Source organism: Notechis scutatus, chromosome 3 (assembly GCF_049901735.1).
Source record: "Notechis scutatus isolate UNSWTSFEM ecotype Mainland chromosome 3, rNotScu1.2, whole genome shotgun sequence".
In the NCBI taxonomy this organism is placed as follows: Eukaryota; Metazoa; Chordata; class Lepidosauria; order Squamata; family Elapidae; genus Notechis; species Notechis scutatus.
Window position 1 is genome coordinate 22,234,069 of NC_142011.1, and position 60,948 is coordinate 22,295,016.

Sequence of the window (60,948 nt, forward strand, 5' to 3'; positions counted from 1 at the left end):
GCATCTAGTTTCAGAGTTCCCCTTTCTGCCAGCTTCCCTTATCTTCTGCCTTGCCTGGCATCCTCTGTGCCCTCTTTCTTTCTCTGGACTATTTGGTAGATCTCTGGAACTTATGGATCGCAACAGCAGGAAGTGCTGGCATGTGTAGCCATCAAAGCTTGAATCCCACTTGATCCAAACTTGGAGGGAGGGAGGTAATGACACCGGCCAGCAATTGCTTGCAATTCCGATCCTTTTCTGCTGCCTCTTGAAGTCTAGGCAACTCACATACTTGGTTGAGTTGAGTTGAGTCATCCTCTCATGGGCATTGACAAAATCACCATCAGTCAATTGCAAAAGGCAGCTTTACCTGGAACAGCTTACATCCTGCTACAATGCCTTTTACTGCCATCAAACAACATCTGCCAATCCCAGGTTCTTGGGAAGGACTCAGTGGGTGAATAAAAATGCCAAATCAATCTAAACCTATGCTAACTCTGCATTGATCCATAATAATTTATTACATTTCTATGCTGTCCAACTCCTATGACTCAGGAACGTCTTTCTCTTTGTAGTGTAAATGAACCTCTATGAAGTAATTGAACTATCATGGAGCTATCATACCATATCTCCTTGCAGCCTTAAGAGAGCAGCACAGGGTTTTTCAAGCAACGAGAGGCCTTTTTTGTATCTCTTTGCTGCCATCTAGTGGTCGTGTGGGTGTACTTTTTGTCTATATAAAATTACATCACAAAAGACGTTTTGAAATGTCATTAAGCATTCATACAGCATGCCAAGCCATAGTTGTAACAATGATTTATTGAATGAACCTCCCTAGGTCACATAGTAGACTAATTCATAAACCGTAGTTTGCAAATCAGAATTACTAGGTTGCCCAAGTGAGATACAGCTTGCATCCGCTGGCCTTGAACAAATCATTATTTTGAGCAGAGGGGGGGGGGATTGGAGAAACAAATTTTATGAATCCTCCTGTGAGATCTAATGAGTAAGAATAAATAGCTTCAAATTATATTACAGTTTACCATATAGTATAAATCCTGGATTTATCTGACAGTATAGTCCTATCTTTTAATGGGTCATTACATTTCTCAAGCCCGAAAATTTCTGCCAACATACCATACTGGGAAGCCTGCATTGGATGTACCCAGCAGTGGAAGGCTTCTAAAAGAAAGCCTGTTACATTAGGCCAGTGTTTCTCAACCTTGCCAACTTTAAGAAGTGTGGACATGCTGGCTGAGGAATTCTGGGAACTGAAGTCCACACATCTTAAAGTTGTTGAAGTTGAGAAACACTGCAGCAGCCACTTCCCATTGCGCTGAGGTACTTCGGGAAGGCCACATTGTTCAGCTAAGCTTTTAATACTTAGGGCTCTGAGGTCCATGCAGCCAGCTAAATTCAGTTGAACTAAACCTGTCTGTCATGGTCATACAAATGCTGTATGCAAAAAAAAAACCATTTTATGGCTCAGAGGAGGAGCACAGAATTTGCCTTGGGTCAAGGGCTATACTTCAACAATGGAACAAGCAGGGAGAAAAAAAAGTAAAATGGGTATCTTAAGCAGCTGCATCTCTTAAAAGATACCCTGTTGATCCTTAAGCTTCTCCAATGCAAAAAAAAAAAAAAATGAAATTACTGGCCTTTCGATAATGGCTCCCAGCTATACTTTTGTAACCTGGATGAAGGCAGTTTAGCACCTGCATCCTTGGGAGAGCCCCCCCCCCCCAAAAAAAGGATGGCAGGTGAGTGGGCAGATGACCAGATGCACATGGCAACATCAGACCAATGTTGTGACTTGTGTTCATGTGTCAGATGTTGGAACGAATGGTGGTCATAGCTTGAGAATTACCTGTACCTCTGTTTGAACTAGCTCAACAATTCTGCAGTCTTCCAAGCAGCTTTTTCATCCCACTCTGGAATTTCCAGGATCTAAAGTCAAGATCTCTTCCACATTAAAAAAAAAAAAAGTTTAACCTTGGAAGGTTCTTCCATATAGAACCCTGTCATTGTCCTACAATGTCAACATTCTCCATGCTCTCTTGTTGGTATCTTCACTGGGCAACTAAACCAACGTTTCGTCCCTTTCTACTCCAAATTAACAGAATAACAGAGTTGGAAGGGACCTTCTAATCCAACTCCTCGCTCAGGCAGGAAACCCTGTACCATTTCAGACAAATTGTTGTCCAATCTCTTCTTAAAAACCTCCAGTGTTGAAGCATCCACAACTTCTGGAGGAAGTCGTTCTACTGATTAATTGTTCCAACTGTTAAGACAAATCCTCTTTAGTTCTAGGTTGCTTCTCTCCTTGATTGCAGAATTGCAGAATATCTGCTTTAGAATTTGAGTGTTTCACCTTGATGATGCTCAGTGGAGAACAACTGTCTGTCTGCAAACAAGTCCCTTGAACACCACACTCCCAATTCCTTGATTTGCCTCCTTCCCTACTGCAGATAAGCAGCCAAAGGGCCACCGGGGCCTCGGGCCCCTCCCACTCAGTTTCAGGATATTTCAGCAAATGGTGGCTGTTCCTCATTTCCACCTTCCCAAACAACGATGGGGTGAGGGGAACTTGGTGCTGCAGGCAGCCTTTATTTGCACAATTGCATTGCTCAGCGGAGACAACGTTATGCAGTTTGGTTAGAGTGTCGGGAGAATAATTGCAGGCCCTTCAAGGCTGCTTCCAAGGAAAAAGGAAGAATTTGGTGGTGGAGCAGTTAGGTGTGAGGAAATGGCCCAAAACTACAGCCCGGTGTGATCCTTATCCCTGAGACTTGCAGAAATACCATGCCTTCCACTGGTCAGGTGTAGGAAGGTCCCTCAAAGATGTTTGACACTCACTAGAGGAATTAAAAAATTAGTCCTGCAAGATTCATCAGCAGGCAAATTTAATATAGCGGCCCAAATCTAGAAATGCAATGTCTATTTAGTGTTCCTGATTTATTGTGCTTGGGTTCAATTATTATTTCAACAATGTGGCAATAAACAAACAAACAAGCAAGCAAGCAAGCAAGCAAGCAAGCAATGTACCAATGCAGTGGGTGCCTGTGACAAATGTCCAGTCATTGCAAATTCATGGAATGTTTGCTTTGCTCCTAATGTTGTGCAACATCTCTTTTTCCCCCCTTTAAATCAATAACAACAAGATCAGCACTAGGCCCATGACTCTTTCTGATCCCTGATTTGCAAAAGATTTGCCCATTTATAAAATGCAGATACGTCTGCTCATAAATATGATTTACAAACAGCCGGTTTGGAATGAAGAAGAAGAAGAATCTACAGCTTATGGGATAGACAGCCCATAGTAACTGGAGGGCGCCATGTGGGGCAAAACAGATATAATAGGACCATTAAAAAAGAAAAACCGTCAGTAGATTTGTTGCTCTCTGTCTAGAATTTACTTCGGGGCATCATTTGAAGCAGGTTTTTTATTTTATTTTTATTTTATTTATTTTATTTTGTCAAGCAATTATAAGATAACAGGTATAAGTATAAACATAGTTATAAATACATGAAATGGATACATATAAGAAAAATAAAAACAATAGGACAGGGACGGTAGGCACGTTGGTGCGCTTATGCACGCCCCCCTACAGGCCTCTTAGGAAAGGGGTGAGGTCAATAGTAGACAGTGTAAGGTTAAAGTTTTGGGGGTTTGGGAAAAGTTTAGACCACAATTAACCAGTTAGTACTTAAGGAAGTAGGAGATTCAACACATGCCTTTTTGTGTTGTTCAATTTCACACGAGGGAACAGGGTTTGAAATCCAAAACCTTGAGCCACGGATGAAAGTTCCAAGGAAAAAGTATCGGCTTTCTTTGGGATGCCTTGCTAAATCCGACCCCTTTCCCTTCTGCAAATCCCTTCTTCCAAGCTATTTATACGAGATGGAGCCACTGTGAACCAAGAGGTTCGCATTCAAATTATTTGCTGTGGTTTGGAAAGGTTGTGCCTCCCTGAAACGGTGGAAATCCAGCCCAGGGAGTTCAGAGTGTCACATTTATTTATTTATTTATTTATTTGATTTGCCAATTGTTTACAAGATAATAAGTATAAGTGTATACATAGTTGTGAATACATGAAATGGGTACATATAAGAAAAATAAAAGAATAAGAGAAACAATAGGACAGGGACGGTAGGCACGTTGGTGCGCTTATGCACGCCCCCTACAGGCCTCTTAGGAAAGGGGTGAGGTCAATAGTAGACAGTCTAAGGCAGGGGTGGGCAAACTTCTTGGCTCGGGGGCCGCATTGACTTTTAAAATTTGACAAACGGGCCGGGTCAGCACAAGATACGATACATATACATCAGCAGGGCTGACCCTCCCTCTTGAACCAACATCTAATTGGGGGGAGCAGACCGGCCTTCAGTCTCTTGCGAGAAACTGCTGGCTAACCCTGCAAACCGCTTGCCGAGGTGTGTGTGCGTGGGGGCTTTCGCCTGCCTTTCCCCCCGCTCCGGCTGCCAGTTGCTCCTTGGGGCGCAGCTCTTAAAAGCCTGCTCCCAGCGCCCGAGCAACTTCCCAGCAACTTTCGGCTTCCTTTTAACTCGCGGGCGCTCGCGCCTGGCCCCGAGCCGCGCGGCGGAGGGGAAACCCGGAGTGCCGCCAGGTTGCCTCCTCCAAGCAGCCCGCCCGCCCATCGGGCAAACCCTTCCCGCTCCTCGGCGGGAAGACGCTCCTACCTGCAAACTTTGCCTGTGCAAAGTTTAAGCCTGAAGCCCGAAACCCAAGCAACTTCCCAGCAACTTTCGGCTTCCTTTTAACTCAAGGCGCTCACGCCTGGCCCCGAGCCGCGGGCGGAGGGGAAGCCCGGAGCGCCGCCGGTCGCCTCCTCCAAGCAGCCCGCCCACCCACCCGCCGGGTTTCCCTCCGCCCGCGTGGCTCGGGGCCAGGCGCAGCGCCCGCGAGTTAAAGGAAGCCGAAAGTTGCTGGGAAGTTGCTTGGGTGCTGGGAGCAGGCTTTTAAAGTGCTGCCCGAGCAGGACCGCCGAGCCGGGAAACAGGGCACCAAGGCAGGGCAAGGCTCCACCAGCAGAGGCCTAGCTTTAGGTGGCTCCAAGCAGCCCACTCCAAGCAGCCTGCCCGCCCGCCGGGCAGAACCCTTCCCACTCCTCAGCGGGAAGACGCTCCAGCCTGCAAACTTTGCCTTTGCAAAGTTTAAGCCTGGAAGCCCCGGAAAAAAAAGGGGATCGGCGGGGACTCACCTTTGGAGAGGTCGCACTCGAAGGTGATTTCAAACTCCCAGCCGAGGCCTTTGCAAAGTTCTTTTCTTTCCTACCCCGAGAGCGCTCCGCACTGTTTTGCAGCTTTGGGGGCCACGCGGCACAGGGCGATTTTTTTCAGGGGCGGGCCGGATTGGACAGACCAACGGGCCGGATGTGGCCCGCGGGCCGTAGTTTGCCCACCCCTGGTCTAAGGTTAAGGTTTTTGGGGTTTGGCACATCTGAAGACTACCAGATGGGGAGGGTCTGTTCTATGGCCACTGGCTTCGTGTTGAACTCTGAAAAGAAATGGGCTAGGATGTATAGGGCTTAGTAAAAGTAGACAGATTTAGGTTTTTGAATGCGGGGGGGCTAGTCCTCACTTTAGAGGATGACTTGGGTGATGCGTTGCTGTCCTTTAAACTTACCCTCTACGATGTTCACCTCTGACCAGGCACTCCCAGCCTTTCTCTCTCTCTCTCTCTCTCTCTCTCTCTCTCTCTCACACACACACACACACACACACACACACACGTGGGATTGCACAATTTCAACTTTATCTGGCCAGCAATGCTCTTTGCCCTGCAGAGTTCACCAGAGACATCATCTGGCAGGTGATAGGCTGCTCCTGTCTGTTGCCTCTGGGACAGAATGACCAAAATGCCTTCCTCAACTTGTTAAAAAAATTTTTTTTCCAGGGCTGCAGGAAGGGTCAAAGGAGCAGCTGAACCCAGAACTTTGGGGAGGAAATGGTAGGAAGAACCAGCCTGTTCCACCACCACCAGGATGGAATTTTCATCCGTTCTGGGACACGGCGCTTCATTTTTGAGCAATGAAGTATGAATTCATGGTATGCATATCTATAAAAAGATAAACATGCCTTGTCTGTGTTGCACATCTATGTCTTGGTGTGATCTGTTGCATGCACATGCACTCCCTAGGACTTACTCCCCCAAATAACTTTGGTATTGTGGCCTTATTTTATCACTACAGGTAGTCTTCAACTTATGGCCATTTGCTTTATGACTGTTCAAAGTTGTAATGCTGCTGAAAAAGTGATTTACAACCGGTCATCACACTTACAATCTTTGCAGCATCCATGTAGCCCCGTAATCACAGTTTGGACACTTGGTAACTGGCATGTATTTAGAATAGAATAGAATAACAGAGTTGGAAGGGACCTTGGAGGTCTTCTAGTCCAACCCTTGTTCAGGCAGGAAACTCTACACCACTTCAAACAAATGGTTATCCAATCTCTTCTTTAAAACTTCCAGTGTTGGGAGCATTGACAACTTCTGGTGGCAGGTTGTTCCACTGATTAATTGTTCTATCTGTCAGGAAATTTCTCCTTAGTTCTAGGTTGCTTCTCTCCTTGATTAGTTTTAATTTATGATGGTTGCAGTTTCCTGGAATTATGTGATCACTATTTCCACTATTTTCCCAGGGACTTCCCACAAGCAATGAGGAAAGCCAGGTTGCAGAATTGGACACCACTCACTTAAAAACTGCACTGTTTATGTAATTGTGATTGTAAGTTAAGGACTACCTCTAATTAAAGCTGGATCATGGATGCATTGTTTTTGGAGCCCTCTGGGTGATCTGCTAAGGGTTTGATCCCAAAAGTAGTCAGGACCAGGGCAAAAATGAAAGGTGAGTATGTTTATTGTTTAATAATAATTTTCTCTTGACACTTTAAAAATCATCAACTGAAGTCTACCCCAAAGCTGCTTTTTTCAAGAGGAAACCGGACTTTCTCATTTTTCTTTGAGGATGGTTCGCTTCTTACCCAAGAAGCTTCTTGAATGAGAAACGAAACATCCTCAAAGAAAAATAAGAAAGTCCAGTTGCCTCTTGAAAAAAGCACCTTTGGGACAATAGTGACCTGGATTACTGAGAATCTCCATAGACAAATGACATCTACTTTACAGCACCTCTAAAGGTCTTCTGGGAGTGGTCAGGTTGAGTTTCCCATTACATTCTGAGTTGGATTCACACATGCTCTGTATCCATATGGCATGTTTAACCAAGATAGTGAAGTATTAAGGATTGCACGTTACATGTTAAGCTTTGGATTTGTTTGCCAGGGGAGTGGGTTATGGCTTAGCTAAATCTGTGAATCTAAGCCATCTGAAGATTTATGGTTCAATATATTATGCCACCCCAGCAAATGGGTCAGATTAGGAATCAGGTTTAGCATGTTATGTGAGGACATTCATTGAAATCAAAGTGATGTGTTAATGACTAATTAAACTACCACTGATTTCAGTCACTGTTCTTTAAAACCTAGACCCAACCCAAATAACTGGCTGGGCTGACAGATTAATCCTAAACCCAGATTAATTAAACATTATTGACATGTGTACAAACAGCTGATCTCCAAACAAACCACATTATGGCCTAATGCGATGGCCTGGTTCACATGATATGCAGCTAGAATCTCTCCTTCAGTGAACCACACGTGATCTAATTCCATTTCAGCTTAGCCTAGCATAATGTGCAAACTTTGCCATAGTGTTATTCAGTGGTGAGATTCAAATTTTTTCTGTGGGTGTGGCTTGGTGGGCATGGCAGGGGAAGGATACTGCAAAATCTCCAGAGGTGGTATTTGCCGGTTCTCCGAACTACTCAAAATTTATGTTACCAGTTCTCCAGTACTGGTCAGAACCTGCTGAATACCCACCTCTGGACTGTTATTGATGTTTACCCACGTTGGGTGCATTTTCATTTACTCTTTGGTGAATTGATTGGTTATACAAACATGAGCCCCATTAGGAATTAATTTCTGTCATTCACAGGAAATAAATAACCAAATTGAAAGTGTTCCCATCTAAGGAGAACATTGATCTCTGGAGAATTGTCTTTATGGCCCATTATTGTCACTCTACAGTCGGTACTTCACTGGTTGGGAATTCTTGGAGCTGTAGTCCCAAGAACTCCAAAAAGTACAACACCCAACAGAGATGTGTTTGAACCAACTATGCACAATTTCACCATTGTTGACAATGTAGAACATTGCACGAGGCACCCTTAGTAATCAGTTCATGTCCAAAAGCAACATTTTCCACCCACCCCCATTTCACTTTAATTCTCCCCCATTTAACAACTGTAGTGCTGATAGACCAATTCCAGAATAAGAGTTTTTTGGCATTTATAGTTTACAGTATTGGCACACAAAGGCTGTCTGATTTGAGTTGAGGTTCAGTTCTTTGGAAAAAACCCAATTCACTCTCAGTGAGTCAGGGTCTAATCTAGCCCAACACATTGCCCAGATGTGAAGCGAGATTCAGGGAATAAACAAAACAAAAACTTAACCCTGTTGAGTCCAGTTTGAGAAAAAGAATGACATATATGGAACATCCTCCTCCCACAGAGTGTAAGATTTCAGTAAGGAAGCTGTGGAAATCACAGAATAACACGGTTGAAAGGGCCCTTAGAGGTCCTCTTGTGCAACCCTTAACAAGGAGACTCTATGCCATGTTTTAAATATTCAAAGATGAAGTTAACATATTCCAAACAAAACTAAAATAACACTAATTAACCATGCCCCTACCATCAAGTGCTTTATTTTAATTTTAGCTTTCCGATTATTTTGTATGCAGAAATACACACCCTATATTTTGTATATCAACAGCAAATAAAAATGAAAATCTTTCTGTATCTACTTAGGGAATACTTTCTATTTAATTCAGTAGCACTTAGTCCAGAAAATTGCATTGCAATCAAAGATTTTACAGTACCTCAATTAAATCTTAAATTGGTTATTCTTTGAAAGTAAAGTAGCCCAAACTTCCAGGTTCAGAACAAATCAGAGACTGGTTCTGATGAAGATTTCCCAATTTACAGATGCTATCAAAACTCTTCAAATTTCTCTACTTATTAAATATAAGAATGGGATTTCAGAGAGCAGCTGTGTATGTCATAGCAGGGACTGAAAACAATTTAAAATTCAGTTTAACTAAAGGTAACGTAAAAACTAGAGTGATTTTTTTTTTCTAACACTGAAATCTGTTTATGACTATTTAAAAGTAAATATCATTAATGGGTTTTGCGTAATGCACTAAACCACAGTTTCTTTACCTGGTTTTTACAGCATTCGGATACCATTCTATCAACCACCATGGCATCTCTGCATATTGTGTAAAGTTACCCATTGAGTTCAGCGTGATTTTCCCCAGATTTACAGATGATGATGATGATGATTTCCTTGCATTTTCCTGCAAGGGTAAGGTCCATTTTTTTCAGATCAACCAAGTATTGATCCATTGATTGCATCAAGAATTGACTGACGGGCTTATTGCCCAAATCTGATGTCGTGGGCTGAGAAAGAGAGAGAGTGACTAAAAAGTCACCCAGCTGGTTTTCATGCCTAAGGCAGAATTAGAACTCACAGTCTCTCAGCTTCTAGCCTGAGGCCTTAACTGCTAAACCAAACTGGCTCTCACTTACATCAGCAAAGTGTGTGATATGTGTGAACATGGATTTAGCTGATGTTTTTAAGTAGGTTTTTTACAACTGAATGGCTCCTTTCATCTACCAAGGAATTGCTTTGGAGACACTAGTGAAAAATGGGGCATAAATCTGAATTCATTCCATTAAAGTGCACCCCAAGAAAGAGATTGAACAGAATCAGATAACACATTTTGATGTCTTCTATCTAGAAAATTTGGATTACAACTCCTACAATTGCTCGTCAAAAGCTATGGGATTTGAAGTCCAAAATGTTTGGCAGATATCAATTTGCTATTGACGTCTTCATGTTGGGATTTGCATTTTGGCTATAGACACATTTGTTTTAACAATATCCCCTATGTACAGAGCCCTTATAGTAATACTGAACATTCCAAATATACATGCGTAAGAGAACACTGTATTATTTCGTTCCATTGTTTTAATTGAGAGGTAGCTATGACTGATTTTGCGGGCTTATCCCCTTAGTATAAGTCAGCCTTTTATATTCTGGTACATTCCAGTGGTTTGAACTTCAACTGCCATGGTCCCTAGCCAGCGGAGCTAGGGGACATCAAGAGAAGGAAAGCTAAGTAAATATTTACTGGAATATCAACATATGATCACAGAATAATTGACATAAACACCAAGTGGAAAGCAAGTCAGTATCCAGGCACTTCTCCCAGGAGAATGACCACTAGAATAGTTGTAGGACAGAAATGTCAGGAAGTCAGTTGTCTTTAGCAGTTTTCTCAGTTCTCTGTAGTTTCAGCCAATCCTTACTGCACAATTGAATGGAAGGGGGGGGGAACCTATGTCCATCCTGCATCTGAAGGCTTAACATTATTTGGGTGGTGGGTCAGCCAATGACTTTTCAACATATTCCCCCAATAATTGCCTGTCAAGAGTTATTTTGCCTTCTCCACATTGTGGCTAGGAGATTAAGAACTTGACTTATCCTGGGAGAGGATTGTGAACATTTGCTGCCCTCTGGTGGAGAAATAAAAAAATATAAAATCTGTAGTTGAACATTATTTTTACGTATGGCTCTTCTTAAATGGCAGCACTAAAATGCTATTATCTAGTAAGGAGCTGGCTTAAAGTATGCTAGCAATATTTACTTCTTCAATTTTTGAATGAGAAGCGAAATGTCTTCAAAGAAAAACCAGAAAGTCCAGTTGCCTCTTGAAAAAGCACCTTTGGGACAACCACGACCTGGATAGCTAAGAATCTCCATAGACATTTAGCAGATCAAAGGAAATTCATTATCAGAAATAAAATAGTCAGGGATGAAGTGTCGGAAGAGACTCAGAGGAATTGTGAAAATGGAAAAGCCAAAAACAATAATGGTCTTGGAGGTTCCAGAGGTTATTTGCACACTGGATGCCATAGCAAAAAATCTTGGTGGTTATTTGCAAAATATGCAAATTCACAGAATTTTTGTTAATCACAGAAACTGGAGACCTCTTCAGTTCATCAGAGGCTGTTCCTAGAAGGAGATGGAGAGAAATTTATACTCATCAATCTCTGGTGCCATTTCCCATGCCTTTTTTTGTTTTTTTTGTTTTTGAAGAAACGTCTAATCTTACATATCGGTAGCAAAGAGCAGAGAGATGAGAAACAGCCTGAATTTGCCTTCTCCAACCCCAGCTAATTCACCTACCCATCCTCCATGCCTTTCCGCTGATTCAGAGAATAATGCGCCTTCCCCAATCTGTTGCTCTCCAAGTGAATAAGGAGTGCAGTACACATTGGCCAGAATTTTAGGAGTTAATCTCAACATGTCTCCAGGGCACTAGAATGTAGCTGCCATATTCCACCCCCTGCTATGACGTTGCTTTGTCACTAGATGGCACCCAACTGTTATACTGAGACTGAAATCTGCTGCTTTTGTCGTTAAAAAAAGCAATGACAGGACAGTTCCGGTGAACCGATATCTCCGACGATCAGCTGTGAGTGAACCAGTTCACCCCGACGATTAGCTGTTGGGCCCACTTGCCCTCCCCAGCTCTATTCTGTGCTTTATATCATGGTTTTCAAGCTCACCTGGTTCGCCCGGCAAAGCAGATTGCTGTGTGCCAGCTGTTTAACACAGAGATCGCTCTGCGCATGCTCACCGAACCCGTTGTTACACCAGTTGAATTGCACCCGTGAGCTGCTCCTTACCTCTTCCCAATCAATTTATTTTGCATTTAGTCCTCACTTACTGATATGCTTACTTAATTATTTATTTTGAATGCATTAGATTTATAGGCCTTCTTTTTAACACGGATTTTGCTCTAAGCAGTGAAGTTGCTTGGATGAGTAACGAAAGTAAGTTTTTTTTTTTTGTCCAGTTGCCACGATTCAATCTTTAGACACTCTGGAAAGGCAACAGAGCAAATCTGCGGCTGAAATCTTTGTTTTTCTCTCAACTCAGCAGAGGAAACCATCCTCACTTCATGCTCATGGATTGCAACCTGGGACAGATAACAGCACCATGTATGGTGAGCAGACCTGGTTTGCTCGCTGTGGGTGACAGATTGTGTCCCCAATAGGTTGGCATGTGGCAAAATTCCATAGGACTGTGAATTATGGGTACCGTGGTACCAGTATACCTCAAGAGCATGTGGGGAAGATTAGTCTGTAGGCTTTTGACAGGCCACTGTTGGGCAGAGTTGGCACAAACTAGTCTCATTTGCAGACATTCTAGCCATTAGGAATAAACTTGGTTAAAGCTCATCAGTGAGACATTCCCTTCTTAACAAATATTTATTTATAGGCACATGAGTGTTTCTTGCTTGCTCGCTCACTCTTAACATGCACACACTTTCAATATGCAGGCTGGCCATGCTTTTAAGCGGGCCAAATATTCCTGGCTTTCATTTTGAAGTTGTAAAATGTCACCCCCACCCAAGTATTTATAGATATAATTCCAGTTCCAAGGACTTGGAGAATTTTTAGCAACTAACGTAAGAAATATTGTGGCTGGTTGCAAATGAACCTTCAGCAGTCTGAACTTCTAACTGTTGTCTTTGTTAAATTGTATTGCTGTTTTTAGTGATGGTGCTTATAGTATATAAGCATTCTTCTGTAAAACTGATCTTTTTAATTCATCCCTGCTTTCCCTTAGTAATGTTGTTTTTGTGCTAGTAATAGAATTAGTGAGCCAATCAAGGGTAACGGTTAAGGCAGGGGGTCCCCAAACTTGGCAACCTTAAGACTTGTGGACTTCAACTTCCAGAAATCTCCAGCCAGCATAGCCGACTAGAGAATTCTGGAAGTTGAAGTCCACAAGTCTTAAAGTTGCCAAGTTTGGAGACCTCTGGGTTAAGGTAACAGACTAGATACTGGGAGTTCTAGTCCTGCCTTGGGCACAAAGCCAACTGGGTAACCTTCGGCCAGTCACGTTCTCTTAGCCCTAGGAAGAAGGCAATTGCAAAACACTTTTGAAATACCTTGCCAAGAAAACTGCAAGGACTTGTCTAAGCAGTCTCTGAGAATCAAACACAACTGAATAGAAGGGAACAAAAATTTAGGATTTAGTTTTCTAGGACAGCGGTCCCCAATCTTTGGGGCACCAGAGACCAGTTCCATGGAAAATAATTTTTCCACCAACCAGGGAGGACGGACATGGTTTCCTGCGCTATCTAGATGCATGGCCCAGGGGGTTGGGGACCCCTAGTCTAGGACACTCACACTTTCTCAGCTGAAACTATGTTTGAAACTGTCCATGTATTGTGAAATTAAGGGGTTTTTATTGTGTTTTATGACTGCTAGTTGATGTTCATGGGTACAATCCAAAAAGTCTTTAAGAGTTGTAAATCTAATCTTATGAAGTTTCTCCTCCGGTAATACTGATTTGCAAACTAGGGCATACAAAACCTTTGCTAGACCATACTTGAATACAGCTCCACTGTCTGGAATCCACACTGTATATTAGACATTAATACAATTGAGCGAGTCCAGAAGTATTTTACAAGAAGAGAACTACACTCATCTGTTCACAACAGAATACCCTACACCAGTGGCCCCCAACCTTTTTTGTGCCATGGCCCGGTACCAGCATCACAAAATGATCCGCAGCCCGGTACCGGCATCAGCACGCATGACAAGGCAAGGCGAGCCAAGCGACCGGCCAGCCAGCTGTCCCCCGCTTCTCCCCGCCACCTTGAACTCCTCCTTTGTACCTTTGTTGATGGGCTTCGGGACGGCTTCGGGACGGTCGCTTGGCTCGCCTTGCCTTGGGTGCTGAAAGAATCCTCGTGCTTTAGTTTCGTTCGAAGCCGCCGCCCCCCCCCCCCACCTTCGATGAAACTAAGGTGCGAGGATTCCTTCAGGACCCAAACGCCGCTTTCCAACCGGAAAAGCTCACCCGGAAGCACTTTCTCATTGAAACAAGATGGCGGCGCCCAGCAAACCGGCGGCCCGGTAGAAAATGTTCCACGGACCGGTACCGGTCCGGGGCCCAGTGGTTGGGGACCCCTGCCCTACATCACCAGACTTGAGATTCCAGGCTTAGACATCCTTGAACTATTCTAAGCGTAGTTCAAGGATGACTAAGCATAGTACATAAAATTATATGATACAATGTCTTACCAGTTAATGAATATTTTAGCTTTAACTACAACAACACAAGAGCACACAACAGATATAAACTTAATGTAAACCACTCCAAACTTGATTGAAGGAAGTACAATTTCAGCAACAGAGTAGTAAATACCTGATTATGTTGTCATATGCTCAAACCTCCACTCCTTTACCCTCAAACTAACTTCTATGGACCTCACCCCATTCCTGAGAGGTCTGTAAGGGGCGTGCATAAGCGCACAATCATGCCTACCGTCCCTGTCCCCAATTATTCGTACCTATTTCATGTATTTATACTTATGTTTATTCTTATTTCTATTATATTGTAAGCATTTGACAAGTCAAATCAAATCAAATCAATCAATCAATAAATGATCTACCAGTCTTCTGCCTCTCTGTCTTACATAGTGGCTCTTATGGTCCTTACACTATAAGTTGAAGGTGATTCCTATTTTTTTTCTTCTTGGGCTACTGGGTCTTTTGATTATCTTAAGGTGTTTTGGAGGACTTCAGTTGGTGTTCATGCTATGGTGATGTTGTGCGCTTGCAATAGTTTGTTGGGTGTTTCTAAGGTGTTTTTGATGTATGGCAGTGTCTATGGAGGTTCTCTGTCATCCAGGTCATGGTAGTCACAAAGGTGCTTTTTCAAGAGGCAACTGGACTTTCTGGTTTTTCTTTGAAGATGTTTTGCTTCTCATCCAAGAAGAGCTGAAGAAGCTGCTTGGATGAGAAGAAAAACATCTTTAAAGAAAAACTAGAATGTCCAGTTGCCTCTTGAGAAAAACACCTTTGGGATATATGGCAATGTTAATTTTTTTCGCATCTTGTGTTGGTTGTACTGCAGTGGGTTGAGTAGTCAGACATGTCCTGAAAGTATTGCGTTTTGTTGAAGGATGTTGCATTGGTGGTCTGTTTGCTTTTGTTATGTTCTGGGTTGCTGCATTGTATTTGTGTTCATCCTAGGTAGAGGCTAATATTTGGAATAGACACTCCTGCTCTAGCAGGGGGTTGCACTAGATGATCTCCAAGGTCCATTCCAACTCTGTTATTCTTCGTATGGGTATATGTGTATCTGTATACTATTCTTACAGAGGGTAGAATTACAATTAATGTGCCCTTAAAAACAGCCAGAAGGTGGCAGTACTTGACTAGCCCCTGCCTGAATTCTGACAATGAACAGGGTTGGGACTAGTTAGTAATGGAATGGGTGTGTCAAGCTCTTTAAGGCAAGCAAACATACAAAAGAAAAGTCACTTGGATTTCTGAAAAGACCTTTGTTGCTCCTAGGTAAAATACAGAATTTTGAACGCCTGCTAAAGCAATCCTCCAGATCAACTAACACCTATCATAATTAGAGCCATGGTGGCACAGTTGTTAGAATGCAGTAAAGGTAAAGGTTCCCCCTGCATGTGGGGGACTATGTCCTAGTCGTTTCCGGCTCTAGGGGGCGGTGTTCATCTCCATTACAAAGCCGAAGAGCCAACGCTGTCCGAAGACATCTCAGTGGTCATGTGGCCGGCATGACTAAGTGCTGTTACTTTCCCACCAAAGTGGTCCTACTTGCATTTTTACATGCTTTCAAACTGCTAGGTTGGCAGAAGCTGGGAGAAGTAATGGGAGCTCACTCCATTATGTGGCACTAGGGATTCGAACCGCTGAACTGCTGACCTTTCTGATCAACAAGCTCAGCGTCTTAGCCCCTGAGCCACCGCGTCTCCTTAGAATGCAGTGTTGCAGGCTAATTCTGCCAACTGTCATCAATTCAATTCTTACCGGCTCAAGGTTGACATAGCCTTCCATCCTTCCGAGATCAGTAAAATGAGGAGCCAGATTGTTGGGGGCGATAGGCTGATTCTAAACTGCTTAAAGTGGGCTGTAAAGCACTGTGAAGCGATATAAGTTCGGCTTCGACTTACAACAGATGACTTCATTTGGTGACCATTCAGTTCATTTAGTGACTGTTCAAAGTTACTACGGCATTGAAAAAAGTGATTAATGACCTTTTTCAGAATTATGACCTTTGCAGCATTCCCACGATCATGTGATCAAAATTCAGACACTTGGCAACTGGTTCATATTGATAACTTTTGTAGTGTCCCGGGATCATGTGATCACTTTTTGCAACCTTCTGACAAGCAAAGTCAATGGAGTAGCCAGATTCACTTAGCAACCGGGTTAGCAACTTCTCAACTGCAACGATTCACTTAACAATTGTAGCAAGAAAGGTCATAAGATGGGGTGAAACCCACTTAACAAATGTCTAACTTCACAACATAAATTTTGGGCTCAATTGTGGTCATATGTTGAGGACTACCTGTATAAGTTTAAGTGCTATGGTGTAGTATAGTATATAATTATTTATTGGCCAAGTGTGATTGGACACACAAGGAATTTGTCTTGGTGCAAATGCTCTCAGTGTGCATAAAAGAAAAGATACATTCCTCAAGAATCATCAGGTGTAACACTTAATGATAGTCATAGGGTACAATAAGCAATCAAATCATACTGGGAAACAGTCAATAAAAATCATAAAGATACAAGTGACAAAGTTACAGTCACATAGTCACAAGTGGGAGGGGATGGGTGACAAGGAGTGGTGAGAAGATTAATCGCTATTGCTATTGGTAAAGCAGGGTTATCTTCATCTTTTTCCTCAGACTTCTGTACGTGGGGAAATCCCTTGACATCCAACCCAGAGGCTGGATCTAGTCCGGAATAGTAATAGCAATGGCCATGGCATTAGACTTATATATTGCTCCATAGTGCTTTACACTATGCTCAGCACTCTCTGGGCGGTTTACAACATCTGTTTACTACACCCCAACGATCTCAGCCCTCATTTTATTACCTCAGAAGGATGGAAAGAATGCAGCAATGGTGGTGTGAGAAATAAGACTCACCAGTCAGAAATTTGACAGAGTCATAAAGTGAAGCAGCAAACAGTTTATTATAAAATAGATTTTTGCAAGAGCAGGTGGCCAACTATGTGAGCACACCCAGGAATAGATTTCACCTGCTTTTTATTCCCTCAACCCGAAGCACAATTCCCTTCCCTGCAGCCCCCTTTGACAAAGACTACACAGTCACAGTCTTCTTGGAATGCCTCTTATCCTCTCTTCATGAACTTCCCCGTGTTTTATCTGTCTCCTCACCTTTTGCCCAGCTTCCCCCCTTTTTTTTTTCCTAGACTACCTTTTCCCATTTCAAAATTGATTTCTTAACCTATGTTTCTTGTTTCCTTACAATTCTTGCAGCATAAGCATAATAAATTGCAGTTAATTTATCCACTGTATTACTAGACTGAGCAGTTAAAACTGTTAACTAATCTGCTTGCCCAGTCTGAGTCGCCTATCGGAATAACAGACCCTTCCTGGTTTCCAGTCTTGAACTTGTTACCCTTGTTACCTTATTGGACTTTTAAACCCACTTTTTCTCAAAAAGTCCTTTCTGTGCAAAAACAACACTATCTCCATCACTTTCTTACAGTGGGAACTTGCTATCCCCATGCATCATGTTGTTTTGTGTCTTGCTTTGCATTGGCTCCCAACAGGGCTTCCTGATAGAATTCAAGAAGTTCTAGTTATCATTGGGAAGTGGATTGGAGTTGTGTGTATCAGATAATGAAATTATTTATTTATTTAGCTTAATTTAGTTTGTCAAGCATGTATGAGAAAACAAGTATGAATATGAACATAACATATAAACATATAGGTATAAACAGGTATAAGTACAAATATAATAAATGAGTACGAATAAATGGGAACAGTAGGACAGGGACGGTAGGCACACTGGTGCATGCCCCCTTACAGATTTCTTAGGAATGGAGTGAGGTCCACAGTAGACAGTTTAAGGTTAAAGTTTTGAGGGTTTTAGGATGTAATAACAGAGTCAGGTAGTGAGTTCCAGGCATTGATCACTCTGTTGCTGAAGTCGTATTTTCTGCTGTTAAATTTTGTTTGTTTAATAAAACATTGACAGCAGCTCTCTTTTGTATATACGTTATGATGTCACGCAAATATCTATATGGGTGGGCCTTGCAGGACAATTGCCTGATGCTGCATCAGGAGCCTGCAGAGGCTGAACTGGGAAGCCAGAATGAAAAATTCAAAACAATCACAAACTATTTCCATATTCTGGCCGTGAGCTCATTCAGAATTAAGCCTGACTTCAAGGAGACTTAACTTAAGCTCAAGTTGCTCTCAGCGCAACTGCATTTATCAATGTTTCCTTTCTGACTTTGAGATTACCTTGGATCTCAAGTCTGTGTCAGCCTCTCCAGCAACATAAGAAGCTGTACTTGAATTAACCTCATTTGCTGAGGTTTTTTTTCATTGGGAAGATACTTTTTTTTTGTAGCATTTGCTCTACCACTATGGCTCTTCTCAATTACATCCCATCCATGGCTTCTCTCCACGTTGCTTGCTTGCTTATTTATTTGTTTGTTTGTTTGTTTGTTTGTTTGTTTGTTTCCTTTCTATAGCTGCCCATCTCAGCCAAATAATTCTTCGTGGCTTATGCTTCAAAAACTATAAACCAGTTAAAAACAATTAAAAATAATAAAAACTTCCAAAAATTAAAAACATTCTGTAGTCAAGATACTTAACCAATTAGGAGTAAAGCTAAGAAACAGAACTCTTAACACATTCCTAGCCCAGACCTGCAAGTAAGCTTTTAAAGCAAGTTTTTAAAGGAAAAAGATCTTTTTTTCCCAAGACAGAAAATATTCCACAAAGCAGGGGCTACAGCAAATAAGGTCTTTTAGTTCCCGCCAGTTGCTGTTGGGATCTGCAGCATGCCCAATCTCCTGGATCGCTAGAAAGAATAGAGAGTAACAAAGTACAGAGAAGAGCAACAAAGATGATTAGGGGACTGGAAGCTAAAACATATAAAGGATGCTTACCAGAATTGGGTTCTATCTAGTTTAATGAAAAGAAGGACTAGGGGTGACATGATAGCCGTGTTCCAATTTCTCAGGGGTGGCCATAAAGAAGAGGGAGTCAAGCTATTCTCCAAAGCATCTGAGGCTAGAACAAGAAGCAATGGATGGAAACTGATCAAGGAGAGAAGCAACTTAGAACTAAGGAGAAATTTCCTGACAGATAGAACAATCAGTGGAACAACTTGCCTTCAGAAGCTGTGGATGCTCCAACACTGGAAGTTTTTAAGAAGAGATTGGACAACGATTTGTCTGAAATGGTACAGGGTTTCCTGCTTGAGCAAAGATTGGAGTAGAAGACCTCCAAAGTTTCTTCCAAGTCTGGTAGTCTGTTATTCTAGATCAAATTGAATGGGTAGACTAGGGACTCTTGGAAAAAGACAATTCCTCAGATACATAAAATGGGTCATAGAGGTTCTTGGGAGAGGGGGGAAATGGAAAAACATCAAGGCAGCCATCCCTTTTAAGGATCTGAAAGCCGGAAGACCTGTGGTGGAGGAGTTATTGCAAACGTGGAAATGAATAGCCCCCAAGCCCTATAGAACAGGGGTCTTTAAACTTCACACCTTTAAGACTTGTGGACTTCAACTTCCAGAATTCCTCTTCCAGTCATGTTAGCTCAGGAATTCTGGGAGTTGAAGTCCACAAGTTTTAAACTTGCCAAGTTTGAAGACCCCTGCTACAGAGCCACAGCACTTAAGGAAGAAAAAAACATAGGCAGACCTGTTACTGCAGTTTCAAATACCCTTCAGCCGGGTCAAAAAAGACTCAGCAGTGGAACAGAATGAACATTTGGGACCAAAGAGACTCAGATATGCTTTTGAAGATCGTCATGGCTGTATTCGTGCAATATCCTGAGCCTTCGTCAGTTCAAGCAGAAGATCTGAAGATTTTCAGGGGATAAAAAACCAAGAAAGTCCAGGTGCCTTTTGGAAAAAGCACCATTGGGACAACCATGACCTGGATGATTGAGAATCTCCATTGTCATCTTGAGCCTTTATTCATTTGAGCCATGATTTAATTAAGTCTGAGTCCATACTGTATCATAGAGTAACCGCCTTGGCTTTGTACTATATAATTAGGCACAAAATAGCCAGGAGCATGATAGTTTGGCTTACAGAGTAAAAGCCACCTATTTCAAAATGTGTCCTATTAGATTGTAGCTCAGAGTGATATTACCTCAGCCAATATGGTTTTAAACAATGTATTATGTACAAGTTGGTCACTATGATATGTTTACTGAACCCTGGTAACAAGACTATGCCTTCACGTATTAGATAAACATAATCCTCCACAAAGAAAATTAGCCAATGCCTTGGACAATAATTCATTTAGAAACTATCTTGAATTAGGTTGGACTTACTGAGCTGGGTGGCTTTGGGCCAGTCACTCTCCCTCAGCCCAATTCACCTCACAGGTTTGTTTTGTTTTTTTTTAAAACAAGTTTTATTAAAAGTTTCAACAACAAACAAATCATTACATATTAAATCTTTCCCTGTCTTTCTACAATAATTTCCCCAATATTCTCATAAAACACAAACAAACACAAACAAACATAAAAAAAATCTTTTAGTAAAGTACCTTGGCCCCAGTTACCTCTCTTTGCATGGGCTAAAATAATAACGCATATCACTCTTCAGAATTCTATCTTATTTGATCCATCTTAATTAAATCATTAAATTTGTATCTTTTGCCCATTCATTATCCCTCTATCTCTTCTTATAATAAAAAGAATTTCTCCTGAAATCACTAATCAGAGTATGATGCCTATCTATCCTCCCCCTAAGTTAATAAAATTAACATTCAACATAACAAATACCCAATTTGGTTCTGCTTGGTACATTCTATCCACCAAAAATATTTAAATACATTGTATCCTCCTTTCCTTCGATATTTTATTACATTTCAAAAATCAATCATTATTAAATCAATCATTATTAAAAACTTCAACATTTCAATTTTAAACTTCATCATTTTAATTTCTTATTAAATCTTAAACCATTCTAATTTACTATTTCAAATATAAATGTTACAATACCATCTTCTGTACCTTAGCAGAATCTTTCTTACAAAAATTTATATTTCATCCTTTATCTCTAAAAAAATCCCTCTTCTCCCATCCAATTTTAAAGCTTTGAGGCTTTTCTCCGCCTTTCCCCTTTCTTTCTTCCCCCACCAAATCTTCCTACCCCCCCTTCTTCTTCTAACCTCTACCTTGCTGGGATCCCTTCTCTGTTGTGTTCCCTTTTTCTCATGTTTGTTATCATTATATTTATTTTGCATCATATTTTTCTCTTTCTCAAATGTTTTTTTAAATCTTAAGTCCTTCATTTTCCTTGCTCTCTTCCTTCCTTCTTCCTTAGATAAGTTTTGGGATTCAATGAAGATGGCGTCTTCGTCTCTTCCTTGTTGTTCTTCTTCCGTTTCCATCTGTTCCATTGTCTGTTGGTAATTGACCAGCGCCATTTCTAGAAATAGAAAAGCTTTTTCCATGCCATCTTTGCAGGCTGCTTTTGTTTGCTCATATTCATCCCTCAGGTCTTCAAAAAGGAAAGCCATTATAAATAAATCTTTTCTTTTCTTTATTCCTCTTCCTTCTTACACCAACCAAATATTCCGAGAGAAAGGCAAAACAATCCCAAAATCCACAATCCTCAATAAATCCAAGCAAGCCAAAATTCCCCCTTCCTCTTCCAGGGGTGGTATCAAACAAATAAAAAAAAAGAGTCCAAATCTATATTTTAAAGCCTTATTAAGATTATATTTCTGTCCTCAAGTCTTCAAGGCATCTCCTCCAGCAAGATCCAAATTTATATATTTTCTTTATCCTCTCCCTTCCGGCTTAATTCCGTCGGGAGGGAGAGTAAACTTTCCCTTCAGCACCTCAAAATAGCCGCTTTTTTTTTTCCTCTTGTGGAAAAAATCATCAAAAAACCATCTTTTCCAGGAATTAAATTAGATAAATCTCAAAGCCCTGGGTCAACCAAGAAGAACTTTCACTTTCAATAACTTTCTCTTCTCCCTCCTGCGCATACTTGCCCGGCTGTCAACTTCTTTGTGGCGGCCATTACGGACCGCCGCTGCACCGTCCTGGTAAAGGAGGTTCTGCCGGCCAGGGAGGGGTCTGCAACACCCCCAAACCCTTCCTCCGGATCCCCCTTACCTTCAGCTACCCCTGCAGGGCAGCCTTGCTCCGCACCCGTCCGGGTCGGAGCCCCAAAACGGCTAGCGCGGCAGGGATCGCGCAGCTTCGCGAATCCCTACCGCTCGCGAAGCCGACAAACCGGAAACTCCTCACAGGTTTGTTATTGTGGGGAAAATAGGAGGAAGAAAGAGCATTAAGTATATTCACCACCTTGTGTTATTTATAAAAAAAATAGAGGTAGAATAAAAAAAAAGGTCTTTAAAAAAATAATTTTACAGTTGCTTTGTTTGTCAAAAGACTTCTTTCCACTCTCCATTCCATACAGCAGGGATCAGTCATACTAAAAATGGTGGCATGATTTTACAGGCCAAAATCTTCTCCGGCTCATAACCACGTGATTCTCTCCTTCTGAAAGAAAGCCCACAGTGATAAAAGACATGTCTGAATGAGCCTTTTGTTGTGTCTGTTTGAGCTGCCTGCTTCACTGAATTCGACAGGGAAGGGACAGATTTTTCTCCCTTTAGTCAGTGCCTGTTGATTCTTCCATCAAGTCATCAGAATCACAACATTGTTTTAAATTATGCACCATCAAGTCAACTCTAGCAACCACATACAGATAGTTTTTTTCTCCATGAAGACTGGCAAGGCAGCCTATTCAATATATGTATTTGGGAAAGTGCTGCTATTTTTTGAATTTCACTCACCTGGAGAGCTAGTAAATGGGAATTTGCGTTGTGTACATTACAGGCAGTGCTCAACATACGACCATTCATTTAATGATTGTTCAAAGTTTCAATGGTGTTGAAAAAAGTGACCTTCCACCAGTCCTCACACTTATGACCATTGCAATGTCCCAGTGATCATATGATAAAAATTTGGGCACTTAGCAATTGGCATCTATTCATGATAGTTGCAGGATCTTGGGGGTCATGTGATCACTATTTCCAACCTTCCCAGGGGCTTCCATCAAACAAGGTCAATGGGGGAAGCCAGATTCACTTAATGACTGAATGATTTGCTTAACGACTGCAGCAAAACACCTTGTACAATCGGGCATGACTCATTTAACTGCATCATTTAGGGATAGACATTCCAGTTGCAATGAGCTGTGGTGGCACAGTCATTAGAATGCTGTATCACTGCTCACTGCCAGCAGTTCGATTCTGACCGGCTCAAGGTTGACTCAACCTTCCATCCTTCCAAGGTTGGTAAAATGAGGACCCACGTTGTTGGGGCCAATATGCTGACTCTGTAAAGTGCTTAGAGAGGGCTGTAAAGCACTATGAAGCAGTATGTAAGTCTAAGTGCTATTGCTATAATTCCAAGACTACTTGTATGGGCTCTGAAATAATTACTTTGAGATACATGGAGGCTGCAAAACCTGTCTCACCTGATTGATCAGGGTACTAGGCAACTCGTCCCCATCATTTCCAGAATGAATTTCTACTTCTCTGGGGATAAAAGCACTTCTTGATTATAGAATACATCAGTTTGATCCACAGGCATCTTAAGAAGAGCTTTGATAGTCAAGGCTCCTTGTGGCTAGCAGAATGATAAATTAATCATTTAGAAAGTGTCTCAATGACTCCACAAGCTTTAGGGCAAGGCAGTAGAAGTAGGAGATATTTAAACATACTTCAAATGTTCTTCAGATATTCAAGAATTTGCAAGAAGTTTGCTCTGCCTTTAGAGCTCAGTGAAATCTGATTCCAATGTTGATATGCAACAGCATATTCCTGATAAAATTTAAACCAGACACAAATCATGAATGGGCAGCCATATGAATTAATTAAACAATCAAACAAGTTGTTCTACTCGGCCTTAGTGTCCATATTCTGTTTTTCCAAATATATTGAAAATAATTGTTTTTCAATTTTTGTATTAAATTAAAGTTATATTCTACTTTACCTGCAGGAGTTCAAGACAGTATATAAAACATGCCTCTCATTTTTTATTTCTTTCACAGTGAGAGATTTTGGATTCAGACAGAACAATCGTCCAAATTTGTGCAGTTAATTTCAACGCTGGACTTCCTTAGTCATAGTTCCATTCATTAGACATGCATTAAGCACATCGGTTCCTCCAGTTCATGGAGGGAAGATTGCCATGCATGAAATACTTCCAGGGTACCAGGCAAAATATTAGCATTAACTCTGTAGTTGTTTGCAGTGTCCTTGGAAGTAAATTCACCTAATTTGTGAATAAAGAAACCAAGTATCAGAGTATATGGGATACATCAAATTCTAACACTTTAGAGGTAACACAGGATACATGTGTAATAGTTTAAGCCTTGTCTGCTAAGACAGTAGCAAATTTAGTAGGATGGCCACCTACACAGGAATTTCCCTGTTAATAGAGAATAGCAATTTGCGTATGCTGTTTCAACCACAGTGGATGATGTCAGAAGGGAATCAAAGCACACAAAACCTCAATTGTAACAAAAAGCTCCTGATATGCTCGAGATGCATGATTGTAAATATATTCTCTCCCTGACTTGAAAGGAGCTAAATCAAGATGCCCTCATTTAAACACGCAAGCACCAGAAACTCTAGAGCAGGGGTGGGAAGTGATGGCCCCTTTATGAGTTGTGGGCTTCAATTCCCAGAATTCCTGAGCCAGTGTGGCTGGCTCAGAAATTCTGGGAGTTGAAGTCCACAAGTCATAGAAGAGCCATCACTTCCCACCCCTGCCCTAGATAAATGCATTTACTCCACCTTCCAAACCACTGAGCTACCACTCTCCCCAAGCAATTGTCACAGAAACCTGCTCTTCTTAACTGTCCTCATCACTAGGTTGAAACATCCCGTAAGTATCTTTTATGATTTTGTACTGCTAAAGTGAGTAGTCCAAAGGCAACTAAGAAAAACAAGAAATCTTCCTTTCAAGCCTCAGGCCAAACAAACTACTGAGAATTTTGTTTAAACCCATTCTGAGGAAAACCAATATACCACTTCCTTGATATTCTGTGATATTCTCTAGTGTTACTTGAGTGTACTGAGAAGTTGACTGCAGGATCTAATAAATTTCAGAGCGTCATTGTGCAAATTTGCAATCCTCAGTTCGCCTAGCAGTCTGTCTTTTCTTTGTGATTTCCTTCTACACTTTCTGCAGCTGAATTCTTATTTGTAAAACTGACTTCCTTCTTTTCAAAAGGTGTGTGTGCACACACAAATGCTTGTGTGATTAGCCATGGTTTACTTAGCTCTATTCCCTGCTCTGTCTCTTTCTCACTGCTCCATTGCATGCAAGGCTGTGGGGCAATATCACAGCCTGCAACCATTTGTTTAGCAACCAGTTCAAGTTACAACAACACTGAAACCCCTTACTTATGACCATTGCAGCATTCCAACATTCACGAGATCAAAATGTAGGCACTTGGCAACTGGCATATATTAACATTGGTTGCAGGATCCTGGGGTCATGTGATCACCATTTGCAATCTTCCCAGCTGACTGCACTTAATGATCACATGATGCACCTAACAGGGATTCACCTAACAACCTTTGCAAAAAACAAGGTCATATAATCTGGCGTGACTCACTGGTCCCAATTGTGGTTTATTACTTGTAAAGCAGGGGTGTCAAACTCAATTTCATTGACGGCCGCATCAGGGTTGTGTTTGACCTTGGGAGGGGGCACGGGGCGTTGGGGGAGCGTGCCAGCTCAACATCACTTGTGTCAGGGGCACTTGTGATGGCCCGGGTGGGGCTGGGGGGATCCACTGTCTCCAGTGGAGGAAGGAGAAACCAGGGAGAGCGCGAAACCCTTGTCCTCTAGACCAGTGGCCCCCAACCTTTTTTGTGCCACGGCCCGGTACCGGCATCACAAAATGATCCACGGCCCGGTACCGGCATCAGCACGCATGACAAGACAAGGCAAGCCGAGCAACCGGCCAGCCAGCCGTCCCCCGCTTCTCCCTGCCACCTTCAACTCCTTTGTACCTTTGTCGATGGGCTTCAGGACGGCTTCAGGACGGTCGCTCGGCTCACCTGCCTTGGGTCCTGAAGGAATCCTCGCACCTTAGTTTTGTTAAGCCGCCCCCCCTTTGATGAAACTGAGGTGCGAGGATTCCTTCAGGACCCAAACGCCGCTTTCCAACCAGAAAAGCTCACCCGGAAGCACTTTCTCATCAAAACAAGATGGCGGCGCCCAGCAAACCGGCGGCCCGGTAGAAAATGTTCCAAGGGACTGGTACCGGTCCGGGGCCCGGTGGTTGGGGACCCCTGCTCTAGACCAGCGGTCGCCAAACTTTTGGACCTCAGGGATCACCAAACTCATACTTTTAATTCCTTCTTTTCTTACTTCCCTTCCTTCCTTCCCTCCTTCTCCTTTCTTCTTCCTTCCCCTTTCCTTCTTTTTCCTTCCTTGGTTCTCTTCCCACCTTTGTCTTTCCTCTTTCCATTTCTACTTTCCTCTCCCTTGTTGGATGCTCAAATGCAAAAGGGGAAACATTTCTCCTTTTGTTTTGTTTTGCTTTAATTTGTTTTGCTAGCCTTCTGCCAGTGAAAATGGATTCCAGGAAGGGTGTGCGCCCCCACCCCCAGGCCTTGTTTTTGGCCTGGAACGCCTCCTGAAGGCCTCTGCCAGCAGAAACGGAACCACCCCCCTGGGCTCTGTTTTTGCAGGCAGAGGGCTGTAGGAGGCCGTCCAGGCCGAAAATGGGGCCTGAGAGGGCCACGCGCACCCCTCCCAAGCTCCATTATTGCCAGCAAAGGCACCTTGGGCCAGTCATTCGCCGTTTCCAGAACTGCCCCATGGGTCAGAATTAAGCACTCCGCAGACCAGATCCAGCCCGTGGGCCTTGAGTTTGACACCTCTGCTGCAAAGCATAATGAACAGAATAGCTTGCTCATAATAATCCGTTTTTCTTCTCTAAGAGCTAAGTATCACTTCTGCTAACTTTTTCAGATCAGTTTTCATAATTCTCCCAAGTGCTCATTAAGCCAGTCATGTAAGAAGGGGAGAGGATGAGAGTGGGCAGTGTGCATAAGATTAAAGAGGGAGGAGGCTTGCTTTTATGCAAGAGGCAAGTGATAAAAAGAGGCAAAAAAAATGTATTGTTACAACTCTCTGCCTGACATGTAGATCATTAAATAAAAGTCAGAAATTGTGTACGATCAGAAAGACCCTGGTGGCATCTTTTCTAACAAGCCATGCATCCTCCTATTTTTATCACTGTAGACTAACAGATCTCCTTCATTATTTAATAATATGCAGCAACGAAATAACCCACATCTAAATTACATTAAACATGCCTTCAAGTACAACTTAATTAGAGCTACCATATCTGGGCTGCAAAACTCACAATGCTCAGAAGATAGTAAGGATGTTGCCATGATTGAATGAGAAAATATTGGAAAGGATTAACTTACTAGTAGTGGTAACTCAATCAGTCTTTTTCAGGTCACTGCATTCTGGTTGTGTTGGACTTCATTTCTTCTTACGGGCAGTCCTCATTTACAACAACCACTTGTTCAGCAACTGTTCAAAGTTATGAAACTTAAGATGCACCCTCATAGTTGTGACTGTCACAGCATCCCAGTGTCACATGATCATGATTCAAGCACTTGGCAAACTTGCTTGTAATCACAACCAAGTCGTCCTCCCCCACTGGCCATTCGCAATCTTCATTGCTATCTTTTGACAAGCCAAGTGAATGGAGAAGCCAGCAGGAAGTTGCACAAGGCCTAACAGTATGAGTGTCAGGATTCCGGCAGTTACCCCAATTAAATCATGAGTCTCCAGCCACACTCCCAAAACTTCAAAGGATTTACTGGAAGTTAACATGTCGGCATGACCTGGGCTTAGCCGACTCTGAGACACGTAATTCACTGTCACCCTTGACCCTGCTTTCCCCCCCACCCCTCTGGGTATATTATAATTAATATTCTCCAACAAAACACGTCCATAACCAAGAGTCATCAATCATGCTCTCCAATTAGATTTTTGCATGGCAGAAGCTTCAGTCATCTAATCAGTCTCTGAAGAAAATATGAATGGAATGTACTTTCGATTCCACGCTGCTGCCTACTCTTTGAAACTCCCCACCTCTTTCTGTTGACAACTATAAAACGTGTATAGAAAATGTTTTATGAGTTGACATTGAGACTCATTTAACATCAACTGGAACTGCTGCAAGTGATATTGTAAGTCAATGCAGTCATGTGACATCATGCTTTATGACCATGTCGCTTAGTGACGGAGTTGCTGGTACCAATTACCCTACTTAAGCAAGAACTGCCTGTATTTCCCAGCTGGGAATAAATAAAATAATGTGCCTCTTGAAAGCAATAGGTAGAAAAAGCAGCACTATCCAGAACAACTAATAATATGGGGAAATTGTGTTTTTGTGTTTTCCCCCCACAGTTCTTTGAAAACAAAGATTTAGTATTTCTTGTCAAACATCTGGCTGCCGAATGACCAAAGAAAATGGATTAAAGATAGGCTATACTTGATTTATTTATGTATTAATGTGTTCAAAGCAATTTAGAAGCCACCTCACTCCACATAATTTTTGGCAGCTTACACTTTAAAAGCAGGACCAATCTAAAAAATGAAAAGACCTTTCTTGCAATTGTGGTCAGACTGGTTTTACACTGTGCTCATTTGGTTTTGGCTTAGTGCTGAATTTAACCACTGGAATTTATAAATCATGATTTTATACAGGTAGCCTTTGACTTACAACAGGTCACTTAGTAACCATTCAAAATTACAGTGGCACTGAAAAAAGTGACTTCTGATCATTTTTCGCACCACCGATGCAGCATCCTCATGGTCATATGATCAAAATTCAGATGCTTGGCAACTGACTCATATTTATGACCATTGCAGTGTGCCTGGGACATGTGATAACCTTTTGCAAATGTCGGAGCCCAATTCAGCCCAAAATTTCTGTTGCTAAGTGTGACATTTGTTAAGTGAGTTTTGACCCATTTTACGACCTTTCTTGCTACAGTAGTTACGTGAATCCCAGCAGTTGTTAAATTACACGGTTATAAAGGGAATCTGGCTTCCCCATTGACTTTGCCAGTTGGAAGGTCACAAAAGGTGATCCCCCAGGACGCTGCAAATGTCATAAACATGAGTCAGTTGCAAAGTGTCTCTGTTGATCATATGACCATGGGAATGCTGCAACCATCTGTCATAAGTGTGAAAAATGGTCACAAGTCACTTTTTTTCAGCATGGTTATAACTTCAAACGGTCAGTAAAAAAAAATGTATTGAGGACTACCTGTACTAGCTTGATCACTTGTTTGGGTGGCTATAGAAATTAAATAAATAAATAAATATATCCAGAAATAATTATTGTTCTTTGCTCCCCAGTCTAATCTCAAAAGCACCTGGTTAATCTTGTCTGATTTCAGTAAGATTAGAACTGGATTGGAGGCCACTAGAAAATCCCAGGGCTGATGAATTGGAAACACCATCACTTCCTTACCACTGTCAGAAAAACCTGTCTGGGTGAATCCTGAGATCATTAGGTGCTGAACTCACTTCAGTCTACTTTTAGGCATCTTCTCTCAAAGTTAAATATGCCCCCTAACCCTCACAAGGCAGCTCCCTCTTCAGTAGTTGATGAACCTTTTGTGTTCCGAGTTCAAATCCCACCTAAATTGTAAAGCTCACTGGTCAACTGGAGACACATTGCAGCCTTAAGGTTGTTAAGGAATTTGGGGAAAATTACTTGAGCTCAAAAAGGGAAAGGAGTAAAGTTCGAATAACTTCCTTTTTTTTTTTAAGAAACCCACCCGATACGTAATTATTATCGTACTTTACTAAACGCATTCACACTTTTTTTTAATTATTTTATTTTTATTTATTTATTTGTCAATTGCTTCCAAGATAATAAGTATAAGTAAAAACATAGTTATGAATATATGGATACATATAAGAAAAATAAAAGAAACAATAGGACAGGGACGGTAGGCACATTGGTGCGCTTATGCACACCCCCTACAGACCTCTTAGGAAAGGGGTGAGGTCAATAGTAGACAGTCTAAGGTTAAAGTTTTTGGGGTTTGGGGAAGAAACTACAGAGTCAGGTAGAGTATTCCAGACATTGACCACTCTGTTGCTGAAGTCGTATTTCCTGCAATCAAGTTTGGTGCGGTTAACCTTGAGTTTGTATCTATTGTGTGCTCTTGTATTGTTATGGTTGAAGCTAAGTATTCATTGACAGGTAGGACATTGCAATGTATGATTTTATAGACCATACTTAGATCAGACCGAAGGCAGCGTAGTTCTAGGTTTTCTAGGTCTAGAATTTTGAGTCTGGTGGCATAAGGTATTCTACAACGAGTAGAGGAGTGGAGAACTCTTCTTGTGAAATATTTCTGGACTTTCTCAACTGTGCTAATATCAGATACGTAATGTGGGTTCCAGACCAATGAGCTGTATTCGAGTATTGGTCTAGCAAATGTTTTGTATGCTCTAGTTAGTAGTGTGATATTACCAGAGAAAAAGCTACATAGGATTAGGTTAACAACTAATGCCTTTTTGGCTATGTAGTTACAGTGGACTCTAGCACTTAGATCATTAGAGATGAGTATTCCAAGGTCCTTTACAGAGCTTGGATCATCAACAAGATCTTGACTATTCAGCTTGTATTTTATTTTCTGATTTTTTTTGCCAATATGTAAGACAGAGCATTTATTTGTTGAGATTTGAAGTTGCCATTTGTTTGACCATTCTGATACATAGTCAAGATCTTTTTGAAGGGTAGCAGTATTGTCTGTGGTATTGAACAGCTTTACATCATCAGCGAAAAGAACGCAGTTGCTCTTAATATGATCACAGAGGTCATTTATGTAGAGTATGAAGAGAGTTGGTCCTAGAACACTGCCTTGAGGGACACCACTATTGACAGGTACAGAATTTGATAGGACACTCCCAATTTTGACCATTTGTTGTCTGTTTGACAGGAATGCTTCTATCCAGTTATGCAGTTGTCCAGATACCATAAGATTTTAGTTTTAGGAGTAATTTGTCGTGTACCACTGAATCAAAGGCGTTACAAAAGTCTATGTAGATTGTGTCTATTGCTTTGCCCTGATCGAGTTGTGTAGTCCATATGTTTTTCCAGTTACATATTACAGGATAGTTTTTTCCTGAAACCAAATTGTTTATTGGAGAGTAGGTTGTTTGTCTCTAAGTGGAGGATAATGGATTGGTTAATAATTGATTCCATGACTTTACAGGTGATGCAGCATAAGGAGATTGGTCTGTAATTTTCAACTAGGCTGGGGTCTCCCTTTTTGAAGATGGGGATGACCGTGGCTTGTGACCATAGGTTAGGCAAGGAGTTGGTCCTGAAAGATTTTTCAATTATGCTTAGAGGTTCGGCTATGGCAGTGGATAGCTTTTTTAAGAAGTAGGCACATATTCCATCCGTTCCAATAGATAGAGATGGTTTTAGATTGCATAGTGCTTTTTCAACATTGTCTTCTGTAAAATCAATATGTATTAGATCATTGTAGTTGTCTGTGGTTCGGCTAGGAAATACTGGGCATGATCCATTGCTGTTTAAAAATACTGAGCCGAAGAATGTGTTAAAGATGTTGGCTTTAATGGTGTCGTCGTTGCAGTCTTTACCATAGGTCCTATCAGGGGTGGGATGGACCTTGAGTCTTTTAGTTTGTTGTTTACAAAATTGTAAAAAGCGTGGGTGGAATTGGTGCATAGAAGGTTTTCCTTTTGTTTAATGTGATAATTGGTGCATTCAGTCTTTATCTGGTGGCATAAATTTTTGTATCGGCTTTTGAAATTGGCAACATGACCAGATTTATTTTTCCGCCAGAGTGATCTCTTTTTGGATTGAAGTTTCTTTATTGTTATGGGTAATCTGATTTTTGATTTTTTTTTGAGAGTTGTTGTTGGTACATATAGTTTGATGACTCTTTTGACTTCAAATAAAAATATGTTGTAATGGTCTTCAACAGTATTGCATCCAGTGAATAGAGATTGCCAATCAAGGGATGAGAGATCGTTGTCTATAAGATCATCGTTGCCTTTTTTGAAGTTATAATTGGGGATTACGTCATTGTGATGATTTTTGTGTGGGCGTATGTTGAGACAAAAGTCAATCATATTGTGGTCACTGCTGGAAAAGGGTTTTTTAGTTTGTATTCCGTAAATTAAATTCAAACTATTGCAGAAGATGAGATCGAGGCAGTTGTTTAGTCTAGTGTTGTTGGTTACTAGTTGTTCCAGTCCCAGATTTGTAACAGCATTGTAGAAGGTTGCGTGTATGGGTTCAGTTGTACTTAAGGGTCCAGTCAATATGAGGTAGATTGAAGTCACCAAGAAAGATAAAAGCGTGTGGGCAGGATGCTGCCCATGTTAGTAGTGTATTTAGCTTGTTTACATGTTCGATGTCATATTTTAGTTACCGTGCTGGATTTTACTGCCATCATGAGCCGTCCAGAGTTTGCGTTTCAGATCGGCGGCCACAAACATCTATTGAATGAAGAAGTAAAGAATAAACTTCATTAATTCCCAGGGAAGGCGCGCACACACACACACCCCGAAGTAACATTTGCGGGGTTTTTGTTCCCTACACCACCGTGCAAAATGAAATGCAAAGCACGACTACACGGGCAACGCCCTCAGATTTTTCCATCCCGATTTTGCCACGGCCTCGCCCTGAAGCCCGGCAGACGTCCAGGATCTAACGCGCTCGCCGCCCACCACAAGCCACCCTCGCGGGAGCCCCACGGCCGGGCCCGGAGGGGTCCTACGTGACCCGCTCAGCGTCGCGCGCAAAAACCGCCCCCTCGCCAGCCAGGTGGGCGGAACCGATGGGCTACGGTTCGGGCGCTCGCCTCAGTAAGGCTGAGGCGCTTATTGGCTGAGCCGAGCACGCGCGGATTGGCCGGCTCCTTGCCGGAGCGGCGTCACTCTTCCTGACGCTTCGTTCGGCCGGACGGAGGGGCGGCGAGAGGCGAGTGCCAGCTGGCTGGCCGTGGGGCGGGTTGTGTCGCGATGTTGCTCTCGCCGCCGCCGCCGCCGCCGCCGCCCTCGTCCCTGCCCTGTGGGCGGGCGGCAGGCGGCTCCCCTGGCCTTGGGGCGCGAGCGGCCGGGCCGGAGCTCCAGAGGGAGGCTGCTCCCCGACAGCCGCCGGACGAAGAAGGGGAGCGAGGCCGTGCCGGAACTATGCCCGAGTGCACCCCGCTCCGGACGGCTGGAGCCGGCTCAGAGCCGGCCAGGGCGTCGTCCGAAGCGGAGGCCGCTGCGTCAACTGCCCAGGAAGAAGGAGAAGCAAGAGCAGCAGCAGCCGAAGACTCGTGTCCCCGGTGGGGACCCCAGCACGCGGGAGCCCGGGAACTGGCTGAACTGTATTCCCCCGGTAAGGAGGGACGCGGGGTGGTGGTGGGGAGACTTTCAAAGGGTCCCTCGCCCGTCCCAGTGGGCCCTGGATAGTGATGCGAGACTGTTAACGAAAGTGGCTCGGTTCGTCCATCTCGCTCATCCTTCTCTGCCTCTCCTGGAATTATTGCGCACTTGAACGGCTCCTTGAAACACATTGCCCGGGCAGGTCGTCGGAATGAGCCTTTATAAGGGTTGAACCTGCAAGTTGGGGTTAGGATTTAAAACGGTTGGCTTTGTTCACAGGCTTTTAAAAAAAGTAGCGCTGAGTAGCTGATGTCGGATATGTTAGGATCCCTTCCTCATTTCCGGATCAGATTTAGTAAATCTGGAGAGTAGGATCTTTTTAATTCGGTTAACGCTGCCTTAGCTGCAAGCTGGCTACGGCCCTGGGCCAAGCAGTGAATCTAGTCTTAAAAGAGGACATAAGAGGGTATGGGACATAAAATAAGGGCTGGGCCTCATCTACAGTTGTTGTCTTCTTGTTTTATCCTGTTTGTTCAGGTATTTGGTTTAAGGATGTACAGATAATATTTCTTTTCTTTTTCAAGTCAATAATGGGTGATCATCTGAGGTTGTCCTTACAAAATCAGAAAACTCATGTTAAAATACTTGGAGGAGCTTGGTTTGTCTTCAGCTTCCTATTTAATGCACTCTGGGTTTCCCCTTATGAATGTACGAAGTGGAGCCCTATTGTCTGGAATGGAAATTGCTGAAAATTTCAAGGGGTTAGTCAAAAGCATACCACAAGATTAAAGTGGAAATCCGCCTTCATGCTGTTGTCAAGAAAACTTCATGATCTGACTAGGAGTCAAACTCTTTAAGACAGTTTTAGTTTTCCTTCTTAAGATTTAAAGCAGTATGCTCACGTTGGCAAAATGACTTTTCTAGCAAAATAGCCATGCTAATCTATGTACTATGGATTCATACATCTTGCTAATGGAAAAGCAAACACTACTTTATGTCTTATGATTGACATAAGATCTGTTTGTCATCAGTTGGGGTGTATTTGGAAATCATGGCCTAGTACAAATCAGGACATCCTGTGTGTTATAAAATGATTGTCATGTAAGTCCCTCTGTTTTTGTTCGTAGATTCTCTGAAGGTTTGTCCAAAATCCAGGGCATTATAGTTTGTTTGTAGAGGAGTGTCAAACTCACAGCATCATGTGATGTATTGCGACTTTTTCTCCCTTTGCTAAACCAGGGTGGGTGTGTCTAGCACATGGCACATCTGGCCCATGGGCCGCAAGTTTGACACCCCAGTTGTAGAGTATTAGCTTTATTTCAAACAGCTTTTGTTGGTTACAGAAAGCTGCACATTTTATTCAAATGTGCCATTCATTTTCAAATTTTATGCAATTTTATGCAACTCTAGCCTTTGCATAGTACAGTATGTCTTTCAAGATTAATTGAGTAACTCAATCATTTCTCTTTTGGTGAGCAGTTAAAAGATCAAGCTAGAAACCAGGAGATCGTGAGTTCTAGCTCTACCTTAGGCACAAAGCCAGCTGGGTGACCTTGGGTTAACCTTGTTCAAACCTAGAAAGGAAACAATGGCAAACTGCTTCTGAAAAACCTTGCTAAGCAAACTATAGGGACTTGTCTAGACAGTCTCCAAGAAACGGACATGATTAGTGGAAGGGGGGGGGGGAATCTCTTAAGTAAGTATATTTTTCTTCCTTCTCCTGTCCCAAAAAAGTTTTCCTTAATGATTGTGGCAGAAATTGATACTATAATCTGTGCTGTATACTATGGGATTTTATTTATTACTATTTTGACTCCTGATAGCTATGTGGACAGATGGATAAAATTTTGAAAGTGATTTGCAGGTATCTTCTTTCTAAGGTTGAGAGAAAATAGGTCAAAATCATTGAACTATTTTTACTGCCACTCTCTTCTTGTTTTAAACCAGCATCTTTAACCATTAGGCCAACTGACTCTTTTATATAGTTCTTCTGGGTTTTATAAAGTACATTATACATAGTTGGTATCAGTTTAGCATGAGAAAAACAGGAGCATGTGGGTAGTCTTCCTTCTGAAAAATTACTGGTTTAAAATTCTCTGTCAGCACAACAATCATATATGCAATTTGATAATCTGATTCAGCCATAATCATTGCAGTTGACTGCATGCTTTTTCTCATAAACCTGAGTGCTGATTCTATTGGGAAATTCTTATCAGTTTCAGAGCCAGTTTGCTGGGTTAGAAACTGCACAGCTGTGATTAGGTTCTAGTGATGCTTCAGGCATGAAAGCCAACTGGATGACTTTGTGCCATTCAATTTGTCTCAGCCCAACCCACCTCACAGAGTTGATGTGAGGAAACTAGGAGGTAGGGGTGTATATGCCATCTTGAGTTAACAAAAATGATAATCTAATGAATGAGCATTAATTGGAGTGTCCTCCAGATGTTTTGAACGACAACCCTCAATAGGGCCAGTCTACATAAAGTAATAGTTGAAATTGAGATACAGAAAATCTAGGTCATCCAACTCCACAGCAATTCTGAAGTTGCACACAATATTAAAAATAATGTAGCACAACAATAAAGGAAAAAATAGTAAATGCTCAAAAAGAATAAAACCAACATCTCAATCATACATCATTCCCACAAGGAGCCATCCATCCAATCTAACTCAATATCTGGGATAAATGCCAGATTTTAAAGACCTTTTTGAAGAAGGCTAAAGTAGAAGCAGGCTAAATCTCTGGGGTGACATTGTCCAGAGTTATCCTTGATTCAGATTATATCACTGGGTCAGAAAAATTAACCTTTTGGGGAGTTATCAATATGTGGCATAAGATGTAGTAGGGCTAGGTAAAGGCTCCCCCGCACATGTGTGCTAGTTGTTTCTGGCTCTAGGGGTGGTGCTCTTCTCTGTTTCTAAGCTGAAGAGCCAGCGCTGTCTGAAGACGTCTCCGTGGTCATGTGGCCGGCACGACTAAATGCCGAAAGCACACGGAACACTGTTACCTTCCCACCAAAGTGGTCCCTATTTTTCTACTTGCATTTTTACATGCTTTCGAACTGCTAGGTTGGCAGAAGCTGGGACAAGTAACGGAAGCCCACTCTGTTACGTGGCGCTAGGGATTCAAACCGCTGAACTGCCAACTTCTGATCAACAAGCTCAGCGTCTGAGCCACTGCATCCCTTACAGTAGGGTTAGTAGTAGCTAATAATAATAATAAGCATGCATATTCAAAATCTTGTTTGGATCCATTCAGAGATTGATTTCGTCCTTTTCTCCTTTCCAAGGGCTTGAATAAGCATTTTAAGATAATGAAGGTTTGGCAGGCATGTAATATAGAAATCTGGAAAACTTCAGAGATAGCCTTTTCTGTTCTCTACAGGGTTTAAAAATAGAAAGCCAGAAACAAAGATCAAATTGGTGGATGGGATCTGAATCAAGCAAGGATTATGAATCTTGTACTACAAGTACTGTAAAAATGGATTGTAAAATGTCGCCCTTAAGTCTTTTCATTTGACACTTGACCTGACACCTAATGCTATAAAAATGTTGGCTCTCTCCTTCATTCAGGATATAGCATGTGTTTCCACATGGAGTGCATGTGTGATTTTTGAATTGCTTTTCTCTCTGCTTTGAAAGGTAACACCCCAGTCATCCTACATACCAGTGAATGAGGCTTATTCATGCAAAGTATCAGCTGAACTGCTTGATTTGATCTGGTTTATCAGTTCCTTGTCTTAACTGGTATATGTTCAGTGTTTAAGTAGCAATTTTTCAAGTTTGAACTTAATTTCAGTGTGTAAGACAACCTTATCTGTTTGCAGTTTATTCAATTCAGAAACACCATAGAAGCTGTTTGATGTATTGGTCACCTGGCAAGTCATAAAATATTGCAGAGTTCCCCAGTCATAAAGTATGCTTCGGAATACAGATGTTTAGAGCAGAATCACATTCTTAACTCTTAACATAGCCTTTCATGTCAATTTGACATTCTTAAAAAGTTTAAAATTCAAGTCCATAATCCAGCATTGTCCCAGTAGTCTAAGATTATAGGAGTGATAGTCTTTAACAGATACAGAAGGTGGTCGGTTGAGAAGCTACAGTGGCATGTCTGGTGTTTTTGATTGCTCCACAAACAGCTCTGATGAAAAAGATAACATATTTTACTGTTAATTGAGGATTCACTAAACTGCTTTGTCAAAAATATCCTCTGGAACATTTTTGTTTTTTATACAAAGAGTTTTTGTTCTCTTACTTAAGGCTTCACATAACAATGCTCACATGTAAAATCTCTTATTACTGCTTGGCCTCTTGCAAAATCCAAAGACAGATGTGTGAATGAATCATTGGCAGTGGGACATTTTGGGAGGTTTGAAATATATTTAATTTTAACAGCTTTAAACTACCATTAACTTCATTAGAAATCCCCAGGTTCTAACATTACAGTGTGAAAGAGAAATATTAGTACTAATAGAATAAACTATTTGTAGTTCAGTGTTCTACTGTGGAGTACTTGGTGCTCTCTGTCCTTGGTTGTTTTCTTGCAAATGTTTCATTACACAACTAGGTAACATCTTCAGGACTAGAGGGAGTTGGGTTTGCTCTCTGTTTATATACAGTGGCTTTCATATCAGTATTGGTGGGAGTGTTGTTTTCTTCTTGGTAGTTCCTTGATTAAACTGTTTACTGTATGATTGTTTGCCTGAGTTGGTAGTCCCTGTTTGGGTGTTGATTTCTGATGGGGAAGTGTTCTGATCCTTTTGTTTTCTTTTTAGCTTTTTGATTATCATGAAGAAAATAACACTCCCACTAATTAGGTAATGAAATGTCTGCAAGGAAACAACCAAACTCAGCACTAGGAATTCCAAAGAGGAAATATTGACTTACTTTCCCCATACCATATATCATTCTGTTATGCCTTTGGCATGTCCTACCTTATTAGTATTTTTTAAATATCTGAATCCAAATTGTAATATTTCCATATACAAAACTTAGTTCTAGACGGGAAGAAGGCAGAGCCTCCTCGCTGACGGACGGTAGATCGCGACTCTCTGCGGCTATGGTCTGTGCTCTTTCGTTGGAGAGCCCCAATTATTATGATTAGGGGCTGAAGCTGCCTTGGAGGGGCGGCGGAGTAAGGGGAAGCTGCAAGCCAGGTTGAGGGGAGCTGCATCTCCCCCCCTGGGCTTGGTCTTTTTCCCCCCGAAGATGACTGCAGAGGTGGTTTAAAATGGCCACCCTGAAGAGGACTCAGCTGGATTAAGATTTGTGCAGGAGGGAAGAAAGAAGTGGATAACATCTGAACCGGGACAACTTGCCAATACAACTAAACAAAAGTACCCCGGGATTAAGGTAACATGGAATTTTTAAGAAAAGAAAAGTGAGCAGCGAAATTACAAAGGGACAGAGAAAAAAAAAGAAAATATTTTTGACAGCTAACCGGGGCTTCGAACCGGGAAAGGAAGAAGCTGGAACTAAAGATTTAAACAAAATTGGACTAAAATATTTTGGCAATAAACAGGCATAAAATAAAGCTGGATTTAAGATTGTCAAAAATAATAATAATAAAGTTTACAAATTGGAGACTGGACTGTGCTGGAATATTGAGGTTCGAAAAACCCTAAATAAAAAAATAGGGGAAAAAGGTGAAGACTTTGTATAATGGAGAGTGTCACCTTTTGACAAAAACTTGAGCTCAAACAAAAGGGAAAGCATCCTGTTTCTGAATGAACTTGTGTGGATATAACATTACAGAAATATTGAAACAAAGTAAGAATCTTAGAAAGTGAAAGCAGAACCAGAATAAAGAAAAAAGCAAGGAAAGACTGACTGTGGGATTGATTGATGTTTTTGGTATAGACCTTCGGCTGGAATAACTGAGAACTTTAGAAAATTGAAAGAAGAAGGAAAGTAAAAGTGGTTTTTTTGTGGACTTTAACGATCATAAAATATAAGAGTGTGTAATGATGATATCTCTTCGGGAATTAAAAATGGAACTTAAAAATATGAGAGAATTACTACAGGAAAGAGGCGAATCACTTTGCTCTGTGTTAGAAAAAATGGAAATGGCGATTGAAGAACAAGAAGAAAGAGCTTCAGAGGAGGAGGAGTTGACTCAAGGAGAAGACATCTTAAATAGACAATTAACACAAAGAACGCTACAAAGAAGTGGGGAAAGAAGGAAGGTTAAAAAGTTGAGACTTAAGAAGGCAATCAAAAGAGGGAATACCTGTGAAGTCAGGAAAGGCAGAAAGACCCAGCAGAAAAGGGGAAAGGAAGATATTAAGAAAGAGAGGGATATAAACTGGAATGAGAAAAGATATGGGGAAAAGAGGGGGAGGAGAAGCAGTAAGAAACAGGTGCATGAAATAAAGAAATACAGAAATAGTAAAATGTTGAAAAGAAATTGTTTTTTCAGAGATAATGGTTGATGAATTAAAAGGGATTCTGCAGGGTGACAAGGGGTAATAAGAATATTTCTGCAATTAAAAATATTTAGAAAATAGGGTAATATAGATACTGATAACTTATTAAAAATCAAGGGAGGGAAATATGCTGCGGAATCCAATTGAAAAGATGTAATGATTATTATTGTAACTTCTTAAAAATAATGGTATATTGAGAATCAAGATGAGGGAATAAAGGTATATTTTAATCATTGAGGTGTCACACTCAAAACAGTAAAAGGGGGGAAACCTATACTTGTTTGTTTGTTTTTAGTGTTAAAATTTGTATTAATCTAGAATTCATAAAAAGAATGTGTAATGGAAAGGGAATATGACAGACTAAAGAACTAAAGAATTCATAAAAAGAATGTGTAATGGAAAGGGAATATGACAGACTAAAGAACCAGCTAAATTAATAAGTTAATATAGACTATTAAAAGCAAGGAGAGACATTGGTAACTTTATTATTATTATTATTATTATTATTATTATTATTATTATTATTATTATTAGGCAAACACATATTGTTTATCTTTATTTTTAAAATAAATATTAAAGGATTATATTTGAAATAATTGAAATGAAACAAAAAGATGTTTCGATTGAGATTAATGAAAGAGGCTAGAATTAATGTGTTTGTTTCTCTCCTTACTGAAAATTTGGAATGGAAAAGGTAATAATAGAATTAAGTATGCATATATGAATGTATAATTGCTGTCATATTTGTATGTAAAGGTGATGACCCGGAAATATGTTGTCCACTAAAAAGAGATTTTTGTTTTTAATGTGAAAAACTGAATAAAATTTGTTAAAAAAAAAACCAAAAACTTAGTTCTAGACCAGGGGTAGGGAAACTTGGCTCTTTTATCACTTATGGACTTCAACTCCCAGAATTGGCCTACTGGTTTTTTAGTTGTGGGGGAAATCAATTTTTGACCTGAGTGGGACTGTTTAATATACAAATGTAGGACATATACATTTATATATTACGTTTGTATATGTCCCATTCAAGTCAAAAATTGATTTCCCCCACAACTGAAAAACCAGTAGGCCGGGGATGGGGAACCTTTTATGGCTCACTCAGGAATTCTGAGAGTTGAAGTCCATAAAGTGATAAAAGAGCCAAGTTTCCCTACCCCTGGTCTAGATAGACCATTCTTCTCCAGTTGGCTGGGGAATTCTGGAAATTGTAGACCTCATGAGACCTTAAAATGATTAAGATGGAGAAACACTGTTTCGAGCCACTTGATCAATGTAACTGCTACCTTCTGTACTGTTTCTTACCCTTGATGGGATCCCTTTAGAAGATCCATACAATGTTCAAAGTATGATCACATCATAAATAATGTAAAAGCATTGTAATAGTTTGGCAATTTAATTTGGAATTTCTAATTACCCCCAAATGCTATTTAATTTATAATTTCTGCAGGAAGTGCCCATGAGGTCTGAATTTTTGGGGGGCTGTGTTGGGCCTATAGTTAGCATGTTATTAAGCAAGACAGTTTAAGTTAAGAGAGCCAGTTTGGTCCAGTGATTAAGGCACCAGGCTAGAAATCAGGAGAGTGAGTTCTAGTCCCACCTTAGGACACTTAAGTCAGCTGTGTGGCCTTGCAACCTGTATAATCTTGTTAATGTTTTGCCTGATTTATGGATGAAAAAAATATTTGGTGCACTGACAGATATATCTCAAGTAGATTTACAGCAAATGTGCTTCCATATTTTTTTTATGTAATGTGTTCTTTTCCTGAATGCGTTTAATTTTAAATAAAAATCCTTTTTATTGAGGATTTTTACAATGATAAAAGATAATACAAACTGAAATCAGGCCCCAAAACTGAGTGTAGAGGAGTGCTGCGTGCCCCTCCTATGCTCCGCTTTTTTTCTTCCTGAGCCCCAGGGGAGCCTTCTGGGAGCAAAAACACCCCCCCAGAGGCTCCCCTGAGGTCAGGAAGGCCCCCAAAATGGGGTGGGAGTGCAAAAAAAGCCACACCCACCCAATCACCTAGCCACGCCCACAGAACCGGTAGTAAAAGTTTTTGAATCCCACCACCGTAACAAACATCAAGTCATGTTACTAACTATAAATTATGTTAATCTAGGCACTTTCCAGTTAACTTCATTCTTATACATAAACAATTCTGAAACTTTGGTTTCACATTAAGGTGTAAATGATTTAATTGATTCTAATTTAGGATGTTATATGACTGTGTTCATTGTGCATTTTAAATCTTGATTTCTGACTTAATGTATTATGTAAGCCCTGTTAATTTATTCAGTAAATTATAGTTTAATCAATGCTTGCTTAATATGTACAGAACTAGTGTTTGACTTGAAATGGCAGGATTACTTTCACAAGGAGATTGAGCATAGTTTCCTTTGGGAGGTAAAATATAAGTGCCCTGATGTTTTGAACATCTTAATTGTTCCTTGTGGACTTTAACATTTAAAGTCTTCTGTTTAGGGTGCGATTGCTTCTCTGCAGAATGTTAACTTTGATGTCATGAATACTGAATTAGAATAATAATAATAATTTCACATATACTTTAAAAACATATTGTCAATCTAATAATTATGCTTTGTCCTACATACGAGAGCTATGTGGGTTCCACAACCTGCGTCCACAAACTCACTATTTTTGAATTTCCTCTTTCCATTTGAGAAAACATAGTCACATACTGCAGGATGTAGGCGGAAGAACTGTGTGTACCTCTCCCTGAGATAAGGCTAGCATTTATGCTTGCTGGAGTTGTTGTCTTTGTATAGTTTTATATGCAAGGAGAATTAAAGAGTAATTTTATAAGCAAGGAGAATTCAGAATTATGGGAGTGCTTGATAAAATATTTTGATCACACAGAAGCCAAACTGATCCAAGTGCTGAGATCATTCCTACATTTCATTAACCCAACTTTTTTTAAAAAATGAGTATTTTTGACCTATTCAAGTAAAACATAATGTGCCAAGTACAATATTTCAAATATGGATGTAATTAAATATTTATATAAATCCAAAATGGGCTTTTTCAGAAATAAAATACTAAGAGGACAAATTTTATCTACCATCTATAACTTTTAATGGCAGATACCTACATGAAAAAGTGCCTGCCAGCTATTTCTACCAGAAATTAGGGTAAAGTCTCGCTCATCCCTTTTTAAGCAGTCAGCAGGAAATATTTTAGGCCAGAAAGAGAAGTGGTGTACAGGTAATCCTTGATGTACAACTGGTCATTTAGCAACCAGTAGACCTTATGATAGATTCCCCCAAAAGCTATATATGATCCAGTTTCAAAGTTGCAGTCACTGCTCCGTTCTCTGTAATCATTATGACCAACTGTAGGGAAACTGCAGCAGGCCCCTGCCTATCCTATCCTCCCCACCCTACCCTGCTCACTGGGTCCCACAGGCCTTGGGCCTGCTTCCCACTCCACTGGGTCCCACACCCTCCCAGCCCTCTCACCTATCACATACTTACCTTTGGAAGAACTCTGTAGCTCACAAGCAAGGAGGGCAGGCCCAAGCCATGTAGCCATCGAGGAGACAAAGGTGAATAAGCAAAGTGATTGTGGTCTTGCCTCGCTTAGCAATCCTCATGGCTTGTATTAAGGACTACCTGGTATCTTTTCCTTTAAGACAGGGGTGTCAAACTTAAGGCCCGGGGTCAGATCTGGCCTGCGGGGTGCTTAGATCTGGCCAGTAAAGTTGCCCTGGAAATAGCAAAGAACCCCGACCCACAGTGCCTCTGGCAGCAAAAATGGTCAGCCCTCCTGTGCTCCATTTTCGCTGGCAGAGGGTTGCAGGAAGCCGTTACAGTTGAAAATGGAGCTTAGGAATCACAGGCGCAGGCACTCCAACATAAGTGATGTAAAGCTAGCCACATCCACCCTGGCCACGCCCAGTCCACCCCTCCCCCAGGTCAAACATAACCCTGATGCGGCCCTCAATGAAATCGGGTTTGACACCCCTGCTCTAAGACTTTCATATTAAGTGTTAGTTAAATGCCACTGTTTTAATACAAGCAGAGCAAAAAGTACCATACTTTAAATGATGATGATGATGATGATCATTATTATTATTATTACAGGGAAAAGGCTTCAGGAATGGATTAGTGTCATCTTATGTTTCTCCTTGATGTCTTTCAACTTCTACAAACTTCTCTTTTGCCTGAGACTGGAGCATGCCTTCTCAATTATTGTTGGTATATGTAAGTATGCATTAGTTTTTATGCAGGTTGCTATATTTTGGGAGTAATTTCTGTGCTTATCTCTATATGATTCTTTTATCCATTTATATTCTGAATTGTGCTTGTATTTATGTTGTTTCCTTTCTCTTGACATAAACAGCAGGGTAAAAATGGATAAAAACTTAATCAAAACTGCCCTAATTAGGCATAATATTTAAAAGCATAAAGTAAAAGCAATATGATCCAGTACGTTGGATTTTGCCCCCAGAGTATTTCTAGGAGAAATGCCACATTAAAGCTATGTGTGTTGTCCTAAATAAAGGAAATGAAAAATGGAAGGTGAAGATTTGTTCATCTAATATACAGTATTTATTCCATACCCTTCAATAATATCTTCAGAATAACTTAATAAACTTTTAAAAGACTTTATAATCATTGGCAGCCACTCATAAATGTTTCTATGTAAGATGGGATCTCAGTTCTATTTGTTACTCAAAGTGGATTAATTTTTCCTCTTGAACGGAATGCCTCGGTCTTTCTTTTTAATCTGAATCTAAGGTCAAGACAAATGGGTTGTTCCATAGACCTAGCCAAGGAGATCTAGATTTGCTCCAACTAAGAGTTTTGTACTACAGAAACAACACAATTCTTATAAAAAAAAACCAAAGATAATGCAGTTTGCTTTAAAATTGACCCGAAGCTTTTTCCAAGTTATAATTTGCCCAAAGCCAAGAGTAGCTTTGAGAAGGATATACAAGCTGAAGAAAATCTAATCTGTAATCTGATTTTTATTTAACTTTATTTTAACTATTTAACTTTATTTTAACTATTTGTATATTTTATAGAGTCAAATAAATTGAACATGGAAATATAGTTAAAAACTTGCTTTATATTGAAATATAAAACTTCTGTATCTGAACACTTTACAAATACAGGCCTGGCTTATCATTACCTTATTTCTGTTCTATCTGAGCAAACTATTGATTATGATGTTGTCATCCAAGATGGAACACTTTCAGAGAAATGTCACACCAGTTCTGGTAAATCATTTGCTTATATACATGCAGTCCATCTCAAATCAAGTCACCTAGGAGCAGCACTTGGTATCTGGTCTTGTCTGACTTAAAGTAGTTCTTTAGATTATCCTCAAACTTAAGCTCAAACTTAAACAATAAAAAGAGGATTTTTGTTCAGATGAGTTTTGGAAGTCACAAGGACTTATAAATTACTTAATTGCTCAGAAGTACAAATTATTGCTAAATTAAACATGCATAGTTTTAAAAATGTGAATACCTGTTTAGTATAGTGTGGGAAGCAGGAAAAAATATTACCCTATTTTAAATATATACTGATTTTTTTATATAAAAGAAAAGGAAAGGAAAAAGAAAAAGTCCAAATTTAAGAAATGTACAGATTTATTTGAGCTTCCTTTCAACAGATAATTACATTATTATTGTCCCTTTTCCTTTTGTAAGTATTTTCCAACTCTTCGCCTCTTTATTTAGTCATCAATTGATTTTTTTTTCTTTCAGCAAAAAAATCCATATAACCTTTTACCATTAAAAAAAAGTTTGTTATTTGAACTAGAAGGTCAGTTTTCCATTTCTGCAGATTCTAACATTTTCACAATTCATTCCTGCACTGTGGGAATTTTATTATTTTTCTGTTGTTGTACATAAAAGAAATTTTCTCCTAAATTATGACACAGTTTGAATTTAATAGCTGTTACTCACATTCTGCCTCAGATATACATCTCTATTTTATATCCAAATTTAGCAGCCCTTTTTGTTATGCTATCTTTAACCTATTTACCCCCCAAATCTTAACAAAAATGTATATATTTTCCTATTATCTTCATCATTTGTACATAATTCCAATTCCATTTTATATTTGTCAATTCCATTTGCTTTTTTTATTCATATTGAACCTTTCCTTAAACTGCATCTGAAAACCATTTAAAATTATGTGCTTCTGCAGTCAATTATTTTCTTGACTTCATTTTAATTTCTCATTAAACCTTGCCATTCCAAATCTCAAGTTACGATTTTCAGTTCTGACATTCTATCATTTGTCTAACAGAACCCATTGCTTCATCCAAACCAAACAACAGGCTTGAAAGGTACAAATTAATGTTAGGCTGTCCTAACCCTTCTCCTTCTTTTGCCCTGGGAGTTTTATATTTAACCCTTGGGTTCCTGCCCTGCTGTACACATTTGGATAAGTCTTTTTGCCATTATTTAAAATGTGCATCAGTTTTCAAAACTGAAATTGTTCAAAATAGAAACATCCTTCTAGGTCATATATTCATCTTTATTAGATAGATAGATAGATAGATAGATAGATAGATAGATAGATAGATAGATAGATAGATAGATAGATAGATAGATGATAGATATAGATATAGATATAGATATAGATAGATATAGATAGATATATGTTATTCAGCTTTGTTCGGGTATTTTCCCACGTCATTGTAACTGTGCTTTTAAAGTTGTAGCAACGTTTTGGCAGAATCTTATCTGCCATCATCAGGCTTCTGTATACCGTATTTATCGGCGTATAACACGCACAGGCGTATAACACGCATCTTCATTTTAAGAGGGAAATTTCACCCCCACTCCCACCCCACGCGCGCGCTTCAATCCACAGTGTCCCATTCTGCCTGCCTGCCTGCCTGCCTTAGTTTCTGGTTGTTTGGGAGCAGCTTCGGCTGAGAATAATAACTATTCGCCTCTTTTACTCAGCCGAAGCTGTTCCGATTCAACCATTAACGAAGGCAGGCAGGCAGGCAGAACGGAGCACTGCGGGCGGGCGGGCGGGCGGGCGGGCGGACGGGGTGGGGGAGAAACGGGCGCTTCAGGGAAGCTGCGGCGACAGGAAAAGCCCCCCCCCGCTTCTTTGAAGCAGTTTCTTCCTGTGCTGGTGGAGGAGCGAGAGAGCGACTGAGAGAGCTGACCCAGAGAGAAGGACAGGCTTCGGTTGCTTCCTCCCTCCCCTTCTTTCATTTGTGTCCTTGATCCCCGATCCCAGCAGCATTCACCGAAGGCTTCTTAACATTATATCGGGCGTATAACACGCATACATCATTTGCCCCCTATTTTCAGGGGGGAAAAAGTGCGTGTTATACGCCGATAAATACGGTATATGTTGCAACATTTCCCACATTAATAAATCTTTCTTAATTTCATTCTACAAGTTTTCTGAAATAACATAAAGGTTATGTTGGATATGGACACAGATATTTTACTTTTTTCTCAGGTTGAAAATCAGGCTTTTGCATCAGTTCATTATGATTTTCCATTCACATACTTTTGCTAATATTTTAGTTCTCGTTTCTTCAAATGTTAGAGAGAGATATCTCACAAACAGGACAAATAATGGTCAGTAGTGAATTGACTAAACCTTATGAAATACAAAAAGGAACAAGACAAGATTGCCCATTTTTACACCGTTGTTCATTTTGGCTTTGTAAGTTCTTACTAGAAATGTAACACAAGATTAAAATTTTACTGGGTAGAAATGAAAAAGGAGATATATAACTTCAGAGCATTTGGAGAAGGTTTGGTTTTAGTAGTTGAAAATCCCTTGGAGGGAATAGATATATTTAATGGAAAAACTGAAAGAATTTGTTAGCTAGAATTAGCCAGATTTAAAATTAAGAAAAAGAAATTATCCTCATCTACCATAGTTGTAATAAAGTGGCAAATATTAACAACTTCAGAGAAGCCACCACTTGCATTTCAGAGGTTATATTGAAATGAAACGGTAGTAAAAAAGCACCTGCCTGCTGAGCAAAGTGCCAAGCTCCTGAGACAGGCTGTTTGTTCCACATGTCGTTTGCTTAATTTCTCTCTCCTGGGGGCTCAATTAACTATTCATTTTATTAGTAACTTAATACAATCTTTTTCACCCACACTATGAAATCGTGCAGAAACTCAGTTTGCAGTACAGACTCACAACAGTTCATTTAACGACCATTCAAAGTTACAACGGCACTGGAAAAAAGTGACTTACGACCATTTTTCATACTTACGATTGTTGCAGCATCCCCATGGTCACATGATCAAAATTCAGACGCTCGTCAGCTGACCCATACTTATGACGGTTGCACTGTCCCGGGGTCATGTGATCACCTTTTGTAACCTTCTGACAAGCAAAGTCAGTGGGGAAGCCAAATTCACTTAACAACTGTATTACTAACTTAACAACTGCACTAAACAACTGTGGGAAGAAAGATCATAAAATGGGACACAATTCATTTAAGATACATCTCCCTTAGCAACATACATTTTGATCTCGATTGTGGACTATCTGTATGTCAAACCTGTCCCAATCGGCCCCTCAGGAAAGCAAGACCCTTAAATCCATTGAGTTGACCAAGAAACATTTTTACTGAGAGAAATTGGATGAAGTCAGGTGGAATCTGAAGTCCCCATGCAAAGCACAAAGTAATTCTTTCTGTTTCCCAATCCCAACTCCCCTGGCCTGGTAAAAACTAATGGGAAGGAGTCCATCCCGTCTTGGGAATTCCCTAGTTCCCAAACAGCAGAAGCAGAAAAATCCCAAGCACACCATTTCCATCCACCTCTCCCCTCAGCACAAAGGCAGTACCCCAGAGCAAGATGGTGGACCTGGCACTGTACTGCACTGTTGCGCAAATTCCCTAATTTTCAACTACATTGTGCCAAAAAAGTAAGAACAGTAACTTCCAGGTATTTCCTTTTAATTGTCCCTGTTCATCCTGTTCCTAGAAGCTAAGATTACCTATGTACTTAAACACCTGATGCAGTAGTAGACATTGTAATGGCAGAATTGTATTTTCCTTGTGCAAGTATTTATAAATTATAAATGCTTCAGAGGAACCATAGTTTAACGAAGAGATCAATTGATAAGTTTGTGTGTTCCAGTTCTTATAATAAAATGTTATATCTGCATTCATTTTCAATACTCCATTGATTTTGAGAAAATATATAATTAAAGTCTTCATGCACTCAATTACAAAGTCTTCAACTCAAGTGGGGCATATATTTTAGCTGTTGTACTGAATCTGTGCCTAATACAAATAAGGGCCATAGAATCAATTTTTATAAATTGATAAATTGCCAGACAATTTTCTAGCAACACTTAAAGTCAATGGGATGAAATCTTTCATGCTTATAAAATGTTTCAAATTCCTGCTGTCACGACATAGTAAGGTTAACTCTGGACTAACAGTGCAATATCTGTTCAATTTTTTTGTTCCAGAGCTACAGCTTTTCATAGCTTTGTGCCACTCCATAGCAGGTTCTCCCCAACCTGGTCACCTCCACATGGTTGAGAAATCATTCTCCAGGATTCCCAAACAATACTGTTAAGCATAGTTTTTCTAGCTTTTCCAATAGATTTTAAGAATTCTTGTTCCAATTTATTTGAAGGGCACCAGATTGGGAAAGCTTTAAATAAACTTTGAATAAATATATTGGGATAACAACAGCACGGGGAATCCATGAGCCTCTAGGACTAGGTGGTGTTGATGTTGTCAGCTACTGCCTAGGGTTGAAGTCCAAAATATCTTGTGGATCAAAGTTTCCCCCCCTTTTTCTTATAATAATCCTCAAGGCTTTCTTTTCTGTTCTGCAGCTTAAATCAGACTATCTTGGAACTGAATTTTGGACTGATGTTCTATGAAAACTATAAAATTTGAGAGTTTGTGTGAAGAGTGAAATGTTCCTTTGTGGAACTCATTCAGAGAGCTGAGCAAAGGCTGAACATCTGCTTTGAATTGTACTTGTGTAATTCCGAGGCAGCATAGGTGAGTTTGATCTTAGCACATCTGGAGGTGACCAGGTTGTGATACTAGCATGCAATATGCTAGTGTTTGATATGAATCCTGGAATGTTAATTCCAAGAGGCTCTAGAGTCTAGAATTTTATGGAATATTGTCATAATGCAAGCACTGGGCAATTCAAGCAGAGCTTCCTTATTTGTATACCTCAAATATTATATTATCACGTATTATCATTTTTGGTAGCTATGTATGAATATTTTGACAAAAAATGTTCCATTTTCTTAAAAAGTATATTACAGAAAAGGAAATACAAATCCTATGCTGATCTTCATGGGAATATTTGTTTTTTTCTAAATAATTTTTGCAAAAAAAAACCTATAAACAAGAAAATAAAAATATTTTTATAAATATTATGTATTTAATTTTATAAATTAAATACATAGGAAGAAGAAAATTAAAGAAATCAAAGAAAAAGCAAAAAAGTGCAAGAAAAGAAAAAAAGTTGAAGAAAAATAGAAAAGAAAAAAGATATAAAAGAAGTGGTTTCCGATAGTCTACACAGTAGTTATAAGTACAAATATATTTTCACCTCTTTGTAAAAGTTATGTTGTATCACTTTTCTTTCTATAATCTATCCTCATCAAAACCTTAAAACACAAATTCACCATCAGTACACGGTCGTATCTCAGATTCTGATTTATTTTGCCCCACACAGTAAATGTTTGGGGAGTATTTGGTTCCAAATAGGGTTTGTGACTCCCATTCAGGGCTCATCTTGGCATGACTCTTGTTTCTTTTTAACTCATGCAAGAATAGTGGACAGCTAGGAAACACAAATCCTTGGAAAGGGAAAGCATCCATGGGAGAAATTGCCTCCCATTCATATTCTTTTTCAAGCATACATGACTTTCAAGATTTTTGGCAGAGGACTTAACACAGTAGAAGAATGATGGAAGTGAGGGTGAAAGCTGGTGATCACTGTTCTTCTAGAAATCTTGCTAGATTGGATTTTCTATTGTAAAAAGACGTACAGTTGATACAGGTAGTCCTTGAATTACAATAGTTCATTTAGTGGCCATTCAACAGCAATGAAAAAAAGTGACAAGATGGGCTTAATAGTGGTTGTAAGTAGAGGACTACCTGTATTTGGACAAATTTCAAGAATTATCTTTTGGGAACAGTGCAGACGCTTTGGTACTCGGATGCTTTTTGATGTGCCATACCAGATCAGCACTCAAAGAACTCCATTCCTTTCTGTTCCTCCACAGAAAGGTGAAGCATTTATGACATCTTCAGAATTTAGCATGTGCTGCTCTGTAGGTAGCTTGCCTTGAGCTTCTTTTTTTCAGAGGCTACTGCAATTGATGTTGCAATACATTCCAAGCAGGCAGGACTAAAAGCAGAGGCTTTTAATCTGGAAGAGGATTTAGAAAGCAGGAGGTATCTTGTTTAGAACAAGGTATGTTCCTGTAACTTCGTCCCCTGCTCAGCTTTTATGAGTGTGGTGGCCTCATTCCTGACTTTGCTCCTGCCTGATACATAGCTATTTTTACCCTTTCCAGTCGTCTGGAAAGTCGTCTGTCTCTTCCCAGTTTTTGGGTGTAACCTTTCCCAGCCATGTGCTGCCAAAATAAATTAGACTAAAGCTCCTGCGATCCCCAACTTCATTTTCCTGTCTTCCCTTCAAAGATTGATGGTAGCTTTGGCATACTTCTGGAATGTTTTCTCACGTAGCACTTAAACATTTCCACAAGCGTTAGCAAGCAACAGGAATCTGGCGTCCTATACTTCAGGTGTAGTTCCCAGAACTACCGTAATTGGTGAGAATATGACTGACCAAACCAAATTGTGTCATAATTCCATTTTGGCATCCTGGGTTCTGTTGACTTTGTTTATGTTTGCTAATATCTGATTGCAGGATTTCATAGTTACCTGAACTGCTCTGCAGAAAGCTTATTAGAGTGGATTCCGAGATTTTGTAATCTCTTTCCATTTTTACATCACCTAACTACATGCAAGTCTTCGACAAATAGTGACACATGAAACCATAAATCAAAACCTAACAAAAGAACTATTTGGCATTTATAGTCAGAGGAAAAAATATGCTCTAATAAAATCATATTTGCAGCCAATGGCATATATCTTCTTTTTCAAGCATGTTTGAGCCCCAATCCTGGTTTTGAAGCCCATGTTTACACTTCATCTTTTACTCAAAGCATTCAAAACTATTACATGCTTTGTCCTTCAGAATCATTTTAGATTGAGAAAAAAATATTCAGTCTGATACGATTCTGTGAGGAAATTATTTTTTATATATTTATATTTGTGCATCCCCTTCTTTTGATGGGAATCAAAGGACCTATAAAAGTTTGGTTCACAAGGTCTGCTTTAGATGCAGTGGCCCCCTTCAATGGGAGTGGGGAGTTAACCAGGTCTGCTGGGCTTTATAAGGAAGCAGTCCAACTTGTGGTATTCATTTCTTCGGATAGCTAAAGTAAATGCTGTATATAGCTACAAGTAACCTCTTATCACCTTGCCTCTTTCTCTAATCTGGAGTTTTGCTAATTGGGGAATAATCATCTTTCCTATGCCCCAGTTAAGTAGCCTAATGGAAGAGAAAATTTTGATCAAAAGCCATGTTTGTATTTTTTCATTTCTGAAATTGAAAACAAAATCTAGAGTCTTCACACTGTATTAGGCCCAAACTAAATGGACAATTAATTATGCAAAGGCAGGAAATTATATCTTTGAGTTGTGAGATTTTAAAATCCACCCATTGCTATGCATCTGTCAGCCTACAAGGAACTTTGAAGTAACACCGGCTTCCTTCTTGAGATGAGTTGAGCTGCTAGGAAGAGTAAGTTTCATAATGACTAGTCCAGGGTTGTCCAACCTTGGCAACTTTATGACTTGTAGACTTCAACTCCCAGAATTCCTAGCCAACATGGATAGTTGAAGTCTGCATGACTAAAAGTTGTCAAAGTTGGACACCGCTGGACTAGAGCACTTTATTTTATTTTAAAAGTGATGTGTTTGCTGACCAATCTGTGGTTCTATTTAGTTTTCAATTTTTTAGTAACAAAATGATTCTACAATATGAAGATAGCTGATGGCTGTTTATGACTTTTGAAGCAAGCTTGTTATAGCTGCATAGTGATCATTTGTAATTTGGACTTCAAGACTTCAACACACACACAGACACAAAGAAATGATAAAGGGCAGCCTGGTATCTTACAGAAGCTGAAACGAGATTCCTTTCCACATTGTACTTTTATTTTGTAACCCTCCCTTTTTTTTCCTGATAGGGCCATTTAATAAATCCTATTTTGAGTCAAATGACCTGCTTAAAACTTTAGACTATTCTGGTTTCTATTCTCTGAACAAAATCTGACAAATTGTCCTTAAAAAGCAAAGAATTACATTACTATTATAGAATTCTTGGGCTAGATCACAGAATAAATCAGCTACTTGCGGAATCACATGAGCTCCAGCCCTTTGGTCATAGAGACTGCTATGGTTGCTGGGGAATTCTGGAAATTAAAGTCCACTCACCTTCAGATTGCCAAGATGGTGAAACACTGCTGCATAGTTCAAAATGAACACCGTGCTACTTTGTTCTTGAAGACTTGCAAGCTTTCATTTGGAAGAGGTTCTGTATAATGTATGTATACATACTAAGGGCAGGATAAGTGCTTTTAAAAGTTTTTAAGATAAACTTCCTTGAGATAAACCTAGCAATTGTTAATCATCTTGTTTGATAATGGGTGGCCAGATTCAATTAAAACCACATTTCAATACCTCCCAATAGCTCAGTGATTTATTTCCTGCACAGTACGCTTTTTCAACAAACCATGTATTTTAGACCTAAATTATTTAGTCATTGATTTAATGAGGTGATGGCCTGCGCCGCATCCTCCTCAGAGCTGAGCCCCGCCGAGTGAGCGCCTCTGCCCGATACCTGTGCCGCTGCAGCGTTTGGAGCTGCCGGTGCATTTGGAGATGCATGGGGACGGGGACGGGCTGGGTGAGGGGTGGAAAGGACGGGCAGCTTCGGACTCTCTCCGCCGGACCCGCCGGCCAGGGAAGCAGCGCTGCCGTCGCCTCACCTCCCTGTCCACGGACAGGTGGGCGCTATCACTGCCTCGGGCAGCCTCTCCTGTTGGCCTCTTCAGGTTCAGGCTGGAGGGACTTGGGACAGAAGCCAAGCTCGGGTCAGCCCGGTTCTTTCCCTTGGCAGGCGGGCGCGCACCCACGGCTCGCTTTCCTGGCTCTGCCCAGCCCGCCCAGCTCTGGCGTGGCCCTGGCGGGATGAGCGGAGGGCCCAGCGGGGAGGTGCTCGCTGCCTTGGCGAGAGCTCCACTGCCGGGCAGGAGGTCCGCCTGTCAGCTGCGCTGGGCGCCCCAGGCGAAGCTCTTCACGCTCTGCCCGGCGCCAGGCAGGGACGGCGGCTGGGCACTTCTCCCGGGGTGGGCCGATCCTGCGCTGCAGCCCCGGGAGATTCACCTCCCCACGTGGGGTTGGGCTGCCCTCTCGGGCAGGGGAGGCTTTGTCGTACCGGTAGTAGGGCGTCGTTTTTAAAAGAATTGGCTTTGCCTTCGAAGGCAAAGGGAAGGCGGCGACAGAAGCGCCTGAAGCCGAGTGTCTCCGCCGGGCTCCGGTTGCAGGGAGGAGCCCTGGCTGGCTGTGCACGGCTGCGCCAAATGCCCACGGCATTGCTCTAAACGCCGCGGCAGCACAGGGAGAAGGGAAAGCAACGATGGTGGAAGGTCTCCCAATACAAAGTGCCCCATCAACGCCGAAGTCAACGCAGGCACCATATCCGGGTATGCAACAAAAGCACTTCCTAACGGCAAACCCCCCGCCATTCCCCCTCATTTCGCATGTTTAATATAGGCCTTAATTTGGGGGGAGGGGCTTAATATGATTTTATGCCTATAAAACATGCTGGGACTTCCTATTGGGGGAGGCCGTATTGTTGGAGAAACACGGTATATCCTAGAACCTGAATAGGTAGAAGTCAAAAAATATCCTAAAAAAAGGCAGTGGGAGATTATTTCAGTGTTGTTGCCACAACAATGACAACTTGTCTCTCAAGTCACCAAGATCCCAGCTCAGAGGAGACTTTAATGTATAGTTTACTGTACTGTAAGGACTATGAAAAATAAGCATGTAAGTGTGTGGCATTTTGGAAATGCTTATTTATACTTATGAATGGTTATTGGTGCAGTATTTTAATTGACTAGATTTGGACTTTGAAAAGGCACATGGTTTATAGTGATCAAAATTAAGCTGTTCTTTGATTCTAGTTTGACAGTTAGGGACCTTATAGACATGTGATTTTCTTGTCAATATAGAAGGGCCTTGCTATTGTCACCTTCTAGGATAGGGTTGTCAAACTCCCGGCCCATGGGCCAGATGTGGCCCACGCCCATTTTAGCGAGGGGGAAAAAGTCCCGATACGTCATGTGATGCCGCTGTGATGAGATCAGTTTGACACCCCTGTTCTAGGACATTGTTTTAGCTTTTCAGTCTAGCCCGTTATCCTGATAATCCTTGGTGATCTCCCCTACAACTACTGATTAGACTACCCTTCCTACGCTTATAAGCCTATACGGTATTCTATAACAGGGGTCCCCAACCACCGGTCTGCGGACCGGTACCGGTCCGTGGAACAAGTCCTACCAGGCCGCTGGTTTGCTGGGCGCCGCCATCTTTTTTTGATGAAAAAGTGCTTCCGGTGAGCTTTTCCGGGTAGAAAGCTCACCGGAAGCACTTTTTCATCAAAAAAAGATGGCGGCGCCCAGATAATGCCGGTACCGGGCCGCGCCATAAAAAAGGTTGGGGATACCGGGCCGCGGCATAAGAAAGGTTGGGGATCACTGTTCTATAAGATTGTTGAGGTGCTGCTAGCTGTTTGAATGGCTTATTATGACGCTATTTTGGAAAAGCATCACCATTACTGGCTGTTACATATCTGTCAAAAAAGTACCTCTCTTATTGACATTCTTTAAAAATCACTATCTTTGTATTGCTCCAAATGTCTAATAATTCACTTTCCTCTCTATCTCTCCCCCCTTGTCTCTTAAAGTTGCAGGAGTCATTACTGCTGACTTTGTATCCGGTTTAGTTCACTGGGGAGCAGATACTTGGGGATCGGTAGATCTGCCAGTAGTTGGAAAGGTCTGATTTTTTTTTTCATTTGTGTATGTGATGAACTTACTAGTTGAGCTTATTAGTTCAATATACTTAAGAGAAATAATGGTTGATGAAAAACCTCTACTGGGATTCACATACTGAGCTAAACCATAATGTGCCTTAGACTAGATAAATCATGCTAAACTATAATTGACATAAATTGCAATTTGTGACATAGCATGTTATAGTAAAACCAGATAATTGCATCTTATTGAGTTAACCAAAGTTAAGGAAACCGTGGTCTTGGAGATTAATGATGATTTATAACATAATCTCACAGTAAACCTATAAGTCAAGGATGGAAATGCAAGCACAAAGGGAAGAAAAGAAAGTGTACATTCACTAACCCTTCATTCATGTTTCGTTGTGATGTCCCCAAAACTGGGCTCTTGCTTGTTGTCAAAGCCGATAAGTCACCGGACACAAGGTCTGATACAATATACTTTTATTTTGGTACCAAGATATAAGGACCCTGGTTCAAAAGATAACCAAAGGCCTCGATTACAACCCTTCAGCAATTTTTATAGTCAAAGGGTGGTCGCATTCAGCCCTTTGCCCTTCCCCTAATAATGCATGCATAACAGATAATATTGATTGGTTATTTGGATCTCAGCCCCCTACATAGCTAAATGTTGGGTCATCTGTTTTTCACCCCAGGTCACGGGTATCTTGCAAAGTGTCCTAGTTTCATGTGCCAGCTATGTGGTTTTTGAGGGTTTTCTTATAAGCAAGCTATTCTTGTTTCTAACATCCTGGCTAGTGGTTTAAGGTGCTAACTTCTGCCTTGCTAAGAATGTGCAGTTCCAACCCCTTTCCTATTGCAGAGCAGCTCAAAGCAGCACCCCCACTCCCCGCGACCCCCTCTCCTTCCACAGAGAAAAGTAAAAGCAGTTTTAACTTTGTCTGAGGCAGCACCCCTGCGACCCCCCTCCTTCTGTAGAGAGAGAGAAGACAGGAAGGGGCAAGGCTGCTTAAGGCAAAGAAATGAAGACAAGATAAAATGTTTTATCAGAATTCATATTCCTCGTTGTCATGTCCATTCCATCCATACCTGGGTCCTGGCCTTCTCTGTACATACATCCCATCATCTGATCCTTCAGTTGTGATATGTGAACCAATCCATCATCGATAAAAGAGGTTGCTTTTATTATTTTAAATAATATTTAAAGTAAGACAAACCTAAATTGTCATTTTTTGGCTGTTTTCCCATAGCATTCTGCCCTGGTTAGCCTAGCTAGTTTAATAAATAAGTAATAGTTGAATCAACATAACAAAACTACATTGCTTGTCTTTGCACAACATGCTAAGTCACAAATGAACAAACCATATTTTGCCTCAGCGAGTTTTGTGAATTTAAACTATGCTAGTTTATATTGAAGCATCTTACTTAAGTGTTGTTTATTTAAGTGTTTAGCTTGTCCACAGATCTCATCTGAGCTAAAAACTAGTTTCATCTTTCTGATTTTTACTACTTTCAGGCATTTATTAGGCCTTTCAGAGAACATCACATTGATCCAACAGCAATTACCAGGCATGACTTCATAGAAACCAATGGCGATAACTGTATGTTGACAGTGGTTCCGCTGGCAAACATGGCCTACAAATTAGCTTCTTTATCACCAGGTAAGTGGGAGCCTGACAGATCCATGAGGAAACTAGACACAGCCATCTGAAGAGTAGTGAGCAGGCCTTTGAAGACAATAGAGTTAATTCTATGCGCATTTCCAAAAAAGGTTCATGAAGTTTTTCACCGTAAATATGGAGTAAATAAAAGTGTTAAGGGCAAACAACAAATAAAGTAGACAGTTCTGTCATACAAATTGGAGTACAGTGTTACTTCTGATGCAAAAGTTAGTTATTAGCGTGAACTTATTAAGCAGTTGTATTGTAACACACGGTTTAGCTGTTGTTCAGTGAGAGTACAATAAATTCTATATTCTCTTTATTTTTAGAAACATTACATCAAACATGTCCTTGGGAGTGCTACGTCTTTGCCCTGTCTGTATTTGCAACCTTGACCAACCAGATTCACAAGTGGTCTCATACCTACTTTGGTCTTCCTTGCTGGGTAATTTTTCTGCAGGACTGGCACGTTATCCTGCCACGGAAACATCACCGGATCCACCACGTGTCTCCACATGAGACATATTTCTGTATTACTACAGGTAAAATGAAGTGAAACTCATTATGTGTCAGAAATTAATTTTTTATCTAGCTAAACAGCTTTCTTAAGACACAGATAATACTGGGGGGGGGGGGAGAACAGCTGAGCATTCCTGTTGTTGTGTACTTTGTGTTTTCCTGTTCTGTTCCATGTCCTTCTCTGGGTTCTGGTTACACAGAGATGAAAGACAGGAGAAAGTAAATAATGGAAAATAAGAATTGACTGAAGAGAAGGCTATACCTATTAAATTGAACTGCAGTTTTCAGATTGGTTCACATTCATTGTAAGTCATGGTTTATTAAATGTGTCAGTCTGGTAATGCACAGACTGCTAAGCTATAAACCATATCTTATGGATGGCTTTTCACATGTTAGCCCAAAACAAAACTTAGTGTGGTTTGATATGTCTGACTGAACTCATTCAGAGTCTGAGTTTAACAGACCTTAGCTAAACCAGGAGTTATTTTAATGTGTGAAGTTTGCCACTAACAGTCTGCCATTCTAAATGGCTTTAGAATGCTCTTGTATGGGTTTCAGTAGTCAGAGGAATAAGTTCAAAACAATTCCGCTTAGTGCAAATAAAAGTAAAAATTGCATCTTTCTTCTCTTAAATTGACATCTTTATTTCTTACATTCATTTTATGCAATAGTATCTTAAAACAATTCTTACCAAATATGCTGCTTGCCAATTTACACTCACATATTGTTCCTCTTCTATAACCTCTCTAGGCTGGCTGAACTACCCACTGGAAAAAATCAAATTTTGGAGATTCCTGGAGAATATGATTGAAGGACTAACAGGAGAAAAACCCAGAACAGATGACATGAAATGGGCCCAGAAAATAAAATAACCCTTGCCAGGCTTCTGCTGTTGTGAAAACCTGTTGCCAATTTTTTTAAAAAAAGAAAAAAAGCCATCAGCCAAATTAAAAGACTTGCAGAAAGATAATGGACTAAAGCACAAAGCTTTTTAAAAAGTGCTAACAGACTGCAGTTAAAAGACTCACTCCTCAAAACAATACTTGAAAATGCAAATGGATTATTCTCCTTTGTTACTGAGCACCTTCTGTTAGCCACATTTGCTGATAATTGAACATTGTCATCCTTGAATCTCCAAAGCCATTAGTTGGAGAAGGCAGTGTACCTTCCTAGTAACATTTGTCATTGGCACGGTAATGTGTTGTATCAACATGAATTTCCACTCTGAAAATGATTTAAGGCCATATGGAATGGCAGAGATAGCAAGCTAGCTCCCGGGTTTTTAAAGAACACGTTCAGAGTTGCTATATGAGACTCGGAGGGAAAGGTATTGTCATCACTTTAATGCACTTAGTGTTTGGTGCATCCTTCCAGTTGCTTCATCTTGCTATCATATCAAGACATTTTCCATGTGGCGTTCAACAGAATATTTGGGAGTCTCATCCTAGTTCATTAGGGTTACTTAAAGCTGACTGTCTCCTAAAATAAAGAAGTGTTCCATTCCTTGCTGTATCAGCCTACAAGCTAACTTTGTAGCAATTTGGGATGGGAGTGAAGCTGGACAGAATTTGTGTTCTGCACAAATGTCAGATTTAAATTACTTCCATTGGATCATGTAGTGTTCAGTGATTGGTTTTATTCAGTATGATTCCTCTTCCAAAATATTTAAAATAGCTACAGAAAATTGGTCATTGTCAAATTTGAAATATTAGAAGGAATAAGTTAATGGTGTGTGTGATTAAGGTGCTTGCTCATTTCATGTAAATATCATAAAGCCTTAACTTACTACTTCAGTGTAACATGTAATAATTTTAATGTGGTCTGAATGTATATAATTTATAACAAAGCAATTCAATTACACTAATTGCATTTGTTAAGTCTTGTGGCCATTTTTGAGGGGAAGGGTAAAATTGCATCTCCAGGGGTTTTTTAAACAACCAAAATCAATGGGTTTTCTGTTTTGTATACAGGAGTGTCCTACAAAACACTTTTTATTTTTGCGATAGACTTCTGTGCCTTCCTAAGGAGATTAGATCGCTAATCTGTGTCCGAAATGCAACTTTCTGTATTTTTTTAATTTAAGAAAAAGTTTGCACATTCTCCCTCTTCCTTGTATGTTTGAGATTTTTCTATTTAAGGACAAATTCTTAACTTCATACCATGACTGATATGTCTTACCTTCATAGCATTTTGCCTTTGGCACTCTAAAATCTCAACAAAGAACACTAATGTTAAAAAATGGAAACTAAGAGATATAATTAAAAAAATAGATAGGCAAACGAGAGATACAAGTACCACTTCTAAAGAACACTCCATTGAAAAAGCAAGTATCACAGAGAGTCTCTCAGCTTTTACTGTGATAGCAGGATTTCTGATTAAGATTTTAAACCTTGGGCAAGTTAGCGTATTTCTTACTTGGGAGGTCCATTTTTGTGTGCGGAGTGGGGGGTGTTTTTTCCTTCTGGTCAGTGTTGATTCCTTTTGACTGCCTGGAGTAGTACTTGCAGTTTTCTTGGGAAGGATTTTTGGAAGTGGTTTTCCCTTGCTTGCTTCCTAGAGTTAAGAGAGAAAGTGACTGACTTAAGGTCATCCAGCTG

At 40.6% G+C, this 60,948-nt stretch overlaps 1 protein-coding gene across 1 annotated transcript; it reads left to right on the forward strand.

Annotated features, from left to right (window-relative positions):
* Nucleotides 1-33,205: 33,205 nt before the first annotated feature.
* PEDS1 (plasmanylethanolamine desaturase 1) lies at nt 33,206-60,228 on the forward strand. The gene is made up of 6 exons (XM_026664979.2): nt 33,206-33,635; nt 44,149-44,268; nt 56,103-56,194; nt 57,688-57,832; nt 58,162-58,374; nt 59,102-60,228. The coding sequence occupies exons 1-6, from the start codon at nt 33,272-33,274 to the stop codon at nt 59,221-59,223; spliced, it is 1,056 nt and encodes a 351-aa protein (XP_026520764.1). The 5' UTR covers nt 33,206-33,271; the 3' UTR covers nt 59,224-60,228.
* The last annotated feature ends 720 nt before the right edge of the window (nt 60,229-60,948 follow it).

Bases quoted from the DNA above. Each gene is read 5' to 3' on its own strand.
- PEDS1 (XM_026664979.2), top strand. From the start codon at position 33,272: ATGTTGCTCTCGCCGCCGCCGCCGCCGCCGCCGCCCTCGTCCCTGCCC. The intron at 33,636-44,148 runs GTAAGGAGGGAC...TTATTATTACAG, and splicing joins GGCTGAACTGTATTCCCCCG to GGAAAAGGCTTCAGGAATGG. The intron at 56,195-57,687 runs GTCTGATTTTTT...TACTACTTTCAG, and splicing joins ATCTGCCAGTAGTTGGAAAG to GCATTTATTAGGCCTTTCAG.